Source organism: Chionomys nivalis, chromosome 9 (assembly GCF_950005125.1).
Source record: "Chionomys nivalis chromosome 9, mChiNiv1.1, whole genome shotgun sequence".
In the NCBI taxonomy this organism is placed as follows: domain Eukaryota; kingdom Metazoa; phylum Chordata; class Mammalia; order Rodentia; family Cricetidae; genus Chionomys; species Chionomys nivalis.
Genome location: NC_080094.1, coordinates 19,870,145 through 19,927,227, shown reverse-complemented (window position 1 = coordinate 19,927,227; position 57,083 = coordinate 19,870,145). Strand labels below are relative to the sequence as shown.

At 50.0% G+C, this 57,083-nt stretch overlaps 1 protein-coding gene across 2 annotated transcripts; it reads left to right on the top strand.

Annotated features, from left to right (window-relative positions):
- The first annotated feature begins 28,194 nt into the window (after positions 1-28,194).
- On the top strand, positions 28,195-54,922 carry Bpi (bactericidal permeability increasing protein). Of its 2 annotated transcripts, none has more exons than XM_057781584.1 (15): positions 28,195-28,340; positions 31,222-31,336; positions 32,381-32,509; positions 33,395-33,553; positions 34,445-34,508; positions 38,547-38,610; positions 39,699-39,787; positions 45,413-45,589; positions 46,457-46,516; positions 47,270-47,437; positions 48,358-48,425; positions 49,339-49,381; positions 51,959-52,022; positions 52,759-52,835; positions 54,868-54,922. In XM_057781584.1, exons 1-15 carry the CDS (start codon positions 28,211-28,213, stop codon positions 54,904-54,906), a joined length of 1,446 nt encoding a protein of 481 aa, XP_057637567.1. In that variant the 5' UTR covers positions 28,195-28,210; the 3' UTR covers positions 54,907-54,922. The 2 variants fall into 2 exon arrangements, with proteins under 2 accessions (XP_057637567.1, XP_057637568.1); XM_057781585.1 differs by having other exon boundaries at positions 47,270-47,446.
- Positions 54,923-57,083: the final 2,161 nt, after the last annotated feature.

Sequence of the window (57,083 nt, the reverse complement as noted above, 5' to 3'; positions counted from 1 at the left end):
GAAAGGAACAACAACGACGAAAATAACCAAGAGTTAACTGCGAAGAAGGAATGGAGTTGATCAGGAACTCCAGCGCAGGACCCTGGGAGATTTGAATGCTCTTCTAGAGGACCCGGGTTTGATTCTCGGCACCCATATGGCAGTTCACAACCATCTGTGACTGCCACTACCAGTCCTGGGTGAGGGGGCAAACCCCTCTTCTGGCCTCAGAGGAACACAGGTTGTACACACTTACACATGCAGGCAAAACACCCACACGTGTTTTAAAACAAGAGTGGCCGGAACTGAGTGAACGGAGTGGGCGGCAGCAGGAAGATGGAGTTATAGACAGTGAGAACAGCGCACGTAAAGCGCACGTAGAATTGCCGTAAACCAATGGGGACAGGTGGGAGGAGAGCAGAAAGGAAGAGCGGTGGGTGGCGAGGATTCCACTCGGAACCTTGTCCACAGCCATGTCCCACCCCACACTGATTATCTAGTCTCTTTGAAAGAACCTGGGTGAGGAGCCATCGCGTCTTGCTTCGTGGGTAACTTTTGACACATCCCTTCTAGCCCCTTGGGCCTCTATTGCTGTTGGACTTGTAATCCTCCAGTAGTTCCGCAATGCAGTGGAACTCCAAGTGTCCCCCTAGGAGATGTCACTTAGCCTCAGATAACCCCTCCCTAACAGGCAAGAGCCAGACTGGGTGTGGGTGGTTTTGTTGTTTTGTTTTGTTTTTTGAGACAGGGTCTTTTATCTCCCAGCCTGGTCTAGAATTAATTCTGTAAGTAGCTGAGGATGACCTTGAACTTTTGGTCCTTCTGCCAATAACCCTCCCAAGCTCTAGGGTTTCAGGCACGCAGCAGCGCACTGTGTTCCCTGTGTTGCTGGGGCTTTATACAGGCTAAGCAAGCGCTCACCAATAGTCCCAATTTAGGAATGCATTTGTTTAGGAGAAAATGGCCTTTGGTTAATGAGGCGGAATTCAGCTAGGCGGTGTGGGTTGTGAGTTCTGGACGGCCACGAGACAGAACAAACACAATGGTCAATTTTCCAGGGACACAGGAGACAGAAAGGGTTCTGAACTATTTAGGCAGAGAAAAATGAGTTGAAAAGGCCTCAGGTACTCACAGAGTCTGTGAGAAATCTGGGGTCCCTCCTAAGAGAGGCATGAAAGCAAATACACTCCAGGAGTCTCACTGCCAGTAATGATCTGGAAGCCCCCCCAAAACCAGTGGGATTACCTCAAGCCGCCAGCACACTAAAATGGAACTTTCTGTGCATCAGATACTTTTGCAAGCAAGCTACAGGCCGGGTCCAGCCAGTGGCGTCATTTTACAGATGAAGAGCCCGAGGCAGGGCAGGCGGGGTAGAAGTCTGCATTCCTGGGCTGAACAAGGCCGTCCATTCTGGAACTCACGCCTTTAACTACCTTGATGTGCTGCCTGAATGAATCCCAGACATTCCTCTTGCCTGGGTCACTCTTCTAAAGCCTTACAAGGGCAGTCTAATAGGCCGTGCCTACGTGTGCCCAGAGCCAGTAGGGCTATCCATTTGAGGAAGAGCTGGTCACCCGAGAGGGGGAGTGGACATGAAATGGTCCCTAAAGGGCCAGCGCCAGTGCAATTCACCACTGCGCCTCTTGGCATTCTTCATATCCTATGCCCATGCATGTTCTCCCGAAAACATGCTGTACTGATGTACTGGTTGGCTGTGACGATACACTTCTTGTGCACACGTGCATGCGTGAGTGCATGCGTGAACACACACACACCTATGTGGTCTGAGCCCAGAGAATGCCCTTCTGAGCCTCAAATCCCTCTCCGAATTCCACTTCTCACAGGACTCCCATGGGGCTTCATCAAGCAGGCAAATGTTAAGGGCTCTGTTCAGTGCCAGGGACATAGAAGAATTCAGTTATATGACATGAAGAAGTGTGGCTTGTGCAGGGACCAATGATTGTAAAAATCAACCCCCAAGTATCCAAGCTCAACTTTTGGGCTGGACTTGGTCCCTCTGGACTTTCCAGGGGATTCCCAAGGGCTGGCTAAATATTCACATCCTCTCCCTTCAGCCAATGAGTAACTGAACCGTGTCCAATTGCTAGGCTAGACTTGGAGAACTCAAACCCACCCACCAATATCTGACATCTGTTGGGGAGAGGATGGGAGGTGCTATGGGAAGAGTTTCTGCTGGCGATTCCTTGGGTGGTCCTGAGAAGATCACATCCCATCCGGAGCCAGAGTTTCCTCAGTGGGCCTTGGAGGTTCCAGATGCTCCTGGCGGAGGACTGTGGGAATCCCCTGAAATAATTCACTGAAAGGGTGAAAACCAAACCTGGTTATGAGAAGTCTTAAGCAACTGATAGCTTTGCCTGTGACCTTGAGACTTCAGGGGCCAGGTGCTAAGACACTTCACCAAGTGGGGACAGGCTCATCTTGAGAAAAGGGAGTTGCCAAATTTAGGGAGAATGTCTTGGGATTCAGAATTTATTAACTCCTTTACTAAATATTTATTTCTATTCTAAGGGTGACAGACCCTTGGCACTCATACATATGCTTACTTTTCCCTGTCCATGACAGACATTACTAATCGATCACAGAACTTCCAGTAGAACCTAGAAGCAGTCACAGAATCCTTCTCCATGTGGCAACTGCCACCAGTCAGCGCAAGTGATCATGGATCTGACACTCATTTGTCATTTGTGGTCTGAAATGTTAGTATGAGCTGATATGGTGGAAGACACGGGTCCCCAAGGCTGAGGATTTAGATTTGGGCATTGTCTTAAAACCCCCAGTAGGGTGGGAGCGTGACTCAGTGGTAGAGCACTTGCCTGGCATGTATGAGGAAACCCCACGTTCTATCCCAAGCACAGCAAAGGCAGGCGCAAGTCACACATCTAAGGTCCTAGTGAGAACGAGTAGACACTACATCAGTGGCAGATACAATCCTCAAGGAAGAGCCAGAGTCCTGGAGACCTTGAGGATCAGCCTTGTGGGCAGCCCAATATGAATATGTTCCCTGGTACATTTTCTATGACTCTAACATAGTACCCCGAGGCAGAACAATTCATGAAGAAACGAGGTTTATTCAGCTCTCCCAGAGCTGAAGTTGAGATTTCAAGATGATGAAAGTGTTGACTAATAAGGGACACCAGGGGAGAGTGTGACAGGCAGGTGTAGCAACACGCGCCACGAGACAGGAAGTGTGAGTGTCCTCGTGTGTGGCATAGAAAATCGGGAGGGACCTAAAGAGGGGTTACCCTGCAATCCCTCTAACTGCTAGGTTTGGGGTGCTATCAGAAGGCAGCAGAGGTTGCTCTGGGGCTAGAGACTGTTAGTTCCCAGATGGTAGATCCCACAGGCCCAGCACCTCCTCAGCCTCTAGCCTTTGGGCCCAAGACCCTGCAACTTCTCTTTTCCTTCCGGCCCAGCCCTGTCTTGTTATTGCAGGACAGACTCCACGGTGGACTCCTAGGGCCTGCAGGCTGTGCCCCTCTTCTGGAGGAAGGAGAGGGAGAAGGGATAGCAGCTGTTCCAGTCCTAAGCACCACTCAGGCCTCCCTGCCTCCCTCGTTGCCCTCTCCTGTCCCAGAAGATTACTTTTTCCACAATACCTACCCCTCCTTTGAGGACCAAGACCTCTGAGAAGCCTTGCCCAGTGGCCTGAGGCCATCCTTCTTGGCCTCACTGCTCAGGGCTTTTCTCTCACCCACTCAGGAGTTCATTGTCTGTTGTAGGAGGCTGCATTGCATTGCTGAGCTGTGGACACAAACAATGGTTAGAGTCTAGCGAAGGGAACCCAATCACATCCCCTAGATGTCAAGTCAGAGGAGGCTTCTCAGAGAAAAGGGCACTTGCACTAGGGTTTTGAAGGAAGAATATGAGTTCGCTATGACAAGATGGCATATGAAGCCAGGGAAACAGTGTATGCAGCTGGTCATTGCTAGCCGTTTCTAGAAGGCTGGAAAGAGACTCTGTGCCTAGAAATGTTTGTTGAGTGAGTGTTTGGGGGTTTATTGTTGTTTCACATTGATTTTTTTTTTTTTTAAGATTTATTTATTATGTATACAACATTCTGCCTCGATGTATGCCCGCACGCCAGAAGACGGCGCCAGATCTCATTACAGATGGTTGTGAGCCACCATGTGGTTGCTGGGAATTGAACTCAGGACCTCTGGAAGAGCAGCCAGTGCTCTTAACCTCTGAGCCATCTCTCCAGCCCCCTCACATTGATCTTTGAGAGAGTTCATTAGGTACTAACAGATAAGCAATGGAGATGGATGGGTGGGTGAGTGGATGGGTAGATGGATAGTTGATGGATTTATATATAGGTGGATGTAGATGGGTGGTGGTGGATGGATGGATGGATGGATGGATGGGCTGCTGGATAGATGTGTGGATAAATGGATGGATGAATGGGTAGGCTGCTGGATAGATGTGTGAATAAATGGATGGATGAATGGACAGGTGTGTTGGTGGATGGATACGTTGACAGGAGTGTAGATATCAGATGAGTGGCTGGGTGGAAAGAGGAATGGATGAATGAATGAATTGGTTGGTGGATGGATGGATGGATGGATGGATGGATGGAGAATGGATTGATGAATGGGTAGGTAGGTGGATAGATGATGAATGGATGGACAGACAGGTTGATGAATGAATGGGTAGGTAGGTTAGTAGATAGATGAGTAGTAAATAGTTAGATGGATGGACGGGAGGATGGTTAATGGATGGGTGGTGGATGGATGGATGGATGGATGGATGGATGGATGGATAGATAGATGGGTGGGTGGGTGGATGAGTGGATAGGTTGGTGGATAGATGAATGGTAGATGGATAGGTAGATGGGTGGATGAGTAAGAGTTCATTAGGCAGTGTTGGAAGCTCTACTGGGAAAGTACAGGGGTTCCAATCCCAACAAGTTTATTACCCTGAAAATCTGGAAGTTTGTCATCCTGGAGTGCCATGGTCACCTCTGAGTTTGAGGCAAGTCACCCTGGCAGTCAAGCAGGGAAGGGCAGAGCTGATGACCTTGAACCCAAAGGTCCACAAGAAACCCTGTGTCTCCTATCCCAGCTCTCTCCAGCAGCCCTGCCTCCCTCTTCTTTCCATAGTCCTGGCTGTGCCTTTCCTCAGCCAAGCTGGCCTCTGACTTCTGTAGGAAGTCAGGACTCCAGCGTTTCTTAGAGACTGCGTCATGCTCCTCACTCAGAGCCGGCTTTGTGTGTGTGCACGCAGCGGGAGAGCAGTTTGGCTCTTTGTGGGGAGAGGAGTCAGGAGGACTCAGGGCAGAACTGAAGAAGGGAAGTGAGAAGCTGCTACCCTGGGCAGAGACTCCGCTGTCTCCAAAGACGTGGTGAGCAGCCACAGCTACCGGGCTCCAAAGGGCTCAGAAGCTAGCCCAAGCCCCAGGGTGCTGGAGCTGTTTGGGATGACCCAGCATGTGTCCTGGGACACACACAGAGAAGGCTTAATGCAAACCCAGACCACACTGACACACTATACCTCTCCCATCATGGTAGCAGAGGTTCCAAATCCTGGCACTTGGCATGGTCACACTGTTGGTGGCTGTGGTAGGTCTCCAGCTTGGTGCTGCTCTGTGTGGTAGATCCTTTAGGAAGTGTGATGGTTTGAATAAGAATGACCCCCAGAGGCTCATACATTTTAATGGTTGATCCCTACACTGTTTTGGGAGGATTAGGAGGCATGGCCTTGTTGGAGGAGGCGTGTCACCGGGGTGAATGGGCTTTGAGGCTTCAAAAGTTCATGTCAGGGGCTGGAGGGATGGTTCAGTGGTTAAGAGCTTTGCCTGTTCTTTCAAAGGTCCTGAGTTCAGTTCCCAGCAACATGGTAGCTCACTACCATCTGTAATGAGATTTGGTGCCCTCTTCTGGCCTGCAGGCATACATGCAGGTAGAACACCATATACAAGAGCACCATATACATGATAAATAAATTAAATTTTTTTTTTTTAAAGTTCATGTTAGCCCCCACCTTCTGCCTCCAACTTTTGAATCAGGTTGTGAGCTCTCAGCTATTGCTCAGGCGCCATACCTGCCTGCCTGCCTGCCACTGTTCTTCCCTGCCTTGATGCTCATGAACTTACCTGCTGAAACAGTAAGCAAGCCTACTAAATGTTTCTCTGATAAATCACCTTGGTCATGGTGACTCTTCACAGCCATAGAACAGGTGACTATGATGGGAGGCAAGGATCTGGGAGGCCTGAGGTCACAGAAGGCGTATCTTGGAAGGGAATCCAACCTCCTCTCTCTCCCACGTCATCCTCCTCTCTCTCCTCTCTCCTCTCTCCTCTCTCTCTCTCTCTCTCTCTCTCTCTCTCTCTCTCTCTCTCTCTCTTTTTCTCTCTCTCTCTCTCTCTCTCCTTTCATGAGATGAGCAGCTGTCTTTACCATATGAAGCCCTCTGCCGTGGGGTTCTTCCTCATCACAAACTCAAAGACAAGCAGGTCAGACTACTGTGGACTGGAATTCTGAAACCATGAGCCAAAATAAACCTTCTCTCTGCATTCTCTCCTTCTCTCTGATTTTGTTACAGAGGCGGAAGTCTAACTGAAGTCCTGGGAATGCCTCATAAAGGGCTGACTATCTAACAAAACAGAGCACAGTTTACCTCTACTGTGGGTCTTTTACTTCAAATATAAAAAAGTCTGACATATAGTTTACTCCCTGAGTTTGTAATAGCAGCATGCTGGAAATACTCAAATGTCCATTTGTTAGTACTTTCCTTGTGGCTGTGACCAAACACAGTTAAGACAACATTTATGTTAGGTAGGACTTACTTTGACTCAGGATTTCTTGGGACATGGCCCATCATGAAGAGAAAGCCTGGTGGTCAAGGGCAGGAGCATGAAGCCAATGCTTCTTACCTGGATCCAGGCAGAGAATGTGTCCAATTCTGCAAGCTTTCTCTTTTTAACTCTTCTATACCACCCAGGCCCTTAGCTCATGGGCCAGGGTAATCCACATGCAGGAAAAGTCTCTCCCCCTCAGCTAATCCTTCCCCAAAATACTCTCATGGACACAGAGAAATATGCCTCAGTCTCCTGAGTGAGTCTCGCTCCAGTCAAGTTGACAGTGAAAACTGGCCATGCACTACTGACAGGCGCCACACAGGAGATCTTATGTGGCTGCAGAGGCAAAAGGATTCGCTTGTGTTGAGTAATTTCTAGTGCCTATTAATAAGCAAAGAGTAAAATATAAGCATATGCTGTCATTCATTTAAGAAAGCAGAAAGGGATCTGAAGATGGAGCTCAGCAGCTGAGAGCACTTGCTGCTCTTCTGGGGGATCCAAGCTTCTTCCCAGCACCCACATTAGGCAGCTCACACGCACTGCTAACTCCAGCTCCCGGAGATTTGACACTCTCTTCTGGGCTCCACGGGCACTGCACTCACATCACACACACATGCACATACACAAACACACACATATACACAATTGAATCTGTAAAGAAAGAAAATTTAAAAAAAGAAAACATGGGGCTGGAGAGATGGCTCAGAGGTTAAGAGCATCACCTGCTCTTCCAAAGGTCTTGAGTTCAATTCCCAGCAACTACATGGTAGCTCACAACCATCTGTAATGAGGTGCCCTCTTCTGGCCTACAGACATACACACAGACAGAATATTGTATACATAATAAATAAATAAATATTTTTAAAAAAAGAAAGAAAGAAAACATGCCAGGTGGTGGTGGCACACACCTTTAATCCCAGCACTCGGGAGGCAAAGGCCAAAGTTATTAAACAGAGAAACCCTGTCTCAAAAAAAAAAAAAAAGAGAGAGAGAGGGGGCTGGAGAGATGGCTCAGAGGTTAAGAGCGCTGGCTGCTCTTCCAGAGGTCCTGAGTTCAATTCCCAGCAACCACATGGTGGCTCACAACCATCTGGCGCCTGGACATACATCGAGGCAGAATGTTGTATACATAATAAATAAATAAATCTTAAAAAAAAAAGAGAGAGAGAGAGAAAGAAAAGAAAGAATAAGAGAAAGAAAGAAATGAAGGAAGGAAGAAGAAAGAAAGAAAGAAAGAAAGAAAGAAAGAAAGAAAGAAAGAAAGAAGTTAACCCAGGCAGTGGTGGCACATGCCTCAAGAGGCAGATGCAGGAGGATCTTGGATTTCAAAGCCAGCCTGGTTTACAGAAAGAGTTTCCAGGGCTGGAGAGATGGCTCAGAGGTTAAGAGCACTGACTGCTCTTCCAGAGGTCCTGAGTTCAATTCCCAGCAACCACATGATGGCTCACAACCATCTGTAATGAGACCTGGCGCCCTCTTCTGGTGTGTGGGCATACATGGAAGCAGAATGCTGTACACATAATAAATAAATAAATTTAAAAAAAAAAAAAAAAAGAAAGAGTTTCCAGGATGGCCAGGGCTACACAGAGAAACCCTGTCTTGAAAAGACAAACAAATAAACAAAAAGAAAATGCACATATTAATTTAATTATATAAAAGAAAGAAAGGATAAACCAAAAACTTATTGAGAAGGGCCCTCCGGCAGAGCCCGAATGGGGAAGAAAGCTGGGAATGAGTTTTCTCTGGGAATATGTTTAGATGGCCCTGAGTTTTAACCACGTAAGCATTTTACACAGTCCAGAAAACCAGATGAGGGAACAAAAGCATAAACCTTGAACTTGTAAACAAAGAGACAAACATAAGCTCATCTTCATATCAAATTGATAATATCAAGGAGTTGGGCATGAGGCAGATGCACCTGACATACCAGTACCCAGGAGGGGAAGCAGGAGGATTGAGACTTCAAGATCAGTCCAAGCTATGTGACAAGATTGTCTCCAAAACAAGACCAATAACAACAAAACTATTAATTATCCTTGCCTTCCTATGACCCAGAGCCTGACAGAACTACCTCAAGAGAGGAAAGTTCACATGGGCGCAGGGTGGCATGGGATTGCAGGCCATTATGATGGGGAACCACCCCCAAATACCCAAGCATCTTCCTTGGAGTGTTGATGCTTTGAATTTCAGGATGGTCCTCAGAGTCCTGGGTGCCGCTTCCTCCCTTGGGTCTTGCTAAGGACCTTCTCAGGACTGCAGTTTAGGAAGGGGCCTGAGAAGCCACCTGCTGCTCACACGAGTGGCCAGACTGCAAGGTGCTCTGCATGCACACACTGCAGATTAGACCAGAGGGCCTAGGACCTGGAAACCAGGGAGGCTGTTTTGGTTTTGGAGACAGGGTCTCACCCTGTGCTCTGGGCTGGCCTCAAACTCACTGTATAGTCCTGGCTAGTCTCTTTATGATCCCCTGCCTGACCTCCTTTAGTTCTGGGGTTATAGATGCGCACAGCAACCTCAGTTGGGCACTAGATTTGTACTAAACACAGCTGGTCAGTTAGACACTGACTACACAGTCAGAGAAACACTGGGGCCTGCTCATGGACAAAGAGCTGTGACTGGGCTCAGGCTAATTCACTCATTGATTGATTCATTCATTGACAGATTCCTTAATTCACTCATTGGTGAAACCATCCCTCAGTGTTGCCGTCACCAGGTACTTCACTAAGGGTGTCTGGAGAGAGGGACGTAGGTACAAAGGTCCTGGGGCAAGAGTGAGATGAGACCAGGGAGGGTCTGTGAGAGTGGCTTGCGCAGGCCTTTGGGTGCCACGCTAAGAATGCTGTCTTTTCTACTTTCTGTAAAGTGTAAGAAGTTACCAAAAGTCTGGGCTTGGAAGGAACACAATCAAGTTCAGAATCCAAAATTCTCTAACTACGGTGCAGGAAATGGAGTAGGCAGAAGCCAGAAGGCCAAGGAGAAGGCTGCAAAGAACCAAACAGAAGGTGATGATGGCCTGGACTGTGGATGGGGCCAGGGGTAGGAGATGGAGCTTGCCTCCAGGAACCTTATTCCCAGGGCCAGGTCATCTGCTCTTGCTGAGCAGAAGGAAGAGTAAAGAGTGTTGAGTAAAGGCAGGTCCACTCAGATGGAGGAGCAGGCTGGAGGGAGGGGAGTGATGGGCTTTTGTGGGATGTCTCTATCATGGGCATGATGTTTCAGAATGCTGGAGAGATCTGAGCTACAGAGAGGTGTCACCATGCTGGGTCTTGGGAGAAGATCTGGCCCCCTATCTATTCTTGGTGACTGACTGTTGAAAAGGAAGAAAGGGTGCCCAGGCCAGAGACCCAGACTGCAGGAAGGAATTTAAGCAGTGGAACAGAACCCCACAGGAAAACTGATTTGTTGGTAGCTTGAGCATCTAGATCCCTTTGGGTAAGGTCACAGGGTGCTTTGGTGAGAGAGAGCTGTGGCCCTAGGGAATCAGAGGCTGGGATATGCCCAGAGTACATTGTTGGCAGTGAGAGGACTTGGGTAGAGCTAATCTCCAGGTGCTATTAAGGAGGATTCTGGGTGCCCAGCACCTCTCCAGCTCAGCAGCCTCCTGCAGCAGGGAACTTAGCTTCCCACGGTTTCTAAGGATGCGAACACAGAAACAGCTTGCCTGGGTGCTTCTGGCCACAAGCCTCTCTCATGAGGTTGCAGTTAAGATGTTGGCGGACTGCGCTGCCTGCAGGCTTGGCAGCTGACAGATCCCCTGCCAGCATGGTTTCCCTCTCCGCCTGAGGGGTGGCTGCTGGCTGGGCGGGAAGCCTCAGTTTCTCACATAGACCTGGGACTCCTAGACGGCTTTACAACATGACTCTGACCTACCCTGAGAGAAGGTGGCTGGAAGCTGCAAGGATGAGGACCCAACCTCTGAAGTCCCAGTCTAGGTCTGGAACATTCTAACTGACTGGTTTTAGTCAGCGAGAGAGGGGACTGCCAGGTCCTCTCCCTAGACCAAGCACATCGACGCCTCTTGTAGCTCAGATCTTGTTGCGGCCCCAGATTGTCATCCTATGAGGACAGGGAAGAAAGGAGGCCATCTTGCATACTGGATTCCATAAAGAAAATACAGATTAGGCACAGAACAGTCCCTGGCAGAGTGACAAGGCCACCCAGCTCCTTTGCCTCTGACAACGGCGGGTTGACGCTTTCCTGGAGTAGATCTAGGAGGCCTGGCTTCCACAGTTTTCCTCTCTGTATCTTCAACAACCACTCCCGCCCCTACACACACAAACACACACACACACGCACGCACGCACGCACACATCAACTTTTTATGTATCAGATGACCCAAAGCGGCAGCCACCAAGTTTGGAAAGATGTCCTCTTGTGTACTCCAACTACCACTGTTTACTAAATTCTGCCTGTGAGGCCAGGCAGGCTTTCTGGCACAGGAAATGGGGAGAAGAGAGCAATACTTGGCCACCCTTGCATGCTGGGTCAATTTGCCAGGGCTGCCAAACAAAACATCATGGATAAATATTTCTTCCAATATGTCTCCTTTCTGCGGCTTCAAGTACAAAATTTGAGAGAGCAGTACATTCTACCCTTAGGACTGACCTTCCAGAAGCCAGGGCTTTCAAGCAGTCATCTCCAGAGTGAGGAGGCTGTTGAAGAGGTGCCCAAACACTGGACCACCGAGGGAGACTGTGTGCCGGAAGTGGGCTCTGCAGAGTGGAAGTTAGATAAGAAGACAAGTGAAATTCTGACGAGGGTCGGCTGAAGAATGTCAGCCGAAGGGAGATGTGGGAGGAAGGGCTAGCCCCAGCTGCAAGCCAGGGCTCTCCGGCAGTGAAGGACAGGAGGGCTGAGGAGACGGGCAGGTGTGTACTCCTGGTAGGGTGAGGTGTTGGCTGACGGCAGGGAGAGAAGGTTGACTTAAAGCACAGGAAAACTTGAAGACAGAGCTCACAGCCCACTCTCGGCTCTCAGGCCTCCCTTCTTGCAGCTTCTGGCCTTCCTTCTCTTTCCTCCCTTCCCACTTCCTATCCCAGAGCCTCTCCTAGAACAAGTCTGTGAAACTCTCCCTACGCCAGCTGCCCAGCTGGTCAATGGATGCTCTGTTCTCCCCAGCTCCCCCTCTGTGTCCTCAGTGCCACATGTCGGGGTCATTGCCTTCTCCTTCATGCCTCAGGGAGGCACTACTCCTCCCCCTCCTCCCCCCGCCCCCATCGAGGACAATATTTGAGATTCTTGAGGTGTCCCGTTGCACCTCTCTATGTCCTTGGGGTCTGCCCTACCTTGTCCTTTGAACTCTTCAGGGATGCCCAAGGCTCAGAGAACAGGATCCAAGCATCTCAGATTGGCCTCCAGGGCGCTGTGAATCCAGCCTCCTGAGAACTTACCACATTTTATTAGTAGACATTAACTGCACCAAACAAGGGACCTCATGGTGACATTTGCATAAGGTGCTTCCTGCACTCTTCCCATACTCTGGTGACACGTACCTGTGCTGCCAGCTACTCAGAGGGATGAAAAGTCAAGGCTAATCTTGGACAACCTGTGAGACCCCATCCCTAAATAAAAAGGTAGAAAGAAGACAAGGGATGTATTTTATTGGCACAGCTGGACTGCTATGCCTGAGTTCCACCCCAGCACCTCATAATGTATATGTCATAGTAAGTAGATTATTACGGGTTCTGGGGGTGTAACTCAGCTGGTGGAGTGCTGGGTAGCGTGCACAGAGCCCTGAGCTTGGTCCCCAGCACTGCATGAATCAGGCCTAGTGGCCCACATCTGTAATATCAGCCCTTGGTGAAGTCAGGAGAAACAAGAAGTTACACAGCAAATCTGAGGCCAACCTGGGAGACCCTATTAAATGAGACCCTATTAAAAATGGTTCTAGGGTCTGAAGAGATGGGTCAGTGGTTAAGAGCACTGGCTGCTCTTCCAGAGGACCGGAGTTCAATTCCCCGTATCAACATAGCAGCTCACAACAGTCTGAAACTACAGTTCCAGAAGATCTGACACCATCACACAAATGCCCACTAAAAAAAGTTAAATTAAAATAAAAAAATGATTCTAATGTTTTATTTGTGGAAATTCCACAAACACAATGGAATATGGGTATCCCCAATGCATGGATACAATAGGAAATTATATTAACCAAACTACAGACACAATGACATATGGGTACCCACAATGCATGGGTATAATAGGATATTATATTAACCAAACTACAGACACAATGACATATGGGTACCCACAATGCATGGGTGTAATAGGATATTATATTAACCAAACTACAGACACAATGCAAGGATACAATAGGATTTATGTTAACCAGACCTTGCAGTGTACCTATTGTTCCCCTGCCTGCTGTTACACAAATAATAAAAACCCAGAGACAGATATTGGGGTTCAGGCTGAAGATTGCTATATGAGGCTACTTGTTCGTTTTCCAGCTGCCCAGACTCCAGAAATAATCACACAGAGAACATATTATTTGCAATACTGTTTGGCCTATTAACTCTAGCTTCTTATTTACTAGCTATTACATATTAATTTAACCCATTTCTCTTTATTTGTGTATCGCCACGTGGCTGTAGCTTACCAGGTAAAGTTCCGGCGTCTGTCTCTGGTGGGGCTACATGGCTTCTCTCTGACTCCGCCCTTTTTCTCCCAGCATTCAGCCTAGCTTTCCCTGCCTAGTTCTGTTCTGCTCTGCTGCAGGCTCAAAGCAGTTCTTTATTAGTCAATGGTATTCACAGCATACAGAGGGGAATCCCACATCAGAAGATCAGAAAAGCAAAGCAGCCGACCACTAGAGAGATCTTACCTCTACCAAGGCTCAGACAAACAAAGGGGCGATCCTGCAATGGTCTCTACCAACCTCAGATGCCACACTCCAGTGAGTTCCTGTCCCTTCCTCTTTATATTCCTCTATCCATATTGCTCCTGTCTCCACCTCCCTTAGTGCTGGGATTAAAGGCCTGTGATCCCAAGTGCTAGGATCACCTTTGTGTGAGCTCTGTTTCTCTTTCAGACAGATTCAATCTTGTGCAGCCCAGGGTAGCCTTAAACTCACAGAGATACCTCTGCCTCTGTCCCGGGATTAAAGGTGTGTGCCACCACTCCCTGGCCTGTATGGCTGACTAGTATGGCTGCTTTGCCTTCTGATCTTCAGGCAAGCTTTAATTATTAAAACACAAATAATATACCACTATAGCCTGCCCAGAGATTGTTCCTAGCAAGTTTATTTGTGGGGGTGACTGAATGACAACTTGGAGACACTAAGGCCAGGGAAGAAAGAATTTGTGGGTGGAGCATGCCATGCCACTCACCTGTGGGAGGCATGAGATTGGTAAAGCCAAGAGCTGTCCTTAGGTTCCACAGGGCAGGTTAGGAGGGAGACGGGGCAGAGCAAGCCCCTGAGAGCTACTAGAGGAAAGAACCTGCAGAATCCAGGCTCAGGGCCAGTCTCTAGCTGTCTGCCCCTTCCCCACCTTCCCCTCTGCCCCCGCCTCTAGCCCCCGGGAGACTGTGTGGCTTGCCAGTCAATTGCAGGCTGCTGAGCACAGGTGTGGGGCTCCCTTCTCTTGCAAGTGAAAGGCTGAGTTTAGCCAGCCTTCTTGTTAATCCAGCCCAGAGCAGACACTGTTGTTGGTTATTGGGTTTTTCTTTCTTTTTTTTTTTTTTTAATCTTAGGGGCCTACCACCCAGCTCCCAAATAATCACAGGGAGACTTAGTCTTACTTAAGAATGCCTGGCCTTAGCTTGATGACTTAGTTCTAGTCAGCTTTTCTAACTTAAATTATCCTGTTTCTCTTTAACTACATTTTGCCTTAGTTCTTTATTCTATATAATTTCTTTCCTTCTTACCATGGCTGGCTTGTGGCTGGGTGGCTGGCCTCTGACGTCACCCTCTCCTCCTTTTCTCTCTTCTTTCCCTCTTCCCCAGATTTCTCCTCCTATTTATTCTCTCTGACCACCAGCCCCAACCTATTTCTCTCTCCTGCCTTGCTATTGGCCGTTCAGTTCTTTATCAGACCCATCAGGTGTTTTAGGCAGGCAAAGTGACACAGCTTCAGAGTTAAACAAATGTAGCATAAAAAAATGCAACACATCTTTGCATCATTAAACACATGTTCCACAGCATAAATGAACAAGCCACCTCTGCTCAGTCAGAAAACAAAGTAAACAAGCAGATAAAAATCATGAGCCGCACAGCCACTCCCTCCAGGCCCCTGTGCCCAGACAGTACATAGATATAAACCCTTGACCAGATGGGTGTTCTGTTGCTTTGCCTGTCCTCAGGCTCTCTGTGGGTGGAATCTGCTGGGGACCCCTCTGGGATTCGCTGTCTGGTTACCACTGCAGCTACATGGATCCAGGCATCAGGGCGCCTGCATGTTCACTGCCGTAGAGTGTTTCGCTGTCTGCACGGGACAGGGTATCTACTTGCCACCATCAAAGGCTTGTGGAGTTCTGTTGGGTGAGCAGAGCTTCCATGGGTGGTTTCGCATGGGTTGCTGAGAGTGGTGGTGCCAATGTGCGGATGGTCAGATCCCAACACAATTCCTACAGTTCTGCTGATGGGTTGGAAATTGTTTCCAGCTTTGTCCAGGCCCTTCCATGCCATGGTGCTCTCTACCTGACTTCTGGAACGTTCAAAGGGGTCAGGTCTATGATGGTTTCTCCTTGGTCTCTGTCTGTACTCCATGATGAACAGTGAAGGAGGGCATCTTTCCTAGGGCTCGTGAATCTTCTCTCTCTCAGTGTAGATGTCACCCACGGTTAGCTACGCGGGTTGTGAGCATCTCAAGTGTGCACTGCAGCATCTTCTCATGATCCTTATCGAGTCTTTAGATGCTTCTCTCCTTCAACCGTGTGAGTCCTGGAGTCAAACTCAGGTTGTCAGAATTGTCAGTGAGCTCCTTACCTGCTGAGCTCGCTAGCCTGCCCCTTTCATTACAGAAGAGTGTTCTCCAATATTTCATCAGAAAGTTGTCAAGTTTTACCACTTACATCTAAATCGATAATCCATACACAATGGATTTCAATGGGCAGTGAGATATAGTGGTCATGTTCACATGAAGGGCTGATTATTGTGGCATTATTGGTTGGGAAGACCCTTTTTCCTTCCAGGACATGCCATGGGAACTGTGTGGAAGCCTTCCACATACACAGAGAAAGGGGCATTAAGGGAGGATAACAGAATGAGTGGCAGGTGACTCTGTGCCAGCAAGCTCATATCTGGGAATTTATCCTGAGGACATAACTGTCGATAGAATGCTGCTCTAAGAGCCAAAATTAGAAGACAATCCAAGAGTGTACCCAACACGTCAGGATCGTTTAATAAGGTTTTGGGTATATATGGAGAGGGGGTAGTGATGTAGCTCAATGGTAGAATGCATGACTAGAATGTACAGGGACCTGGGTTCAATCCCTAGCATGTAAAAAAAAATAACAAAAACAAAACAATGTGGAAGCTCAGGAAAACTTTCCCCTGTAAGAGCACTTCCTGACATAGTCTTCCAAACCTGTCAAGGAGGATCTGTGGCAGGTACATCCATGTGAGAGGCCAACTATGAGCACAAAGACATGCACACAGATGCACACCTAGAAAAAGGCCCGCAGGACACGCACCTCTGTGTGGACTGATGGACGCTGTGGGTCTTTATTTTCTTTGTCTTTCCTTTCTCACAGTGGCCACACTTGGCCCTGGCTTTCAGGACCCGATAGAGTCCAGGACTGATTCAGGGAGGATGAAGGAGGCTGCCTGCCGCGGGCCATGCGGAGGAGCTGCGGAGTTGCAACTGAAGTTCCAGGTGTCAGCGCACCAGAAGGGAATCCTCTGATGGGCCAGTCTCGTTTAGGCAAGGCCATGGAACTGCAGACCCCAGAATGTCTTTTGCTTCTGCTGTGCATTTACATGTTTGCTGTGGTTCTCTTTCTCTGGCATCTAGCGTAGTGTGAGCGCGTGTGGGGAGATCTCCACTGCCTGTGATATAATGTGTTATCTCCTGGAAACTTCCTGTTGTACTGGGCATTTCTACTGTGGATTGTCAAAAAGATGACCCCTCCCTAAGCTGTATGGTCTAATTTGATAATAATGATAGCTTATACAGAGTTTTGATAAATAAAAATAAATACAAGGATATGTCTCACAGCCAGGGTCTGTGAGTCTCACCTAAGGAGCTGCATGGATTGTCGCTCAAGTTAATGATTAACAGTTGAGTCCCTGTAGCCCAGTTAGTTTAAGTTCTTTTAACCTTAATTTCGGGAGATCTGTTCACAGGTTTCATAGTGTATCACAGCTGAAGCAAAGCTTTGAACATAACCAAGTTAGACTAAGATGTTTTTGTTAAATAACTTTGAGGTGAAAAACCCAAGAAGACAATCTGAAGTTTAGGAAGGCACTCTTTAAGGTCAGGGAACAAGAACAAAGCAGCCCAATTATTACTGGCTGACATAGTCTCCTTGCTAGGTTTGGTTGATGACCAGAGGTGATGATTAATTCCTTGTACCCATTTCCGTCTTCAATATCCTGATGTAAAAAATCATTAATGAATGGATATGTAGCCCAAAGATTTAAAGTAGAGCTGACTGATCCTTTTTCATATATAAAAGTTTAGGTTTGTGATTACTTTAGGATTCCTTATAAGATTACCTTTCAAGATAACTAATAAAGTAATTGGCCCTTTCTTTGTAACTGCAATGCAGCCTGCCAGTAAGAGACCTGATAAGAATACCTTGCTTGCCCACATGGTTAATCTATAACAAGTTGTTGGGTATGAGTGTATGTGGGTTCTTGGGATAATTGGTTTTTCACCTGTAATACGTAAAATGTTTAATCATGTGAGGGAGAGGGAAAACATGTTTTTACCCAAAATCATTCACTTGCGAAATGGAGTACAACCGTTTTGACTCTTGCACTGCCTGGAAGATTCTGCTGGGGTATAAAAGCTGTGAGGAAGCATGAGAGGAGAGAGAGAATAAAGAAAGAGAGAAAATAAAGAAGGAAATCATCAAGAGAGTTTGTGAGTGCCTTTTTCCCTAACCCCTCTCAGATAGAGAAGTCTAGCTTTGCCAGCCCCGTGGGTTTCTATCAAAGCCCTGGGCTGCTGGAGGCTGCCCCCCCAGACAGCGGTAGCTGCCCCTCCACAGCTGGGAAAACAGCAGCTGCAGATGAAGCCTGGGTCTCACCCTGTTAATGTTTAGTTACCTTCCTGGGCAGAGGAGGCTGAAGATTGAAGGCACGGGCATGAATCCAGGCTCAGGGCTTTAGATGTCCCCAGGCAGCTGGGCTCTCAGAGGCTGCGGTTCCCCGTCAGTGGCTATTTCTTGGGAAAGAGAACTAAGAGGTCACTATCTGATCAACTTCCCACTTGTCAACTTAGCTTTGAGGCCCTGTGCCTTGTCTGCACCTAGAACACCGAGATAGCCATTATGCCTGTCTCTTTGGGGTGTCTTGTACATAGTCCGCACATAAGCACACGTGCAAGCCCCCTTAGAACTGCACCTGGCCTCCCTTACATGCTCATCAATGATCCCAGGTTACAGAGCATCGTTTCTGGGAAGTCAGAATGGTGGGATGTGAAGCGTCAAGTCACAGCCACAGTCAAGAGCAGAGAGAGGATGAGTGTGTGCCTTTTAGCGCTCAACTCCCTTTCTCCTTTGTAGACAGTTAAGCACCCAAGCCCAGGGAATGGTGCTGCCCATGTTTAGGCTGGGTTTTCCCATGTCAATTCATGAAGTGAAGGCAACCTCCACCATTGCACAAGCTCCCCAAGCCAACCTGATCTAGACAAGCCCTCACTGAGACTCACTCCCCAAGTAATTCTACATTGTGCCAAGCTGATAATTGAAACGAGCCGTGACACTCCTATCTTCATCTATAAAGACAAGCCTCCCCCTGGTGAGATGCAGTACAGGAAAAGGTTTTGTAGTGTTCATCTTCCTTTTCTCTCAGGAAGGGTGCTAGCTAGTTTTATGTCAACTTGACATAAGTTAATGTCATTTGAGAGATGAGAACCTCAACTGAGAAAAAAGCCCCCATAAGATCCGGCTATAAGCAAGACTGTAGGGAATTTTCTTAATTAATGATTGGTATTGGAGGTCTTGGCCCTGTAGCATGATCAATAAAAACCCAGAGACAAGTACTGTGGTTCAACCTGCAGGTCAGGAAAACAAAGCAGCCAGCCACTGGCTCTTACCTCTACCTCAATCCGAAATGGCCATCCTGTCTCCAGGACTCTCAGAATGAGATTGACTTGAAAGTTCTCTCCTTCCGTCTTTATTCCTCTCTAGTGCTGGGATTAAAGGTCTACACCACTACCACCCGGGTTCTACGGCAAGTTAATGTGGCTACTGGGATTAAAGGTGTGCGTTGCCATTGCCTGGTCCGTAAGTCTGACCAGGGCGGCTAGTTTACTCTCTGATCTTGAGGCAAACTTTAGTTATTAAAATACAAATGAAATATCACTACACATCCCATTGTGGATGGGGCTACCCCTGGGCTGGTGGTCCTGGGTTCTATAAAAATGCAGACTGAGCAAGCCATAGGGAGCAAGACAGTAAACAGCACTCCTCCACAGCCTCTGCATCAGCTCCTGCCTCCAGGTTCCTGCTCTATTTGAGCTCCTGTTCTGACTCCCTTCAGTGCTGGACTATGATTCAGACTCTATAAGCCAAGTTGCTTTGGTCATGGTGTTGTTCATCACAGTGATAGTAACCCTAACAAGGACAAGAAGGAAGCCTCCACCTCCAGACCCCCAGGACACTGACAGTGGTGGCTCCTGTGGAGTGGTTACCTCGATTACTCAGACACACCCATACTCCTATGTCCCACACAGACATTTATGGGTATTGTAGTCCCAGCTGTCAGCATCAGAAAGCGACTTTTCCTGACCTGAGCAGAAAGGTCATCAAGAGAGTCGGATCTGACTGAGCTCGTGGGAAGCAGACCAACCTTCATATTAGCAGAGGTGTGTACCACATCGTGCTTCACAAATAGGAAGTGATCAAAAAACATAACCGTAATAGTAAAATTACATCCTATTGTTACTGACTTTTAAGGACAAAGACCCTGTCTTCGGGGTTCCAAGGGACTAAGTCCTACCACTTATCTCAAGATGCCCATCAAGGGAACAAGCAGCGGTAAAGGTGGGAAGAGGATTAGAATTGGCACAGCTGGGCTGGGAATAGAGGACCTGGCATCCTCAATCCTGTCCTGACTTGGGGAACAAAGCTGCCTTTAAGGATACCAGGTCCTCAAGCCTGCCTTCAGGGTTACCGAGACTGTAGCATTGGTTTTCTAGTGTTCATTTGTTTTTTTATTTTTTGTTTTTAAACTAGAGGGCCACAGACTAGGGCCCCCTCCCCATTTCTGCCTCTCCCAAGCCCACCTCACTCTCAGTCTTCCTAATCTCTCTACACTAGGCAGCTAGTCAGAAATTACAAATACATGCAGGCAGAACACTGTGTACATAATAAATAAATAAATCTTTTTTTAAAAAAATGCCTCCTAATTTATAAAAGAACTATAGACAAAACTATGAGGCATCTTTGGAGAAAAGGAAAAAAGAAATTACAAGGCTTACGGGACACTGGAGCTGTGTGCACCGCCACAGACAAGGCGTGTAGGTCCTAGAGCTGTGCGCACTGCCACAAACAAGCCTTGCAGGTCACTGGAGCCGTGTGCACAGCCACAAACAAGCAGTAGCCGGTAAAGGATTCAGAACAGGACTTACCGAGGATCAGTGTGTGCGGCGGGCGGGTTCGAGTCTTTATCTCCAAACTGTTTTCTCTCGTGACGATTTTGACTCCCTCTCCCACCCTACTCTTCTGTTACCTTAGTGACTGAACTGATCCAGTGTCTTCAGACACGCCTCTGGGTTCATTGGTTCAGGGGTCTATACTGGAGACCAAAAGAATACAAATACGTTAAATTCACCATGTCTCCTCCCATTTCCCAATTCAGGGTTTTATAAATCTAGCTAGCTTCCAGAAGGACCCTCAGACTTAAAATTTGTGGAGTCACTTGCCTCAAAGGACGAGACCAAAACATGTCCCTGTGGCCTCATCCCCAATGCCTCACCCCTGCAACGTCACACTATGACCCTTAAGATCCTCATCCTCAGTGTCTTCATTTAAGGTTCCCTCCAGTGTGTGGCCTGTCCGCCCCTCGGGGCTTGTTGTACACCACAGGGCAGGTACCAAGTGAGTGCAGCCTTCCTGTGGGCTGATTGCATAGGGTCCCACTTGGGCTGTGGCATTGCCATTTCCACAGTCCCCGGTCCTTGCTGTTTCCCTCCCCACCCTACCCATGTGTGTAGCCACCAGAGAGACTGTCCCAGAAAGATTTATCTGGTCACCTCTTGCCTCTGCTGTGAGTTTTCCCAAGGCCTCTGTAGCGATACTTCGATTATATTTTAATAAATAAAGCTTACCTGAAGGTCAGAGAGTAAAACAGCCCCACTGGTCAGTCTTATAGACCAGGCAGGGGTGGCACACACCTTTAATCCCAGTAGCCACACTAGTTCGCCACAGAAGTCAGGTGGTAGTGGTGCATGCCTTTAATCCCAGCACTAGAGAGGAACATAAGCCGGGATGAGAGAGAAACTAGCTCTTTCAGTCTGAGAATTTCTTAGAGGTAAGATCTTCAAGTTGAACCCCAATATCTGTCTCTGGGTTTTCATTAATCGTGCTACAAGCATCTGTCCTACTGGCAGGACGCAACCCTGGCTGTCAGACGGTGCCAGACCTAGGCACAGGTTTCCAGGAGTCAGAGAGTTGAAGCATGAGGTCTGCTGGCGGCAGTATTGATCCCAGGACCCCCTCGCCCCACAGACAGCAGACTGTGCAAAAGAGGGAGGCGTGAGGCAAACACTGTTCAAGGCCAAGGCTAGGCAGTAAGGAGCCGTGAGGGGAGCTACGGCAGGGGTACACCACACTCACATACATTTAGCTTGGGGCCAGCTCAAGTTTTACAGAACTTTCTGGACTGTTTTCTCCAAATGTTTGACCCATGTTTCATTGAATTTGCAAGTGTGGAATCCAGATTATCAACGTTCCCATCTTCGCCATAGCTCCAGTCATGGATAGACCTGGAGGTGGGAGACAGAAGGAAAAAGCAAGCCACACTCCCCAGTTGGTACCCATCACACTCCTGCTCCACTGCCACTCACTGTGCACCGCCATCACACTTCCTGCTGGGGCAGGCTCCCCGAGGCCAGTATCATTGCCCTGCCTATCCCGTGAGGAGAGCCAGGCTAGATGAGGTGACAGCCCTTCCTAAAACCTGGCCTGTCCCTTACTGGACATAGCAGTCAGTGACTTCATTGTGACCCAAGGCTGGTGCTTCAGAGACTTTTCGACAAACACAGATGTCAGGAAAGGGTGGCCAGGTCGGGGAGGTCTCCTGCAGGGACTCTGGTACTGTCCTCATAGACTATGATGCTGGCTCCCCAAGCTCAGTCTCTATTTATCCCCTGGGGTCTTTTTCATTCCTCTCTGTCTCCCAAGCCAGGTGTTCTGGTTTGAAGACCTCCTTGTCCTAGGAGGTCACTCTGAGAGCCAGGTCCTGGTTTCAGGAGCGCGACAGGATGGGAACATATCGGTCAACCAGATCAGCATCAATTCTGAGGTATCTGTGAACCTGGGGTGTCAGGTAGTCCTTGGGTGACACTGGGATATATGCCAGGGCTCTGCATACCCTGAGAGCAGCCCTGAGTGCGCCTTGGTGCCCACCTGGTGCCCAGACACTTCCCGAAGCCCCCACCCTGCTTTTGTGACTCCCTAGTCACCTGAGACTATAAATTCATTGCATTCCACAAGAGGGCCACCTGATACCTGTGGGCCGGTGCCCCACCTGCCAGCATTCCTCATGTCTTGTCAACCCACCCGAATCACAGTCTACAGCAAGATCCCTGGCAAGGGACAGTTGACTGCCACAGACAATGCTCTGAGAAGGCAGCATCACCACCAGGTCCCCTGCGGGAATGTCTGCCCTAACTCCTACCCGCAGAGAACATCAGACCGTCCCCAACTGACATTCTTCAGATAGTAGCTGGCTTGTTCTTCAGAAATGTCAAGGTCTTGAACACAGAGGAGCTGTGTCAGCTCACAGGAGGTTTGAGGGACCCAAGTGACGTCAGTGGCAGACCCTGGGTCCTGGCGGGACCCTAGGGACACTACACATGAGACCTGAATGGGGTCTGTGAGCTGGCTGCCGGTCCTGGAAGGATGTCGGTGCTGTGATCGTGTGGGAGAATGCCCTTGTTTCTAGGAAATTCATGCTGCGTTTGTGCTCAGACAACTCTGAGAGAACATTTAACATACACATCTATACACATAGATTGATATGTGCACATGACAGTGTTCTGAAATGTTAATAACTCCGTGAGCCTGAAATTTTTGTGCATAGGTGTGTGCATTTGCAAGTCTTCAAGTGTCTTCCTCAGTCTCTCTCTGCATTTTTAAAACTTTTTAAATATTTTACGTGAATGAGCATTTTCATTTATGGTCACCACATTCTGCCTGGGGCCCGTGGAGGCCAGATAAGGGAGTCAGGTCCCCTGGAATGGTAATTACACAGTTGTGAACCTTCATGTGGGTGCAAGCAACTGAACCCAAGGCCTTCGAAACCCGAAAGGAAAGGTCTCTGGGGTGTTTCTGGGCTGTGCCAGCTTGGAGATGGAAACACTGGCTTTTTTCCCCCTGCTATCTACAAATGCCTTCCATGTGACACCGGGAATCCCGGCCTCCCACAGTCTCTCTTGAATTTCCCAATGTGACTGTGGGCACTGTAGGTATGAGAGACCCTCATAACTGCCTTCTGCTCTCTTCCTGTGTTCCTGTGGGGACTCCTGGAAGCCATGCAGCCTCTCCTTCCCTCAGGAGCTCTTTGCCGCCTCTCAGCTGAGGAGTCCTGAGTGAGTCGCTTCACTTCTCTGAGCCTCAGTTTTCTTGTCTGTGAAGCAAGCCCCCCCCCCCAATAGCTCTGGAAGTTAGAGGAAGGGTAAAAGTGTCAGTCAGGACCTTGGAGGGATTTTGTTTGGTTTGTTTTTGGAATAGATTCAGCCCTTCCAAGATGGTGACTGTTCTTATGGTTAAGGCCTTGGAACCCAGGGGGGAACTGAGACATCCAGGTATACTGAGCCGGGGGAGGCAAGTTCATGAGCAGGCTCTGTCCTCTCCCTCCTCCTGTCCTTCTTTGCCCTCTCTGTCCCTGGTTTTAGCTCCCTGCACCACTAAGGGCAGAGTGAGGTCTGCAGCCGAGCTTGGCAGGAAAAGCTGGCTTCAGGACAAACCCTTCTCTTCCTCAGCCCAGCACATGCAAATTTCCCAACAGGCTGTGTGACAGCTCCCCTGTCAAGTGAGGGGCCCTTGGACAACTAACTGCTGGCTATTCTCTTCCTGGGGTTGCTCCCTGGCTTGGTTGAAGCAGGGCCTGCCAGAAGAGCCAGAATTCCAGGCCTTGAGAGTAGCAAGAGGGAGACCCGCCGTCTGCCCTCTCAGGGGAGTTACTTGGCGCCTTTTCATTCTCACCACCGATGGCTCCTGTGGCTCTTCGGGGGACAGCTTCTGCTACTGCCTCTGAAGCCACCTCCTTTCCCAGCCCTAAGGCCCACCTGGCTCCTCTCACCCTCTGGAAGTCAGAGGGCGGCTGAGAGAGAGTGGCTGTCTCTAAATGCACCCTCCATGTATGCCTCACAGGCTACACAATTCCTGCCCTGGGTTTCTCCTTTGCTTCCCTCCTGAGCACTATGGACTAGATCTGCTAGGCCAAGCCAGCATGGCAGCAGTCATGATGGTGATGAAGAGGAGGAGGAGGATGGTAATGAGGATGGTTATGGTGATGATGATGGCAATGGTGATGAGGATGGTGGTGGTGATGATGATGGCAATGGGAGGTATCTGTTTGTCCTGATCAGATTTTTTTTTTAACCAACCAGATACTAGAGTTATCTGGGAAGAGGAACTTCAGTTGAGAAAATGCCTCCATCAGATTTCCTATAGGCAAGTTTCAACAGTCATTGTATTGATTAGTGACAGATGTGGGAGGGCCCAGCCGATGGGGGCAGTCCCACCACAGGCAGATGGTCCATGGAGAGCGAGCCAGTAAGCAGCACTCCTGTATGGTCTCTGCTTCAGTTCCTACCTTGAGCTCCTGTCCTGACTCCCCTTCACGATGGACTTCAACTGTAAGCTGAAACAAACCCTCTCTCCTCCTCAAGTTGTTTTTGGTCATGGTGTTTATTACAGCAACAGAAAGCAAACTAAGACACCTGACCTATCTATGCCTCCTGGTGGCTAGTGTCTTCCGGTACCAAGTAACTCAGAGGGCCCTTGGGAATCTAGGAGAGGCTGGGCAGCATAACAAAGTAGGGGAGGCCTCTCCAATCACTGTCAGAGTAAAAAGCGTCTGATGACCCTTGGGTCCAGGTCTGCCCTGTGCCTTCACACCCTCTGTGTACACCTCCAAGAACAGGGAGTTATCACAGCATGTCCTGGAAGCCAGGTACCCAGCGGAGGAGGAGAGTCTCAGGTAGGGAAGGTGGTGGAAAAGGCCTGAGCTTGCGTGCTGAGGCAGGGGGAGAGGCCTGTCGGGTCTCGCTGGCCACAAGATGCCTCACGGGAAAGCTGAGTGTTCAGGGCTAATGAGAGGCATGGTGCCTAAGGATGGAGTAAGGAAACAAAGGAGAAAAGATGAGATTCAGCAAAACTAAGTCACGAACAACAAGCAGTTCGTCCAGAACTTGGGACCATGAGGGTCCACCCCTGTTCTCAACTGCTGCTGCTGCTGGGGCCTGCTGACCACGGGAGTGACTGACAGAAGGCCACAAGAGCCGTGGAGTCCTCTGTCTGCACTCACTCAGGACAAACCCAGAAGCCAGAGGTTCCACAGCTCTGCAGTGGGGCCCTAGTGTGCTGTCAGAGAGAGAGTCTGGGCCTCCCAGTCAGCTCAGAGCTGAAGCATGGCTAAGCTGGCATCTGTGTGTGCAAATACACTCCTACCTGATGGCTCACGCTGTCGTCAGTGCACCCCCAGGACAGGACAGGCACTGTCTCTCATGCATAAATGAGGAAACACAACTTCAGACAAGGCCTGACGCTTAGCCAGTCTCTCGCAGGAGTGGAAATGACAGGGCGGGACCAGGAACCCACCCTAGTTTATCTTTCAACAGAGTAAGGACAAGGAGCAGAAGAGTGCACAGAACGGACCTCCGGACCAGCCCACTCTCGACAGTCCACATGAAGCCCTGTTGTGATCACTGGTTTCTGTTCATCACTGAAGCCATGTTGAGTCAGGATGGCAGAATAGGCTGTGGGGTGGTGATGAAGCAAGGATACATTCTGAGGAGAATAAAAGTCCAGGCCAGAGAGGGCTCCGTGGTTGAAAGAATGAATTCCAACTCAGGAAGAGGACCTGGAGTCAGCAGCTCCCACTTCAGACATCTTACAACTGTCTGTAATTCCTGCTCGGGAGATCTGATGCCCCGAAGTCACCTGTACTAATGTGCACGCGTGCACAGACACACAAGCACACAGGCTATACATAATTTAAAAAAACTTAGGAAAATCAGAAGTTCGTAGGAATAAAAGAAATGACGCCAGGGTATATGTGTCAAGATTTCATAAGCCTGGGGCATCTGTGTGGTTCGTGCATTGCTTTACAGTTTTCTCTTGTTAAAGATGTATTAAATTTCACTTTGCATGGGTGCTTTGCCTGAGTGTATGTCTGCATGTGAAAGTGTCCAAGATTATTTTCTAAAATGGCATTTTTATGATAGATCATAGATCCCGGCTGCTTGTGGGTAAAGAAGGAAGGTTCTGGGTGTAGAGGCACAAGGGGGGAAACCTGGTGACAAGTCTTCCTGGAAACTCTTCCTCACCTCCTGCTGAAAGACAGTGACCATTGCCCGACTAGATATGGTCACACAGGGGGAACAGACAGCCCTTGAGCTGTGGTGAAGATCCCTGGGGAAACATCTGGCAGGCCCTGTGCACTCAGCTCTGTGTTCCTTCCTATGGGCGGGAGACTCCAGCTGGGACAGACTGCAGGAGCAGGGACCGCTTAGAACCAGGTGATGAGAAAAAAGGAAACCTCAGGAAGACCCAGGCTTCTTAGATTTCTATAAAATCCACTGGGTGAGAATCCCTGAGCTTCCCAAGCCCCTATGGTGACCATGGAGACAAGGGTAGCCTGACAGGAGCCCTGAGGTTGCTGCAGCCCCAGGGCAGGTACTGTAGAACTGCCCTGACCTGTGAGCAAAGATGAAAGGGGTTGAGTGGTCCCCACCTCGCCCCTCCAGCCAGGCGCCCCTAGTTCCGATGGGTTAGAAGTATCTCGGCTCTCGAAGTAGCTGCCCCTCCTGTCACCGCAGGGAGCCTCAAGTCCTCTTCCCGTCAGAGGTCAGAGAGAGGATGCAATGTGCGAAAACAGATTCGTGGCTGAGAAAACTGTGGGCTGAGGAAATGATGGAATACTGAGTTCTGGGTGAGAACACCCGCTGCTTATTATTCAGAAAAAGGGAACTTCACAGAGCTACCCAGTGTGATCCCATTTCTGATAGAAAAACAAACAGGCAGGCCCAACTACACACACTTGCCAGGAAAAAAAAATAGGACAGGAGAAAATTAAAATATGTTTGGTCTTGTTTCTTGGAGAAGAGTCCAGACTTATTCTCATGTTTATTTCTGAAGCTCTGGCTGATGCTGCCATCTGGATTCTCTTTCCCTCAAGGCACATCGCCTGCTTTCCCGGCTGTAAGGCCATCTGGCCTCAGTCCTCAGCCCTCGCGGTAAGCTAGGGGCAAGGGTGACAGTCTTCCCTGCGCTGTGGAGGAGATGGAGGCTCAGCTTAGAGAGTAGCAAAGAAATCAAGGACAAGACTTCAGAATTAGAGCAGTTAGAAATCCCCTAAGGCCTCCCAGGGTGGGGGGTGGGGGTGGGGAAATAAAGCTCCCAAGGTCCGGTTTTCTTCAACATCTTACTAAGGATGTTTTCAAAGGAATAGAAAACGGATAAAGCGACTCTCAGTATGGTCTACACCCCACTTCGAAGAAAGCCTTAAATGAGGTGGGGAGGGGGACTCAGGGTAGGGATGGGGAGCTTAGGAACAGGGATCAGCCCCAGAGCCGCAGGCTTCAACAGGCTCGCGCGTGCATGCACGCATGTGCGCGCGCACACGTGCGCAGCACATGCGCACATGCCCATGCTCGCACAGACCTCTAGGCTCCACCGGGACAGTCCCTGGACTGGTCCCCAACGTTGATGGGGAACCGCAGCTGCCCTCCCCCTCCCGCCCCCACGGGTGCCTTCCTCCTTCCTCTTTCTACTACTGCCCTGCCCTTCCCCAGGCGGATTCTTTATAGGTATCAGATTCCCTTCCGAGGCCTTGAGGTCTGGGCTGCCCTGGAGGACATGGCCTGGGCCCCTGACAACGTGCGGAAATGGTCAACCCTGGCGCTGCTGGCCCTCATGGGCACAGCCCTGACAGCGGCCATCAACCCTGGCTTCTCGGCCATAATCTCCCAGAAGGGTCTGGACTTCGGTAATTGCCTTTCTCCCTTCCTTCCTTATTCTGGGGCGCAGGGGGAGTACTTGTTGATCACTTAGGGTGCACAGCCCTTTAAATCTGGCGGCTGGCAAACTCATAGCTCTGCTAAGGAGACCTCCTCTTCCTTGTTTTATGTAGGAAGAAACGAAGGCACAAACTCATAGGGCTGGGTAGTGGTAGATCTGGGACTTGACCACTATTCTTAAAGATTCCAAATGTCCCCGGGCCCTAAAGGTCTTTATGGTTCCCCTCTTTCTATACTGTCGCCTGGCACAAATTTCTAGGCCTTTCTTTCCAAAGCCTGACGTCTGCCTTGCCTCGTTTGCTAGAGGCTGAGCAGACTGGGAGAGGGGCTCTCACCAGTGAGATGTTTAAACTCCGCTGGCAGACCCAGAGAAAGCTACCCCAGACTACTCCCCCAAGTTCAGGCAGGTCACAACTCTGCTCACCTACTTCGCTGCCAGGCGCCTCACTGACCCACCGGGTCCCATTTCTTCCACCGAAGGACTGGGTGGGACACACTACTCAGGTCCACTCCAGCAGGTGAGCACACTGGAGTTGCCCAGAGGCTCTGGGAAGTGCACACACGCTTTTGAGTTCAGGACCTCGCTGAGGCTCTCCACAGAGCTTCTTAGTGCTGCCCCCTGGTGATAGAGAGAGGAACTGCAGCACTCTGGGTGATCCCAGCTCAAACCAGACCAGACAGGGCTACAAAACCAGTATGCACAGGTCCCAGGGGATCAGCTTTTCTTCCCCAAAACTCAAGTTCTAGCCTACGCAGGACTTTTCAGAATCTCAGGGATGCGCAAAGATTCCCCCATTGAACTTTGAGGGTTGTGTTTAAACCCAGAACGTGTGTGCATGTTTGACAGATTCGGGCACTCAGAGGCTCAGTCAGAACTCCTCATGCTGCCACAGCTGCCTCGCTTTTCTCTTCTGCTGGTGTCCCATGTGGCAACTGGAGTGGGTTTTTTTTTTTTTTTTTTTTTTTAAATATTTATTTATTTATTATGTATACAATATTCTGTCTGTGTGTATGCCTGCAGGCCAGAAGAGGGCACCAGACCCCATTACAGATGGTTGTGAGCCACCATGTGGTTGCTGGGAATTGAACTCAGGACCTTTGGAAGAGCAGACAATGCTCTTAACCTCTGAGCCATCTCTCCAGCCCCTGGAGTGGGGTTTTAAAAGTGCGACAAGCCTATTCATGGGTGTGCTCCACACCCAAAGGCTGGCCCTGGGGCCTGAGCTCAGGGAACAAGAGGCCTGCATTCCCATCCTGCCTCTGTCTACCACAGGTCAGCTGTGGGCTCTTGAACAAAGCACTGGCCTCCCCCAGCTTGTTTCCTCTTGTAGGGGATGGGAGGGGTGAAAGGATTCCTCGGGTTGCTCAGCCTTGCTGCAAGCAGGGCCTGGTGGACAGGAAGACCCCGTGAGTGCGTTTTATTGGGTTCACCTCTCTGCCTCCCTCCTCTCCCCTCAGGGGACATGTTTGCCTGGTTAATTGGATCCTTGATGCTGTTAGCCACTTCCTCACTGGTGGCAGAATTTCTGCCTTTGGGGCATTCATTTATTTACCCAACAAACAGTAAGTGCCAGGCACCCCGGTAAATACCAGAGATGCGTTAATACATAACAACTGACATTGCCGCCAACTTCTGGGGACTTTCATTTAGCGAAGGAGAATGACATCAATCAGAGTCATTGTGAATAGATGCCTAATTACAAAGAAAAATGGGTGCTTTGAAGGAGACACTCAAGACTGTGAGGATAGTAATATCTGTGTCAGGAAGCTTCCCGAAGGAAGTTAGAGGTAGAACGGGGGACTTCATCTACAGGATGAAGGTCCTGTAGAAAGCCTGGAGGCTGTAGAGGTGGGTGTCGGTGGGAAGACAGCCCAGAGCAAGGTGTGGAGAAAGATGCTTGGCTAGATGTTTGGGGCTGTTATATCAGACCAGGATTCACAGTCTATAGCCCACAAGCTCAGTGTGGCTTGCTGTGTATTTCTGTATGAGCTATGATCTAGTAAGAAGGGGTGTTTGTTTTGGGGGGGTGTATATATACATGATCATTAAGTGAACACATAGGTGTGGGTACATCTGGGAGCCAGCGGAAACCTCAGGTGTTGTCCCTCGGCACCATGCACTGTCGGGGGAGGGGATTCTTCATGTTCATGCATGTGTGTGGGCACACATGGTTGTGTGTGAGCAAGGGTCGTGTGGATGCCAGAGGTTGACACCGGGTGTCTTTCTTAGGTGAACTCCATTTTACATTTCAGGGCAAATCTTCAGTCCGGAGCTCACTGGGACAGCTGTTCTAGGCAGCCGGCTTGTTCTGGTATTACAGACAAGTCACCACACCATCCAGCATTTATATGGGGCCTGGGAATCTGGGATCTGGTCCTTATACTGTGTGGCCATCACTTTATCTACTGAGCCATCCCCCCAGGCAGATGCTTTGTTTCTTAGAAATAAGGTCTTGCTATATGACCTTAAATACAAGCTCTCGGGCCTCAACATCCCCAGGGCTGGCATTACAGGTACACCACACACCCCTTAGAGACTGTCTTTGGAGTTCAAATGGTTGGAAAAAATTCAAAAGAAGAATGGCCCATTGCATGTGAATGACTTATCCCAGGGCTCCCCGTGAGACACGGCCACCTTTCTGTCTTTGCCTCAGTGATATCGAAGTGGCACACAGTGCGGGAGGAGTGGATGAGCCAAAGGCTCAAATCCTGGCTGTCTGAAGACAGCCCTGCTCAGCCCTGCCTTTCCTGCTGTCGCTATCGTCGTTAAGGCCAGACCCAGGGGTCTGGAACTGCTGGGATCCTCCAGCCCTGCTCCTAAGCTGAGCTTGTCTCTGCTCTGCCCTCTAGCATGCCAGGAGGGTGTGACCGAGCTGCAGAAGGAGCTAGAAACCATCAAAGTTCCCAACTTCTCTGGAATCTTCAAGACGAAGCATCTGGGAAAAGGTTCCTATGAGTTCTACAGGTGAGGCTAGCTGAGGCTTAGGCCTCCCAACACAGGTGGCGGGGACCCGAGTCCTCTGGCCAAGTTCTCTCAGCTCATGGACTTCAACCCTCCCAACTCAGCATGCACACCAGCCCAACGTTTACCACGCCCCAAGCTGAGCCTGGAGGTTGTCTTTCCAGCACCTTCCACCACTCCACAGTAGACATCAGGAAACCCAAACCTGTGCTACACATGTGGATTCCAGGGACAGGAAAACGGCCTGTGCCTGAGGCACAGCCTCACGTGACTGGGTAGTCTAGCTGCAGCGCCTGCTTGAGCCAGGCTCTCGGGTCACTGGACATTGGTCTCTCTTACCACCTCAGCATCAGGTCCTTTCAGTCCCCCAGAGATAGGACCGTCACCAGGTAGTTCTAAGAGCGCAGCCCCTAAGCTCTCTGTCCAGGAAGAAGCCTTCTCCTGCAACACCAGACAAAGCTCTGAGGTACACTCTGATAGGCCAGTTTAAATAATGTATATGCCCCTAAATCAATCACTGTGCCAGAGGAGTAAATAAATAAATAAATAAATAAATAAATAAAAACTAACCGTCTAAGCTTAAGTCGAACCCCCAGAAAGACAGGTGGGTTCCTAGCACGGAACAGGTGAGATGGGCTCCCTAAATACACTTGCGTGTCTGGTGTACCAAGAAAGGGGGTGTGGCTGCTAGACAGAAAACCCCCAGTGTTTCCTACAGAATTTCATGCCAGGTCCATTCAGCAGACATCTGAAACACCGACTGTGTGTCTCTGGCAGACACAGGGCACACCTACTATGTGCCACAACAGCATATCTCACGTTTCCAACAGTGAGAACTGGTGGACACTCAACACTCTATACAGAGCCCATGGTCAAGGCTCAGCATCGGCCATCTTTGTTGACAGTCACTCACCCTAGGAGATGGAGACCGCCTGTCCGCCGTGAACCCAGGCAGCCTAAATGACACACCTAGAGTGGCGCGTAGGTGAAGGGCCTCACGAAGCCCTCCTGGCCCAGGATGATGACTGGGTGCTTTTTCCTCCACAGTATGACAGTGGACGGATTTCACATCCCTAATCCCCGGATCCGTCTGCTGCTCACGGACAAGCTCCAGCTGTCCATCAAGGACGCCAGCATCAAGATCAGAGGAAGATGGAAATCAAAGAAGAACTTCCTGTGAGTCTCAGGCGCTAGGGTTGCTGGGGGGCTGGTGGCACTTGGAGCCTTCTGAGCCAAGGTGTTGGGTGTGTCCACTTCTGCCTTGTCTAGAGACGTAGACGTGTGTCGCCACCGGGTGGGAGGGTCACTTAAAAACACTCCACCTTGCATGAATAGCTGAGTCGGGTCACACCCTAGTGCAGGACTTGGCAAGGCAGAACAGGCAGGTGAGGAGTCAGCGAGCATGGCTCAGGAGGGAAAGCTAAGCAGGACTTTTGGTCTCTTCCTGTGTTCATCGGCTACTGCTACTGTGTAACAAACATCCCAGTCTTGGTGACTTGAAACAGTAACCGTGATGCGTTGTCACTATCTTGTGTATCAACAAGGCCCAGCTGAGAGGCGTGTCTTAGAGACAGAAAAACTGCAAAAGGCAGAGTTGGTCAAGCACACTGTGTCCCCTGTCTTATATAAATTCACTTCGTGCCTACAGGGGAAGTGATTAATTAAGTTCATTAATCAATTACTGGGTCAGTAACTGCTTAAAGTCATGACACGACACCCTCAAATCTTGAGTGATGAAACTGAGATGTACACACGCATGTTTAGCTGCTAGTGAAGAAACAGAAGCTCAGAGAGGTTAAGAAACCTTCACAAAGCCACACAGCAAGGGCTCTGGTGGGACAGGGCGTGGGGGGGAGGCAGAATGCCAAGTGAAAATCAGGTTGGGATATCCGGTTAGAACCCCGACATTCAGTGTTGTGAGGTTTGCACAGTTGCTTCTTGTCTCTGACACACCCCTATCCCCAGGGCAGTGCTGACAGGGAACCTGAGGTCCCCCATGACGGGAGAGGTATGAGGAGGGAAGGGTTTGCTCCAGGTCACTTCTCTCTGTCTCCCCATCAGCAAAGCCCGCGGCAAGTTTGATCTGAGCCTCCAAGGCGTCTTCATCTCCGCCGACCTGCAGCTGGGCAGGAAGCCCCCAGGCCGCCTCTATGTGGAATGTTCTGCCTGCAGCAGTCACATTGACAGGGTTCATATCCAAATCTCAGGCAGCATCCTGGGGTAGGTCTCCTGCGGCTGCAGTCCCCCAAACTCCCTCAGAAAGTATATCTGTAGACTCACCTCTGTACAGATCTTTTCAGAGCCTTGGGTGTGAGCGGGGCAGGACGTGGTGGGGTGTGTGTGCGTGTGTGGAGAGACACTGCCTCAAGGCCCCGCTCAGTACTGGCAGGCATCCACCTTCGGACCTCCAATCACCTGTGTGCTGACCCTGCACCAGAAGCCTGTACAGAAGATGGCAAGCATTAACCAAACCTCACAACTCACTTCATCAACCAGAGCCTTGCCGTGCAGCCAGCACAGCTCAGCATAGTCACACTCTGACGCAGTCTGCCCAGGGATCATCACAGAGTAGTCAAGGCAGGCTGTCTGACCCTAGGCCCTCAGGCAACCCAGCCTGTTCACTTAAAACTCCAGGTCTGGGGTGGTTGGGGGGCCAGGGGATCTTAGCAAGGTTATTACATCAGTGAAGGGCTCACTTAGGGTGGTAAGAACCTAGACTTAAGAAAGGTACAAAGTGCCCCGGACACTTAGAACTAGAGGACCTGGCCCAGTCTGGGGGCAGGAGAAAATGACATTTGAACCCAGATGAAAAGGGTGAGTAGGTAGAAGTTGGCGATGGGGTGTTTGGGATGGGGAGGGGGGCCCACGTGTGCAAACGGTGGCAAGAGGAAGCCAATGTGGCTGGTTTACAGAGGGGGAGGGCCGTGGGGGGTGGGTATGGGGTGGGGCAGGTGTCTGTAGCTATTAAGAAAATAGTCCCCCCCCTCCCCGTCAACGGGTTGCTGCCAGTGGGGAGAACTGTCTAGTGAAGGCTGCATGAGCCAGGGCTAGTTGCCAGGGTTCCCAGGCACACCTGAAAATCCCTTGTATGTCCCCACACGTCCCCGCCAGGTGGCTGATTCAGCTGTTCCACAAGAAAATCGAGACTTCCCTGAGAAACAGCATCAATGAAAAGGTAGGTGGGCATCAGTGGTGGCAGAGCCGAGGCCTCAGAGCGACATCTTAATCGTGCTGGGCACCGTGGCCTTCATCTCAGCCCCTCAGAATCCACAGAGCCCAGCCGCTGCTTTACAGACAGTCCCACAAACAGAGCGGGGAAGGGCAGGGCCCCCTACTCAGCAAGCCTTCCTGTAACTGCTGAGAGGCTTCTGCTTACCTCCCGCTAGCTCCTCACTGCAGCCTCTGCTGTCTCCCCCTAGCCGCCCTCCCCTCCCCTGCTCACCCCTGCTGGGCCTTGCCCTAGAATACACACCACCAAGGAAGACGGAAGACGCTGCATCTCCGTGATTTCTTGCTGCCACTAGGAGGGACCCCTGTGGAGTATGGAGCAGGGTGATGGCAAGGGTACAGATGGCAAGGTATCCCCCATGCTGAGGACAGACATAGCTTAGCACTATTGCAAGAACCCTCTGTATGCGCTCTGGCATTGGGTCCCTGAAGGTCATCACCAGCAGGGCGTCCTTCTCGGCAGCAGCCCTGACTTGAAGAAGTGAGGTGGCAGGTGGCACAAGGCTACAAGTGGGCCTGAGCAGGCTGGAGTGGGCTGGGGAGTCAGCCAAGAGGGGAACTGAGACCATGGGAGCCGCAGAGACTCCACGAGACTGGCTGATTTGGAGCCCCCCATTGGTCTGTTGGGTGAGCGATGGGGCAGTGGAGCGGGCGGTATCTGAGAAGTAGCCAGAGTTCCACCATCCCCTACCCCTCCCAGTCTGGGCCAGTGAGAGAAGTGACACAGGAGCCACAGAGGATGGTCCAGTTCCCATTGGGACATCAGAGCCTCCTGTGACAGAAGCACACTCCAGGGGCAGCTTCTCCACCCCTTCCCTTTTCCCTTCTTCCTTCCCAAATCTTCCATCCCTCCTTACCTCCCACATCCACTGAGAAGACCTAGGAGGTCTTGCAAACCAAGGTCCAGCAAATAAGTGAACACTTTACTCCTTACTCCATTCAGCCAATCTGTATCTTTTCTTAGGTTGTTTTGTTCTGCTTTGTTGTTTTTCTATGTAGCACTCTCTGTCCTGGAACTCACTCTGTAGACCAGGCTGGCCTTGAACTCAGAGAGATCAGCCTGCCTCTGCCTCCTCAGTGCTGGGATTGCAGTCTGCATCTTTGACAAGTTAAGGCCATTTACATTAGCGGAATGTGTGTGTGTGTGTGTGTGTGTGTGTCTGTGTCTGTGTCTGTGTCTGTGTGTGTGTTTCTGTGTATACACTGGGTATGTGTACACTCATGAGTGTGAGTGTAGACACACTTGTGCCATTCTGTCCGTGTGAAGGTCAGAGGACAACTCAGGTATCCATCCTCACTTTCACCTTGTTTGAGACATGAAAGTCTCTTGGTCACTTTTCTGCAGCCTACATCAGGCGAAGTGACCCTCAGGCTTCTTTTGGGCACTTTTCTGTCGCCACCTTCCATCTCTCCATAGGGAGCACCAGGGTTCCAGGTGCTTGTGCTACCTGCCTAGCTTCCACATAGGTTCTGGGGATTCAAACTCAGGCCCTCACTCTTGTGTGGCAAGCATTTTTACCACCGAACTGCACATTCAGGGTTGTCACTGAGGGGTGCACACGAACTTCTTTCTCCTGAAGGCTTTCTAGTTTACTGTGAGAATGTGAGAGATGTATCCTTGCCCGAGCTCTCAGGCTGTGTGTGTCTCCACTATGTCATGCACTCCCCCTCCCCCAGTTCCTCTAAGTATCGCCTGCAGCACTGGTGTAGTAGAAAGAACTGCTTTAGCTTGCAGATGGACGTTGTAGCTTTAGCTTGCAGATGGGTCTTGTAGATCTTTATTTCCCTTGGTGTTGTCCCAGGATAGCTGTTTTTGGGCAGAGCTCTTGGTTGGAGTTGTGTTTGAGGACTGAAATGTATCACTGCTCTCCTTGTCATAGGGCTTCAGTGGTCAGGTATGCCTTTGCTCTGGCCATTTTGCCTTTGTAAGCGCTTCGTCTCCTGCTAGCTTCTTGGTTTTAGCTACAGTATGACCTGGGATGGTTCTCTTCCGGTAGAGTCAACACGAGGTCCCAAATACTTAGTGTACTTAAATGTCATTTCTTTCCCCAGACTGAGTAGGTGTCTCACCCTAACTCTGTCTCGGTTCCCTCTTCGCCCATTCGTCCTGTCATCATGACCCAGAGTCTTGGATGTTGTCATCATAACCCTCGATCCCTTGCTCCTCTCTGTGTGCAGTAGCCACTCGACCTTGTCTTCAATGCCCAGCATTCCTGTTTCCTCTCGGCCTGGTCTCCCAGCAATTGCATCAACTACTCTGCTAATTGCTGGTTCAAAACCTGACAAAGGTAGGGAGGGTTAATTTGTGGTTTGCAGGCCTGGTCCATCATGGAAGCGCAGACAGGGCAGCAAGACACTGAGGTGACTAGTCACAGCACATCCAGTCACAAAGCAGAGACGATGCTGGGGTATTGTCTCCTTTTATCCAGCTGGGGACCCAGCCCATAGAATGCTGTCACCCCATTCCAGCCTTTTCCTGCCTTTAGGGACAAATCTTAGGCTGTATCAGCCCACAGATAAAACACATCCTAAATGAGCGTACACCGTGACTCAGATTTGATAAGAGACCGTTGTAAGGGTTCCTGCTGCAGCGTGCCTGACCTTAGAGTCCATATCAAGTCACTCCCGGCAGCATGAGCACAAACACGGAGGTCAATCTGAGGACCTGTGTGGCTACTGAGTAACTGACTGCAGGTAGTGTATACAGCTTGGATACGAAGGGCAAAGGGGTCATTCGTGTCTTAGGTGAGGTGGAGGGAGGTTGCATCATCTCTTCAAACTGACCCATAATTTAAAACTTGAAAATTCTTTATTTCTAGAACTTTCCACTTAATAGTTTTGGATCATGGTTGATCATAGGTAACCCCAGTTTTGCCAAAGGCAGAGGTTTGGTTATCCAGGCTGCCGCAATTGATCAATTCCATGCCGCAGCGGAGGGAAGAGGGCTCTAGAGAAAGGGAGAGAACAAGGTCAGCCAGAAACAGCTTCTCCAGCCATAAGGCTAAGGTGAGGGCGCCTACACACACCCAAGCCTAGAAGGTGCCCTGCTATCCAAAACGCGGAGAAGGGAAGACTGACCACAAACTACCCTGTGTTTGTTTGCCACCTCATTCTATGAAGGATCTGCAATAATGAGAGACAGATAAAGAGGAGAAAAGTCAGACAACTGAGAAAAACAGAGAACACAGCGCTATAGCCCAGGACCCATAAATACCCATTAGGGAAGTTCCCGTGCAGGAAAGACGTGGGGTGCAGATATGCAGGCAATGTAGTCTTACACAGTTAGTTGTTTCTAAGCATCCAGTGGCCAAAGACAAAAGGAAACCGGATTTGCTGTGTGATTTTTTTCCTTTTTCTTTTTTTTTTGGGGGGGGGCAGTGGGAGTTTCCAGACAGGGTCCCTGTGGCTTTGGGGCCGTCCTGGAACTATTCTTGTAGACCAGGCTGGTCTCGAACTCACAGAGATCCGCCTGCCTCTGCCTCCCAAGTGAGTGCTGGGATTAAAGGCGTGCGCCACCACCACCCAGCTAGCTGCGTGGTTTTTAACAAGACACTAAAGAAAGAGAAAGCGTGTGCTGTGGTTTGGATTTATCTCCACAGAGTTCATATGCTGGATTCTTAATCCCCAAATTAATCTGTTAATGGTGTTTAGCGGTTCAGCCTGTGGGTGGCACTAGGGTTAAATGAGCCCCATGATGGCCTTGGTGGCTTTAGATAGGTAGAGGTAGGGGTTCCTGAGCTAGTACCTGCCTCTGTCTTGCCAAGCTCCACTCTCTACCTCGCTACAATCTGGAAGCCTATTGGCAGACTCTGCCCCCTTGTCGTCGTGGACTTGAAGGCGCCATGAGCTAACTAAACCTGTGTTCCCTGTGAATCACTTGGCCTCTGGTATTTTGCTATCACCACAGAGAGAAGATGGAGATGGCGTGTCTGGACTCTCACGTACCACATCTGAAGCTCACTGGCATTTCTTTGGTTGTCCCTAGATCTGCAGAATTGTGACCATCTCGGTGTCCACCAAGCTGCAGCCTTACATCCAGACTCTTCCAGGTGAGGGCTGGGAGTGGGCTGAGGATGGAAGAGGATGGGAGGGGGGGCTAGAAGGGAGGCAGAGTGGATGGAGCAGGCCTGAGCCTGGTGGCGAGGGGAGGGGTGGGCTGCAGTCCTCCACTGCTAGCATCGGGCCAGTTCCTTGTGCATTCAGAAGTGAAGTGGAAGCCAGCTCCTTCCTCCAGCCAGGCAGAGGGCAAACACCCTGAACTCCAGCACCCCAGTACCCCTGTACTTTGGCACCCCAGCATCCCCGCATGCACCCTGGCTCTCTGAGGCCAATGACACACACAACCTGAGATGAGAGACTGCCCACTTCTCTCTAGACCTCAGTTCCCACGCCCTGAAAAGGGAACAATATCTCTATATACCACAAATGACAATGAGTCCCAGCTCCTGCTGGCAGGCATCCTTCTGCCTCAGCCTCCTCTCTTCACTTCTGGAGAAACTAAGACTCAGAGAGGGACAGAGCCATCTAGAAGAATCCAGATCCCAGTGTGAAGATAAAATTTTATTCTTGGCAGTTTCATACTTTCATATGATGTGTCTCGATCACACCCACTGGAAGTTGGGGTCTTAAAAACCTCAGATAGGACTGCCCTCTTGTGGACTGCGCACTGCTGGCCTATAACGCATGTTATAGTGCGGGACCAAAGAACAGCCTCCTCTCTCTCTCTCTTCCCCGATTTCATGCTGCAGCCCAAGCTAGCCTCAAACTCTCAGTCTCAAACTCCCGCCTCTGCCTCCCATATGATGAGATTACAAGCATGTTGCCCCTCACTGAGCCATTGCTATCTGTGTGAATGCGTGCATGCATGTGTGTATGTATGTGCACGTGTGCATGTGTGAATGTATATGTGTGTGTGTGTGTGTGTGTGTGTATGCGTACACGAGTCTGGGGACTGAACGCAGAGCCTGACGTTGACATACTGGGTGCTCCAACCCAGTCTCCATCGCCAGACTTCACATCTTTTCTGGGAACCTCAGGGAGTCCTGCAGGGGTGATGGAAAGGTGATGCAGTTCCCCTTGCAGCCGTGCAGGCTGCTGCCACTGGAGCCAGCTCACAGCCCATCTTCTCTGTGTCTAGTGGTTGCCAGAGTGGACGAAATGGCCGCGATTGACTACAGTTTGCTGACTCTTAGAACCACAGTTGAGTTCCTGGAAGGGCAGCTAAAGGTGAGGTTTCCACAGAGATGGGCACCTGCTCAAATACATGCCCTGTAACCTGGAAACTGACCTCTTCCTATTTGCTTTTCCCCACTCCACACTCCCCTGCATCCCCTGTTCCAGTCATGCTGGCCACCAACATTCTAGAAACTCACTGTGCCTGCCCCGGGCCCAGGGCCTTTGTGCTCACTCTCCCCTCTGCCCAGGGTGCTCCGCGGCAGATATGCACATTGCTCTCCCTGCTTCCTTCCCGTTCTTGGTCAAACTGGGCCTTTCCAGGGAAGTCTTCCTAGGGATGCTTGCTGAAATAGCCCCCAACACTGCCTTTATCTCAGCAGAGCTAATCACACCCCACCACCACACACACACACACACACACACAGTATGTCAAGAGAAGACAGGGACTGCCTTGTTCAGTGCTGTATGTACAGCACCTGGGAATATGCCTGGTGTAGGTTGGTGTCGGGAAATTTGTTGGATGAGGGTAAGTTGGCAAGACAGAGGGAAGAAAAGGAGCGACATTGCCTAGATCAGTGGTTTCCAACTCTCTTAATGCTGTGACCCTTTAACACAGCTCCTCATGTGTGGTGATCCCAACCATAAAATAATTTCATTGCTACTTCATAGCTGTAAATTTGCTACTATTATGAATCATAATGTAAATATCTGATATGTGTCCCCTATGGGGATCGCAACTCATGATTGAGAACTACTGGCCTAAATCACACCATGCAGAAATAAGCACACTCAAGACTGATTTAGGGCCTCCAAGACTTCTCTGCAGTAATACAACATACACAGAGAGAGCAAGAGGGGGAACAGTCACAAGGAGAGACAGAAACAGAGCATACAGAGGCATAGAAACAGATCCACACAGCACAGATACAAACACAGACACACACACACACACACACACACACACACACACACTTCATGATCCTCTTGTAAGCACCGCTATTCATCACTGAGCCAGAAGAGTACAATGTGGACAGCTCCTAAGACACCCACAAAAATGTCTCCTGTGGCCTCCCACTGATGGCTCTGTCCTTCAGTGAACAGCCAGAATATGGTCCCATCCTGGACAGCAGTGCCCCACCTGGGACAGCTGGACTTTTCTCAGATGTCCCATGCAGCTAACCAGAGCTACAGTTGGTACCAAACCAGGCCATTTTGTCCAGTGTGTGGCATGGTGGTTACTAAAATGACAAGAATTATTCATATGATGGGCAAGTGTGAGTAGGGAGCCTGGGTCTCTAATTATCCCCAAGTACAAACTTGGGGGCATTTATAGGCTGGGACCTGGGGAGAGGTTAACTGGGCAGATGGGGGATAGAAAAACAAAGAACTTGAAGCAGGCAAAGCTGTGTGGTGATCTAGGAAGAAAGAGCAGGCAGCTGCATCCTCAGGGATCATCCTGAAAGCTCTCTGTCCACTCAAGACTACTCTCTAGAGGGGCCAGACAAGACTGAATGCTCAAAATACCCACATATACACAAGCAGTGCACACACCTACACATACACATGGACACACATGCATGCACACACACACACTCCACACACAAGCACACATCTGGGTACATACATATGTGCACACGTATGCACACACATACACATAGTGACACACATGCACATACTTATGGCATACATGTACACATACATACACATGTGTATACGTACACACTTGCACATGTATGTACATATACACATATGCAAACGCATTCACCTGCTCTTGGCTGGTTGTTGTAATATGAGTGGCGGGCTGCGTCCCCGGCACCCAGCCGCCCGCATGGCTAGCTTATGCCCCGAAATAATTACACGGAAACTGTATTCTTTTAATCACTGCCCAGCCCATTAGTTCCAGCCTCTTATTGGCTAGCTCTTACATATTGATCTAACCCATTTCTAATATTCTATGTAGCACCATGAGCTGGCTTACCAGGGAAGATCTTAACCTGTGTCTGTCTGGAGTGGGAGAATCATGGCGACTCTCTGACTCAGCTTCTTTCTCCCAGCATTCTATTCTGTTTACTCCGCCTATCTAATTTTCTGTCCTATCAGGGCCAAGCAGTTTTCTTTATTAATTAATCAATGAAAGCAACAGATAAATGCAAGACCCACCTCCATCATTTCCCCTTTTTCTGTTTAAACAAAAAAGAAAGACTTTAACTTTAACATAGTAAAATTACATATAACAAAACAGTTATCAAGCAAGAATTACAGTTACAATATTTATATCTACTTTATCTTTTATCATAAGTAAGGAAAACTATAACTATCTATTTATTCTTCAACTCCATCAAAGACTCCAGAAGGATATAATATTACCTGAGTAAACAAGAAATAAGAAAACTCTAGAAATGACAGAGACATCTTGCTGCCTGGACAGTCACCCAAAGTTCCTCTGTACCATTGGGGCATCCATCTTCAGCCTTCAGGCCCATAGTATCCAGCAGACATTTTCATGAAGCAGGAAATTCCAAAGACAATTCAGTCACTTTCTGCTGTGTCCTGCAGAATGTCTCGCAGACTCTTTCATGAGTCAGGAACCCCGAAAGACCATCTCACCTTTTGGCAAGTTCAGCAGTCCTCTCTCTGAGGGTTCTCTGTGTCCAGTTTATGCAACAGTCCAGGCAAGTGCAGTTTCTTGCCCAAATGGCTATCAAACTCCATAAGGAGCCTCTTCAATGCCCATCTTCCTCTTGAAGTAGATTGGTGCTGCCAGGAGCAGACGTGTCTCATTGTCATGAAAAGCCCTAAGTTATTAAAATATTTTAAATGCCATGTTCTGTAGTCTTTGAAAGATATGAAGAATGCCTATCTAATTGAAATATATCTCTATATATCTAGAAAATCTAACTAACATGACTACAAACTTGACTATTATTGATGATTATCCATTAACAACTTATATTTCCTATTTTACATTACATTTTTAAATGAACTACACAATCACAATACCTTAATCAAGATCAGAAATACATATACATATAACAAAATTGACCTTAAAATCTATACCACTGTGAGTTCGAGACCAGCCTGGTCTACAAGAGCTAGTTCCAGGACAGGCTCCAAAACCACAGAGAAACCCTGTCTCGAAAAAAAAAAAAAACTATACCAATGCAAATTATTCATATCTATATCATATCACCCTTTAAATGTAAAAGAATATTCATAAACAATATTTGGGAATATGGGCACAGTTTTTTTCTCTCCAAACTGGTTCCTGCTGAATGGGGGTGCTGTATTCAGATCTTTCATGGTGTAACCTGTGTGTCAGGGTCATCTCAGTCGGCAGTTGAGTGAAGTAATTTTCTGAAGGTGTTCACAGCAACCTTTCAGGAGGGCGTGGTCTATCATACCATATTGGGATAGACACAATCCACAGAGTCTCATCCTCTGTGAAAACAAAAGAAGACCCTCTCCAAGGCATCATATCCTTAGACCCATATTCTGAAATCATAATACCCTTATATCCATTCTGGTTTAGCTTGGCAGCCCATATAATGAAATGTCTCTCTGCACTTAGCTTCTTTACAGTCAAAAATTTTAAAGAAAACACAATAATACAAAGAATCCAGACTCTCTGTGAATTTTCCATTTTTACGTGGCTTATTTTTCTTTCTTTTAATCTATAACTATCTGTACTCTGTCTCTTTAAAGACTTTACCCTTTTTTTTAAGACATTAACTTTATATATATTTTTTTCTCTCTCAAGCCTACGTACATTCATCCAACAGTGTCTGAATCAGTTCTATTGTGAATCTGTAATTTTTTTACTATCCAGGAGCATTTCTTAAAATGTTAAGCACTTCTTAAAAACTTAAGTTGCACCATGTACAGATAATATGGTGGTAACCTGTGTCCTGCTCAGTCCAAACCTTAACTGCGCTGTTATTACGGTAATTATGGTAGTTCCTGCCTGAGACCAGCACAGTTCAGCATGGCAGAGCTGAGCCCTCCTGCCTCAGAGCCATTTGGTGCCCCTGAGCCACACACAGTTCCAGGCACACAGCAGTCCACATTGCCATCAAGCAAGCCATAGCACTTTACTCCAAATGCTCCATTCAAAAGCTCTGTTTCCCACAGGAGCCAGACAGAGATCGCAATGGCGGCACAGCCCAGAAAGCCGGCATTTTAAAACAGCCAGTTTTTCCTGCTGCTGAGTCAGGACAATTTCTCTGCGGCACGCAACCCACAAACAGCAAAAAACTGTCTTGAATTCTCTCTCTCTCCTTTTTAAGCCCTCTCAGGTTTTACGTGGAGTTCATTAGCACGTTGGGTGCCACTCTGTTGTAATATGAGTGGCGGGCTGCCTCCCCGGCACCCAGCCGCCCCGCATGGCTAGCTTATGCCCCGAAATAATTACACGGAAACTGTATTCTTTTAATCATTGCCTGGCCCATTAGTTCCAGCCTCTTATTGACTAGCTCTTACATATTGATCTAACCCATTTCTAATATTCTATGTAGCACCATGAGCTGGCTTACCAGGGAAGATCTTAACCTGCGTCTGTCTGGAGTGGGAGAATCATGGCGACTCTCTGACTCAGCTTCTTTCTCCCAGCATTCTATTCTGTTTACTCCGCCTATCTAATTTTCTGTCCTATCAGGGCCAAGCAGTTTTCTTTATTAATTAATCAATGAAAGCAACAGATAAATGCAAGACCCACCTCCATCTGCTGGTGACCTGTTTTGCATGGGGGATGGTGCTGTCCTGCTCGTATTTCTCTCCTAAGGATGCATATTGGAGCTAGTGTCCACTATCTTTAAAAACTGCCTGGTCAGCTGGGTGTGGTGATACAGGCCTTTAATCCCAGCACTCAAATGGCAGAAGCAGGAGGATCTTTGTGAGTTCGGTCTGGTCTACATAGCAAGTTTCAGGTCAGTCAGGGCTACAAAGAGACCCTGTCTCAGAAAGAAAGAAGGAAGGGAGGAAGGCAAAAGGAAAAGAAAGGAACTATATGGTCTTCCACTGTGTGGGCAATGTGGACATTAACTTTAAATGACCGCATGATTCAAAGGTTCAGAGAACGTGGCTGGGCTGTAACTCAGTGGCACAGGGTCACCTGCGTGTATGACGCCAAGGTTTCAGGGAATGTTCCCCACTGCCCTCCTGCCCACACCAGGCACCGCACTGAAATGACGTTTGTCCTTTTGTACACATTTAGACTTTCTGTGCTCCTTAAATTTTACGTAAGTGGTATTCTACCATGTGTCTACAAGTGGCTTTCCTGAGCTAGACATTGTTTTTCTTCCTAATAAGCAATCTGTTCTCATCGCACGTTGTCAGATCACTTCTTAGAGACACAGGGACAGGTGTCCTCTCAGGAGCATGTGACGCTTACCAAAAATATACACTTCAGCCTTCCTGAGTCTGTTAAAGGGACAGAGGACACAGCCTGGAGGCCACTGTTCTTTTGATGGCTGCTGAGCTGACTGGCAAGAGGGAGGAGAATGGTGCAGTGGGTGGAGGTGTTGGGCTGTGTGACCGGCTCGTGCTCCCCCTCCCCCCTGCCCCACCTGCCGCCAGCAGTTCCCGGTTGTGCCCAGCTGGTTCCCTCCCATCTTGTACCGGACTCGAGCTGCTCACCTGCAACCCTAGGGCACCCAGCCCTGCTCTGTGCTTTTCACCCAGGGGGAGTTTTTCTGGAGGAGACACCACGACCCACTCCCTATTACCCCACCAGCAATGAGCTTCTCCCCCAACAAGAGCTACATGGTACAACTGGGCATCTCCGACTACTTCTTTAACACTGCCGGGTTCGCATATCAAGAGTCTGGAACCTTGCAAATGACCCTGAGGGACTGGATGGTGAGTGTGGCTGACTAGCACGGAAGAGCATAGACTCCATGTCCAGCAGACCTAGGTGGGAGGCTTTGTTCCCAGGGATAGAGCCCCGGGGTCAAGTGTCTTAACCGAGGGACTCTAGGTCACTAACATATCCCTGTACCTCAGACTCAACTGTAAGTCACCCACACTAGTGTCCTCCCCGGAGGCCATTGTGAGTTTTAACTGAAAGAACAGTGCGAGAGGCTGGGAGCCCAGAGCTCAGTGCATTGCAGCCACACCCCACAATATGCTATTCCCACCGCTGACTTAGCATCATTGACTCTTACCACGTGTTCATGGCTGGACTCACTCTGGACCTCAGTTTCCCCATCTGTACATGATGAAGTAACCCCCCTCTCTACAGCCTGGGAGGTACAGTCATCCCAGCCAGGCCACTTACATGCTGGGCCTCTTTTACAGCACTCCTCAAAACCCTCAGGTTCTCCTCTCTGTATAGGAAGACATGCAGAATGGCCACAACTCACTATGGAAGCAAACACAGATCACCCATGGGGGACAGCCAGGCTGCTTACTCACAGCAAGACTGGGCCCCATGGCTGGTGTACCTCAGGAGTCAAAGGTGGCAGGGGTGGGGGCCTCGCGGGATTGGAGGGGTAGCACGGAGGCAAGCGGGATGAAGTGGGCCATCCTGTGATTGGTGCGACAGCAGCAGTCACTGACCACGCCCACCCTTCCTTGCCAATAACTAACCAAGTTGTAGAGCCTGGTGATATTGGCACAGGGGCGCCAGTGTGCGCTGATATGCAGTGTCTCACCCCCGGCCTGGCATGCACCTATTCCTCTCTGCTTTAACCGTCACCCAATGTCCTTGCCCCTCCTCACCCGCAGTTGCCAAAGGATTCCAAATTCCGACTGAACACTGAGTTCCTTGGGACCTTCCTGCCCGAGGTAGGAAAGCCTTGTCTCCTTGCTCACTCGCTCTAGAGTGCCAGGGACGCTCACCCACCCATCAAATCTCTGCCGAACTGGGGACCAACAGAACAGACTGCCTACCCACCGTCCCCCCACCTGTCTTTTCTGCCTCCCCCCATCCCTGAACTTCCCTCCCTCCCTGCCCTCCTCTCCTCTCTTTGATTCCTTCATGTTCCTCTCTCAGTCTGTGAAGACAGAACTTTCCATTCAGGTGCACATGAACAAACCACGCATATGCCCTGTGGTGGTGACAGCAATGGGTAGACGAGGTGGACAGGCAGCTTCCTTCTGTAGGCTGAATGGCTTAAGCCAGAAATTTATTTCTCATGAGTTCTGTGGACTGGAAGACCAAGGTTGGGGTTCTGGGAGGACAGTATGCCAGCCACTAGTCCACAGAGAGAGAGAGGGATGCGCTGATGTCCCTTCCTCTGAGAAGAGCCCTCAGCTCAGAGCTCATTCCGCCTGGCTTCTGTAGACAGCCATCTCTAAGCTCTAATGGGAGCTGCAGAACAGGAGCACAAGCAGTCATTTCCAATAGTGTCTAGGGATTTTGACAAGGAGGTGGCGGCTGAGGAGGTGTGGCGGGTAGAAGTGCCCAGGAGGTTTGTCTTGAACACTGGCCTTGTGGCCATTGCTCTTACCTCACCTGGATGGCCTAGGGGGAGGATGCATGGCTTGCATGGGTCTCAAATAAAAGGGACCTCTTTTGTCACTTGTACCGGACCGCAGGTGGCCTTGAAGTTCCCCAGCACAGAGGTGCAGCTGCTGATCTCCGTTTCCTCGCCTCCACACCTGAGCATCCAGCCCTCAGGCCTCTTACTCGACCCTGCCCTGGAGACCCAGGCCTTTGCTGTGCTCCCCAACTCCTCCCTGGTTCCTCTTTTCCTGGTTCACATGGTAAGCTGGGTGGGGACCCAGATCCAAGCCTGAGCCTGGGGACACTGTCTCACCTGCACCTCCCACAGACCCGTCTCACCAGCGTCCCCGGTGCACTTGCTTGTTTATGTGTGGATGTCCCTCCCTTGTCCTTTGATTCATTCAGAAATTCATTCCTCCACTGCCCAAAACAGTTCCCAGCTGCCTGTCTTCGGTGATTCAGATATGCGTGTGTGAGGTTTCTCATTCACCCGTCCACCTATTTGTCCAGTTTTTAATTAAGTCAGTTACTCATTCTTACGTGAAATATGCTGTCCCTTTTCTGGCCCCTATGCCCATCGCTTATTCAATTACTCACGGATTCATTTGCTTAACCCTTTGTTCAGCGGGTCCGTCTTCACTTATTCATCCATGCATATCTTGGAGTACTCCTTCATTTGTGAATTTGCTTAACTCTTAATTTGCTCAAATTTTCATTCCACTGCTGATTTGTATCCATTGGTTGGGTCACCCTGTTGGTGGCCCCTGCATGTGTCCAGCATCTCCTCTAGTAGGGGACACTAGAGGCCTGTGGAGCATCTACAGGGATGTTCCCAGCAGGGGACGCTAGAGATGTGTGGCCAGTCTGCCCAGTTTCAAGCTGTAGCTCACTCGGCAGATGAAATGGGTTCTGATTCAGTTCCCTGAGGCCATAGGTAGGCCAGGGAGCTGAGGTAGGGCATCTCTTCCTTAGTAGCTTTTGAGGGAAGCAGTGGGTGGGTATTGTGATGACAGGCCAGCGGGACTTTCAGCCCTTGCTTCTTCCCAGGCTGACAGAACCCCAGGCCAAAGCCTTTCTCCCTGCTTCCTGGGCTCTGTGGGTGTGACCCAGAGGCATGGTCACTCTGCTGGCCCTCCCCTGCCAGGGGTCAGGCCGTTTATCTGGATCACTTGCTTTACAGAACACAACTGCCTCTTTGGAAGTGGACGCTGAAGCAGACAGGCTTGTTGGAGAGATGAAACTAGAAAAGTAAGCCTGGGGGGCAGGAGGAGGTGGGTGTTCATCCATTCCTGGGCCCGCAAGAGAGCAGTGGGGGGGGGAGGAGGAGGGGAGTGTTCATCCATTCCTGGGCCCGCAAGAGAGCAGTGGCCTTCCACACACTCAACACCCAGTCCTGGCCTTGGTCCACCTGACCAGGCCTCAGATGGTGTGCAGTGGGCTCCGTATCCATTTGCCCCAAGTCACAGGTGATGACTGGAATACTCAAGAGAACTGGGACCTGCCTGGGCAACCTAGTAAGACATCGTCCCAAAGCAAAACTGGAAAGGGCTGAGAGTATGACTCAGTGGTAGGGCGCTTGCCTGGAACATATGTGGCCCTGGGTTTTCTCCCCAGCACTGCCAAAGGAAACAAGAAACCAAACTGATGCTCAGAGACAAGCGACTCCCCAGGCTCAGACATAAGTGACCACATGTCCCTGTTTACCCAAATGGCCTGGCTTTAGTGAGTAGGGTGTGGGTTCATCTAACTGAGAAGCCTGAGGCTTTCAGGCTGAGTAGAGCCTGGTGCCCAAGTGATTTCATTCTGTCTCTCGGCTTTGCTGTCCCCTGGGCTGGCTTCATTCCTAGCAGGTTGTCCCCATGGGCAACATCCCATGTGGCAGGAGAGAGACACTCGCTTGCTATTCTAGAAGCCTTGCGACCAGCGCCCACTGGGCAGCACATTCCCCCACTCCCAGCACTGAGCAGAGAGGCGGGCTGTGCTCAGAGCTTAGGGTTTGGTCAGCAACACTAACCATTCTAGGGACATGTGATGTGACTCTCCCCAAGGGAGAGCCTGGGGCATGCCGAGAAAGCACACTGGGTCAGAAGCCTGGGTGGTATTCATGGGTGGGTTCCCAGCCACTCAGGCCACCAGATGACCTCGTCTCCCCTCCCTGCAGGCTGACGCTAGAACTGAAGCAGTCTGACTTCGGCTCCTTTAAGGTGAGTCCGAGCCCTGCCGAGGGAGCTCCCGGCTCACCTGTACATAGCTTGTTCTGTGGGCGGGCCACCTGAGCCAGTCTCTGCCTCTTATAAACCCTGTGGCCTCAGGCCAGTCGCTTGCCTTCTCAGAACTCATTCCTTCCTCACCTGGACTTGTGTGCTGGGATTCCACTGAAACAAAACACACACAAAGAGCTATTCGGTGTGTTTATTGATGGGACAAATTAATTACTTTACTAAGACCCCATTCCTAGGTATTAGACGATGAGATCAAGCTGAGTGTGTTAATTCCAGCCCTTGAGAAGCAGAGGCAGGCAGATCTCTGTGAGTTCAAGATCAGCCTAGTCTACACAGTAAATTCTAGACCAGCCAGGACTACACAGAAGGACTGTGTCTCAAAGAAAGAGGCAGGCAAGTGAGATCAGAGAAGGCCACCCTGAGGAGGTGATATTTGGCCGTGAGAATGAGCCAGCAGCAGTGGGAATAACAGGGGCATAAGGCCCTGTGGCAGGACCATCTTGGCACGTGTGTGGAATGTAAGGAACTAGGGTGGCTGGTGACCCATGAGGAGAGGATGTAAGAGATGTGGCCGATGATGCAGGCTAGGGCTGGGTCGTCCCGGGCCTTCTAGCTAAGATGGAGGCGAGAAGATAGAGTTCAAGGGCAGTAAGCAGCCTCGGGGAGCCTGTCCTTACAGAGAACAAGGAGCTGTGGTCTGTGCCACTCTTAGGGTCTTGTGGTCAGACGAAGGGAACAGCCACAGGACACGAGAGTGTGACCACAGAGTATAAAGCCAGGAACAGAGGAAGGAGGGGTTTGGAGGAGAGGCTTAGGTGGAACTGACGGGAGATGTTTGTGGGAAGGCATCATGGTGGCATCCGGGTTGTGGCTAAGTGACTAAGTGAGCCAGAAGAGGTCTGGCCATTTGGCTGCCCGAGCGCTGCCCTCCCTCCATATAGACAGACCCATCCGTGTGGCACCTCCACACAGTGCACACCCCTGAAGGCTGAGACTCCTGAGCACTGACAGACCCTGCTTCCCGCTGCTTTGCAGAACAACCCCTTTCCCCACTGAGGGCCTTGGAGCCACCAGCTCCAGAATCACATGGTCCCAGCCTGCCACCTCCAAGTCTGCTGAGAATCCATCTGGGATAATAGCAAACAGAAGGCCAGGCTGCCCCTCCTGGGGCTCCTCTGGCTTCCCCTGCCCAGGCTGCCTCCGGCTGGTAACTAACTTCTGCTCCCGCAGAAAATGAAAATGGGCTTTCCCAGATGTAGAGCTAGGGGGGTACCGAACTGAGATGCCCACGGGAGCACAGCCTGGGGAGCAATAACGGCTTCTCCAGAAATAAAAGCATACACGTTTACGAGCTGTAAGTGTCACTGCTCCAGGCAGGCATCTTGATGGGTCCAGGTTATCATTTGTTTTTTGTTTATTTTTATTGTCATCAAAACAACACATATGCAGCCCTGAGCACCGGGAACCTGCGCTTCTGCAAACTCAAGCGGTGAAACTCATTTGTGTTTCTACCATTCGGCTCCTGATTCGGAATACAGCCTTCCTGGCTTTTCAGGAGGCCTCTTTAATTAAAATTCAGAATTCCCTGGTCCCCAAAACCTCCTTTTCCTGCCTCACACTTTGGCCCATTGCTGATGGTTACATTCCTACAATATCCTGTTTAATGGTTCCCTACTATTGCTTGGTATCAAAGTTGTGCCACATCCCCAAGTGAGTGCCCTGCTGTTGCTCTTGGTAGTTTTGCTAGTTTATTGTTTGTGTTAAATTGTCCTGTGGAAGACTCTTGCTTCTCAGGTTTTGCTTTTACTCCATGTTATTGCCTGCTCCCCAGCCCCCAACAGGAAGGATGTATGAGCTCTGTTACTGCCTAAAAACACACATTTGAAATAAAGGCCTTCCTTCCTTCCTTCCTTCCTTCCTTCCTTCCTTCCTTCCTTCCTTCCTTCCTTCCTTCCTTCCTTCCTTCCTTCCTTCCTTCCTCTTTTCCTTCTTCCCTCCCTCCCTCCCTCCCTCCCTCCTTCCCTCCCTCCCTCTCTCCCTTCCTCCCTGTCTCCCTCCCTCCCTTTCTCCTCCTTCTTTGCTTTGTGTCTTTTGAGGCAGGGTTTTACCATTGTAACCTTGGCCGGGATCTCACCATGTAGACCAGGCTCATAGAGATCCACCTTCCACCAGCCTGTGGCTTCTGAGTGCTGGGATTAAAGGCATGTGCCACCATGCCTGGCTTGTTTATTTGTTTTAAGCCAGGGCTCAGGGTCTCAGGAGTCTTGTGTTGATCTCAAACTCACGATGTTCCTGCCCAGCCTCTGAATCACAAGCATGTCCCATGTCTTGCTCATTTGCAAGACTTTTATTGACCGCTGTAGTTTTCATAGTCTCCCAATCTTCTGTGTCCTTATGGCCTTACTGGCTGCCTGGTTTCCTCATATTTTGTCTGTCCTGTGCCCACTCTGGGTGCTTCTCCAGGTTGGGAGGCTGTGGAGAGCCGGGTGGCAGGGAGATGAGGTGTGAAGGAAGGGTGGTTGCCCTGATGACATAGCCCCCTACCCCTCCCATCTGAAGGTGGAGCTGCTGCAGGCTGTCGTAAACTACCTCATGCCCACGATAGTGCTGCCCAAGATCAATGGTAAGGAACTCTGAAGAAACCAGTGGTGGGGTTACCTGCCTGCAGGTCCTGGTTCCTGGCCTAGCTTAGAGGCCAGAGGATGGGCCCCTCAAGTGACCTTAAATGATATGACCCAAAGGTTCAGAGGACAAAAGGAACCAGCATGCCTTGGGCTCCTCCCTACTCACATCCCTTACATCTTTCCTGCCTGTGAGGTGGCGGGGGGGGGGGGTTGTTGAGTGACTTTTTCAGGGTGGTGTAAAACTAACATCTATCCCAAGCTGGGGTTCACACCAGCAGCCCCGAGACTGACCTAACCAAGTTCACCTTCATGGGCAAGATAGGTCTAGGACAAATTTCTTGGGGATGACCCAGGCCACTCCAGGTTACAAAACTATTCCCTGTGCTTGTATGCCTCAGTTCCACCTCAGTTTATGGGGTGCAGGTGTTGTTCCCCCAGATACTGCCCATTTGCATCTTCGTCTGAAACACAGAGGGGTTCCATGTACAGATACCCCCAATCCCAGGTCCATGCTCTGCCTGTAGAGCCCCCAGTTCCACTCAGGTGTGGCACAGAGGAATGGTGTGTACCATCAGAAGAGAAGTCACTGGGGAGAGGCCCACTTGTCCTGCATGTGGGCTTGGGGGTCAGTGGAGTAGAAGGGGGCAGGGCACAGACACCAGGGCAGCCTTCCTTCCCGGCATGCAAACCTGTGCTGGCCCCTGCTTCATGTGCCCCTCTTGTCTCACACCATAGAGAGGCTGCGTAAAGGTTTCCCTCTGCCTTTGCCCGCTGGGGTCCAGCTCAACAATCCCGTGTTTCAGTCCTACCAGGTAAGTCCCCAAGGTCTCCGGTCACCAAGTGACCAGTGAGAATAGCCACCCACTGCTGCCAAGCCTCCTGTGTGCCACACCCTGCACCAAGCCCTTCCTAGCTTCCCAACATCCTTAGGACACAGAGAGAGTTGGCACTTAGGAAACCTGGGCCGTTGCTTGTTCCTGTAAACGTGGACTCACCAAGTAGACACACAATTCTTTTTAGGTGGGCGTGTTTAAGTGCCTAATATCAGATTATTTTAAAAAGCAACTGGAGATGCCGGGCGGTGGTGGCGCACGCCTTTAGTCCCAGCACTCGGGAGGCAGAGGCAGGCAGATCCTGTGAGTTCAAGACCAGCCTAGTCTACAAGAGCTAGGTTCCTACCAGGACAGGCTCCAAAGCTGTAGAGAAACCCTGTCTCGGAAAACAAAACAAAACAAAAAAACCAAAAAGCAACTGGAGAGAGAGTAAGAGGGTGGAATAAAGAGAGGCTTGATCTCACCTGAGGAGGGATCATGTTCATACATAGATAAGGGGTGTCTTTGTTACCCACATGTGTGGTTGACCAAAATCCCTGCACCCCTGCAGAAGATGAAATGTGACTTTGTTGTTGTTTTTGTTGTTGTTTTTGGAGACAGGGTTTCTCCATGAAATAGTCTTGGCTCTCCTGGTACTCACTCTGTAGACCAGGTTGGCCTCAAAACTCCCAAAGATCCACCTGCTTCTGCTTCCTGAGTGCTAGAATTAAAGGTGTGTGCTACCACTGCCCTGCCATGGGATGCAGCCTCTTGTAGGGGTGGAAATGACTTCTGTAGTCCACAAGGGAAGCTGGGAAGTGTAGTCTTCCACAGGAAACTATCACCTAGAGCATGGTGTATAACACTGATGCACCAGCATCACCTTGGTACGTTTACATAAAGAGTTCTGTCCACGTCTGTCCCGCAGGAGTGTGACACCCTGATGTTCGCACACCTTCCTCTGAGTTTCCAGGCCTCCAAGGCTCCTGAGAACTTCCCCTCAACTGTTTCAGTCTCTCCTTCTCATTCTGTCTGCTCCTTGCATACCAGCAATCCAGGCCTTCCTCCCCAGGCATCTTCTCCCCAGGTCACCGGCATTTGTGGTCACGCTCAGCATCCACCCCTGCAGCACCCAGCTTTCCTCTGTGCTCCACATGTCGACCACCTCCCTTCCAGTGTCTGTACCCCTTCATCCCTAAACATCCCAATAAACCCATAACCCCACAGGGAAGCCCTCACCTGGCCCCGAGTTCCTGCATCTGTTAACAGCTTGCTTTTCTGACACATGGCCCCTATTAGAAAGTCCTATGTCACCAAGTTCCTCTCTCTAATGCCTGGTGGCAGTCAATCCTGGTTCTTTAGACCAAGGAGCAGCTGAAGATAAGACCAGAAAACAGGCAACAGAGCAGAGGAATCTGCCCCCCCCCCCAGCATCTCTGTTCCTGAATTTTATCAAGGTCATCGTGAAAAAAGGAAAAAAAAAAAGCCCCTGGCAAAATTTAATTGCTTCACTTAGAAACAGAGGGAAGGAGACTTGGGGCAGAGAGTAATTTTTCAGTCTTGATTGGAACCAGGTCTTTTGAGCTGCTGCAAGGCAGGGGTGACACACAGAGGCCCCCAAGGTGGCCGAGAGAACACCTACAAGGGAAGCTGCTGGTGGGGTCTCCGCTGTCACTGCAGTCACACAGGCCCATAGGGTCTCACTACCTCCTGCCTTTCTCAAGCAGACTGGCCTCACCCCCGCCCCCATCTTAGCCAGGCCCCCAAGTCTGCTTTTCTTAAACGTATGTATGTGTATGCTTAAATGTGTGTATGTGTGTATGGCTGCGTTTGAATGTGTATGGATGCACGTGTGTGCGCATGTGAGCATGTATGTGCGTGCACATGTATGTGGAGGTCAGAGGTGGCAAGTGACATCCATCACTCTCTATCTTGTGTCTTGAGACAGAGCTTCCCATCCAGGCCACCCTTCTTAAAATCCCAACCCAGCATCCAGGGTGCAGTTCAGCTAACGGTGTCTGTCTCTCCCTAGAATTTCCTGGTGCTTGGAGCAGATGTCCACCGGACCTGAGAGATCACCACAGGCCCTGGGCCTGGGAGCCCTGCATCTGCTCCCAAGGTGGCCACTGCACTCACAAGACATCCTGCTCCAGGAATCCTTTAGTCTTTGGCCCTGTCCCCCAGTCCCTTGCTCTCTTCCCCGAGCTCAGCTCTAGAAATCACCTGAGCCAGAGGAAGTTGGGCACAGGAGAAGAGGGAGGTTTGTATGCCAGGGCTCCACGCCTCTTTCAGTGCGGCCCCTCCAGCACCGGCCTTTCTGCTGGAACTGTGACATTACTTTGGACTTTGCAAAAGCACCTGTCTTTTTCCTGCACATCCTGTGTGTTGGTGTGGCTTCTTGTCCGTTCATTGATGGGCTCACTGGCTGTCGCCAGCATGGCCTGCACGTGTATTCTTGCATCCCTTACACCTGCGTTAGCACAAAGTCCCGCCAGTATCCTTTGGGCTTTCTTAAATGAAGGGATGAACAGTTTTGAGAGGGGGCTTGTCTACTGGGCTATTGTTCCTGTCATTACCACCTGGTGTCGCTGTTTGGCTGGCACTCTGGTACAGCCTGTTGACTTCCTGTGGCCAGCGCTGAGACTGCTGTTTCTCACTACCACGTGGTGGCGCTGTTGAACACATGACCCAAAAAGCAGGAGGGCCGAGCTAAGGTCTCCAGTCCCTAGCGTGGGAGTCATCAGTCCCAGGCTGTCCAGGACTAGTGTTGGATCTTACTGGGGGCTTTGGGACATTTCCTTCCTTGAGACATCTAATGTTGTAACATCGGCTGTTAGATGTATATACAGATTAAGTGGCCCCCAAGGCCTCTGTGGGCTGGGGACCTTTGGTCTGAGATCAGAATGATAAACAAGAACACGTCAAAAGGTTGAAGCCGGTGGTGGGGCCCGGGTGCAAGATCAGTTTAGTTTTTCAAATGGTATTTTCGTGACATCGGAGAGCTATGGGGAGGCAAAAGGGGAACAGAGTGACTGGAAGGAGGGGGTCTCTGGAATTCAGACTTCAGCCTGGCTGCTGACGGCAAAGATGGAGAGAAGTGTTTACCGGAAGCAAAGCAGGTGAGTGGTCCTCCTAAAGAAGGGTGCACACACCTGCAGACATCTTGCCTTTGTCACATAGAGGCCGAGGTCCCAGGGCCACCAAACACAGGGCCAGCCCAGCCCAGGAGGGCCTCATTCATCCTTCCGTCCCCTCCTTCTGGGACTCATTCATGTCTTTCTGATTGGGTCCCTGCCAATCACAAGCCCCACTTGTAGCAAAACTGGGGTTCCTACACTCCTGCCCTGCTCAGAGTCCACGTGTCTTCTGTTCCTTCCAGATGTCAAAGCTGTCTGGGGGTTTGGCACACAGAAGGTAGGCGTTCTGTGTTCAGTTGCCTAGGTCACACACTGTAAAAAGTAACCAAGTCTCAGGAAACAAAAATTCTTCCTCTGATTTGTCCACTAGGAAGGTGCACCTGCTTCTGTTTGCTGATGGCTAGTGGAGGACCAGAGGGCAACCAGGGGGGGTTAGAGGAAAGAGAGAAGGAAGACACAGTGTGAGACAAGGCTGCGCTGATCTCCAAAGCGTCTAAATGAGGTGCTGTCACGGGGTGAGGCACAAGCCTGAGAGTTCAAGTCAGGGTGAGCATCCTGGAAGCAAGAGAGAAACCGGATATCTAAACCCAAGGAGGCAGGAGCGTGGACGCCGAGTGAACCAGGAAAACATGACCCCTACCAGACTGTGGGTCAGGAGAAGCGTCCTGACCTCTGACCTCATGCACTCTGTCCTCTGGCTGAGTCCAGGTTCAGATGAGGAAACTAAGTCATAAAGAACACAAAGCCAGGCCTTAGGCCCAGAGACTATAAAATTCATAGACTGTTTATCCTTCAACTACTTCCTACGGTGAGCTCTGCAGCACCGCGAATTCCCATTCCTGGAATTTCCAGCCAACACATTTACACATTTATAAATGAGAGAGAGAGAGAGAGAGAGAGAGAGAGAGAGAGAGAGAGAGAGAGAGAGAGAGAGCGCTTTCTCAGCAAAGGGAGGTGTGACCACCATGTAAAGCACAATACCCCGTATGCTTCGTGCTATTCACTACGCACTGTGGTACACGCCTGTACTATGTGACGATTCGCAAGTCTCGGGCAAGGGCCTGGAGATTGACACACACACAGACAGAGAGACAGAGACATGAGGACACGA

Coding starts and splice junctions, on each gene's coding strand:
- Bpi (XM_057781585.1), top strand. CDS start 28,211: ATGGCCTGGGCCCCTGACAACGTGCGGAAATGGTCAACCCTGGCGCTG. Junction 28,341..31,221: donor CCAGAAGGGTCTGGACTTCG/GTAATTGCCTTT, acceptor TCTGCCCTCTAG/CATGCCAGGAGGGTGTGACC. Junction 49,382..51,958: donor CTGACTTCGGCTCCTTTAAG/GTGAGTCCGAGC, acceptor TCCCATCTGAAG/GTGGAGCTGCTGCAGGCTGT.